We start from the raw sequence: 72,089 nt of genomic DNA, 5'->3' as shown, positions 1-72,089 counted from the left end.
GACTACAGTAGCAGGAGATACTTCAGACCCCACCTATAGTGGCCTCATCCTTTCAGAATTGTGAACCTCATGTTAAGTTGCCGGATCGTTTCTCAGGGGATCATAAGCAGTTTCTGACATTTAAGAAGAGCTGTAAGCTTTATTTTCGTCTACGCCCACACTCTTCAGGTTCCGAACAACAGAGAGTAGGCATTATTATCTCTTTGCTGCAGGGAGACCCACAAGAATGGGCTTACTCTTTCCCCAGGGATTCCCCTCGCCTAGCTACTGTTGAAGCATTTTTTCAGGATTTAAGTGTACTCTATGATGAACCCGATAGGTCGGCTGTGGCAGAGTCTCAATTAAAGTCTCTTACCCAGGGAGACAGACCTGTGGAGGAATACTGCACCAAATTCTGGAAATGGTGCGTTTCCTCTGGCTGGAACGATCCAGCGCTTAAGTGTCAGTTCAGGGTAGGGCTCTCTGAAGGATATGTTGGTCAGTTATCCTGTTCTCGGCACCTTAGAGCAGACCATGACTTTAGCAGTTAGACTGCAATGACGTATAAGGGAAAGACAAAGAGAACAATTGACGTTTCCACAGGTGGTAGCTAAACCTGACTCCTCACCCTTGAGAGTCAAGTTGGAGAATCCTCTAGAAGAGTCTATGCAGCTTGGAATGACCATGAGAGATCAAAGACTTCAAAGGGGTGCCTGCTTTTACTGGTTATGGCAATGTCCTAAAATTCCTCCCTCCAGGAGATCTCCGCATCCTGAGGTCCAAAAGGATAAGGTACTTCCCGAGGTGGTTAAAGAGAAAGTATTGTTACCTGTGGTTATTTCTTTTGGTACCTGTAAGGGTTCTGGGAAGGCATTTATTGATTCTGGGTCCGCCTCTAATTTTATTGACCACAATTTTGCTCTTTCCCTTGGTGTGCCCATTTTGTCTCTTGCTAACCCAATTCATTTTATTGCTATTGATTCCACTCCTTTGGTGGGCAGAACAGTAGAATATTATACCCCTGAGGTGACCTTGACTGTGGGGGCCCTTCATACAGAGTGTTGTTTTTTTATTTTAAAGAATTTACCCGTGGAGGTAGTTCTTGGCATGCCTTGGCTCCAGGTTCATAACCCAGTCATCAACTGGTTCACGGGTGAATTAGAGAAATGGGGGTTAAAATGTGATTCATGCTGTCTACCTATTATTCAGGCTGGAGTCACTACAGAGTTAAAAACTCTTCCCACGTATATCAATGACTTTGCTGATGTTTTTTCCATGTCCGATACTGATTTCCTTCCTCCTCATCGACCATATGATTGTGCCATCAACCTTGTTCGGGGATCTAAGTACCCTAAGGGTCGTATTTATAATCTGTCCGGTCCAGAATGGAAGTCTATAAGGGATTACTTGAAGGAGAGCTTACAAAAAGGACATATTAGACCCTCGGTGTCTCCTATGGAGGGCGGGGTTTTTCTTTGTGGGAAAAAAGGATGGTGGATTGAGACCATGTATTGATTATAGAGAGTTAAATAAGATTACTGTTAAGAACCAGTATTATTTGCCTTTAATCCCAGACCTGTTTAATCAAGTTCTGGGAGCTCACTGGTTCACTAAACTTGATCTCAGGGGGGCCTATAATCTTATTCGAATTAAGGAGGGGGATGAGTGGAAAACTGCCTTTAATACCCCTGAGGGTCATTTTGAGTATTTGGTGATGCCGTTTGGTTTGAGTAATGCCCCGGCAGTTTTCCAAAATTTTGTCAATGACATTTTTAGGCAATTTATTGGAAAATTCGTGATTGTTTATTTTGATGATATTCCGATTTATTAACCTGACTGGGATTCTCACATTATTTACACTAGACAGGTACTGGAGGTTCTTCGAGATTTGGAGTGCAGGAAATTTCCTTTTTTGGATATATTCCCACACCCCACTCCTTTAAGATGGATCCGGGGAAGGTGCAGGCTATTTTGGAATGGGTGAGACCCTCCTCTCTTAAAGCATTACAACTCTTTCTGAGCTTTTCTAATTATTACCGGAAGTTTATTAAAAATGTTTCTATTATTGAAAAAAGCCTCTCACTGACTTAACCAAGGAAGGGGCAGATCTAGTGAATTGGTTGACTGAGGCCATAGAGGCTTTTGATACACTCAAGAAGTGTTTCATTAATGCCCCAGTGTTGGTTCAATCAGACCGAGAGGCCTTTTGTGGTTGAGGTTGATGCTGTTGTGGAAATTTTATTAGGATGTGTTTCTTATATATTGTGTATTGTCATCATGTCTCTCAGTGTCAGGGCAAACCATTGGAGTGGATATCTTCCTGTGTATGTCCTGTCACAGCTGCTGGGCGCAGAGGTCTCCGTTGGCGAATGGTCCATGTGCTAAGCACTGGGCTGTGGGCCGGGGGAGACTGATGTGTTCAGCAGAGCAGTGTTTTGTTGGCTGAAGTATGGACACTGGCTAGGGCCCCCGCACAAGTCGCGGATTTATTGGCTTGGCGTGGATGCATTTGTTAAGAGAACAATATATGAAAGGAACGTGCGTTTGTTGTCTCTAGTGCGCCTTATCAGCCGCTGGAGATAATGACGTTGTCCTGTAAATAAACATGCATGAGGATCATAGTAACTTTATCTGGCATTGATCACTGAGCAAGGCTGGATAAAGTTCGCTCCAGTGGTTATTGCATACATGTGTTTGTTAGCTGGCTAGGTTATTCTAAATGATGGTGTCTTGTCTTCCTAGGTCATCACTTCCTGTTTTTTATTACTTCCTGTATGTCATCACTTCCTGCAACCTTGTTATGGGGCAGCCCCTTTTACACCTTTTGTGAGTAAATAAAAGAAACAGACTGGGCAGGGGGAAGGGGTGTTGCTCAGAAGAATTCAAGATAGTAACACCTGTGTCTAATTCTGACTGCGGTTGAGGGATTTTTACCTTTCCATACACAAAGTTTGATGAGAGCGGATTTCAAATATTAATATTTCTATTTCAATGCCTCCGAGGATGGGGAGTATTATCCCAAGGGTCATCAACTCTCATGAACCTGAGGCCTTGCGCCTTCTTTTCTCGTAAGTTCTCTTCTACTGAGAGAAATTATTATATTGGTAATCGAGAGTTATTTGCTATTAAATGGGCCTTTGAGGAATGGCATTTTTTGGAGGGGGCTTAACCTCGTGCTACGGTACTTACTGATCATAAAAATGTAAGGTTTTTGGAGTCTGCTAAACGTTTGAATCCCAGACAGGCTAGGTGGGCATTGTTCTTTACACTCTAACTTTTGAATTACTTTCAGGCCAGGAAGTAAAAATTTCAAAGCTGATGTCCTATCCTGGAGTTTTTGTGCCTTTCAGTCTCCTGATACTCCACCAGAACCTATTTTGCCGGCAGGTATCATTGTGGCTGCGGTCTCTTCCGATTTGACGACCGAGATTACTGCGGGACAATCACCTAAAGATAAGTTGTTTGTCCCTGGTCATCCGCGTCTCCGACTGTTAGATGAGTGCCACAATTCTGCTTTCAGTGGGCATCCTGGCATTAATGCCACCAAGGAACTAGTTTCCAGGTTCTACTGGTGGCCCACCTAGTCTAGAGATATCCAGTCATATGTATCCTCTTGTGAGGTTTGTGCCAGGTTCAAGACTCCTAGGTCCCGTCCAGTGGGTTATTTGCGACCGCTGCCCATCCCTAGTCGACCTTGGTCCCATATTTCCATGGATTTTATTACCGACCTACCGGTTTCGAAGGGTAAGTCGGTTGTGTGGGTAATCGTTGACAGGTTCAGTAAAATGGTTCATTTCATTCCTCTGTCAAAATTGCCCAATGCAAAAATTTTTGCTTCCCTTTTCGTGGACCATGTAATACGCCTACAAAGAATTCCGGAGAATGTGGTTTCGGATAGAGGTGTTCAATTCGTCTCAAAATTTGGTAGGGCCTTTTGTCATAAATTTAATATTTGTCTGTCTTTTTCTTCGGCCTTTAATCCTGAAACCAATGGTCAAACTGAACGTTTAAACTAGTCTCTGGAACAGTATTTGAGGTGTTACGTCTCCGACAACCAACATCTTTGGGTGAAACATTTGTCCTTGGCTGAATTCGCCATTAACAATCAAGTGAATTTGTCTACTGGTATGTCTCCCTTCTTTTGTAATCTTGGATTCCGCAATTTAGCTCATTCTCGCCGTCTTCCTGAAGGGGATTTAGTAGTTAAAGAACTGTGCACAGTCGAACCTGAAAAAATCCCAGAAGGTTCAAAAGATTAATGCTGACAAAAGGCGCTCTAGAGGGGTGGATTTTGGGTTGGGAGACAAGGTGTGGTTATCCACCAAGAATTTGCGTCTGAAGGTACCTTCGGGTAAATTTGCACCTCGATTTATTGGCCTTTATGAGATTATTGACATCATTAACCCTGTGTCTTTTAAGTTACTGTTGCCTGACTCCTTTCACATTCATAATGTTTTTCACAAATTTTTACTCAAAAAGTATGTGTCTCCTGCACAGGAATCTCCACCGCCGGTGGAGCTTGCCGGTCAACTAGAATACGAGGTTTCCAGAATCTTGGATGTGAGGAAAGTTCTTAATTCTTTGCAATATCTAGTTCACTGGAAGGGTTTTGGTCCTGAAGAGAGGTCTTGGGTGCCAGCGAGTAAAATGCATGCTACGAGGTTGGTGAGGAGATTCCATTTGGCTCACCCAGAAAAACCGACTCCAGTGATTATGGGTCCGGTGGCCCCTCGTGGAAGGGGGGGTACTGTAACGGGGAGCTGATGACGAGCTCGCTCCCTGCAGCGCCGCCAGCATCCCATATGTGAGGAGGAGCGAGGACGCGGCCGGCGTCCTCGTCTCCATGGTAGCAAGGGGTCGGGGAGGACCCAGCCGTGCAAGCCTTCAGAGCGTGGCCGGGTATTATCCACCAAGTATTTAAACAGGTAACCTGCTGGCCACAGCAGTCTTGTTACCTCACTAGCGTACCCTACATATGTGACTTCGTTAGTTTGACCTTGGCTTGAATTTAACTTTGACTTTGTATTACCCCTGGTATTGACATGACCTCTTGGCTCCTGACTTCGGCTTGTATTTGACTTTTGACCTTGTGATACCCCTGGTACTGAGGCGATTTCCTGGCTCCTGACCTTGACTTGTATTTGACTCCGGTTGCGGTTCTTAGGGCTCTTTCACACTTGCATTGTTCTTTTCCGGCATAGAGTTCCGTCGTCGGGGATTATCCCCATGCATTCTGAATGGAGAGAAATCCCTTCAGGATGCATCAGGATGTCTTCAGTTCCGGAACGGAACGTTTTTTGGCCGGAGAAAATACCGCAGCATGCTATTGAAAGGCATTAATCCGGATCCGGCCTTAAGCTAAACGTCGTTTCGGCGCATTACCGGATCCGACGTTTAGCTTTTTCTGAATGGTTACCTTGGCTCCCAGGACACTAAAGTCCTGTTTGCCATGGTAAAGTGTAGTGGGGAGCGGGGGAGCAGTATACTTACCATCCGTGCGGCTCCCAGGGCGCTTCAGAGTGATGTCAGGGCGCCCCACGCCCATGGTAGACGTGATCACATGGATCACGTCATCCATGCGCATGGGGCGCTCTGACGTCATTCTGGAGCGCCCCGGGAGCCACACGGACGGTAAGTATACTGCTCCCCCGCTCCCCACTACTACTATGGCATCCAGGACTTTAATAGCGTCCTGGCTGCCATAGTAACACTGAACGCATTTTGAAGATGGATCCGTCTTCAAATGCTTTCAGTTCACTTGTGTTGTTACGTATCCGGCGGGCACCTCCGGCAAATGGAGTGCACGACGGATCCGGACAACGCAAGTGTGAAAGAGCCCTTACCTGGCCTGGTAAGCGTTGCTTCTGAGTTTCCTGCCTATGTCTTTTGTTCCCTCCCTTTGTTGTTCCATCCTTTAGGCCCCTGCACGTACGCAAGCTAGGGACTTCCGCCGAGTTGTACCCCGTCAGTTAGGGCGGACCCTGCAAGTAGTTAGGGACAGAGGTGTGGGTGGAGTTTAGGGCTGCACTTATCCCTACATTTCGTGACAGGCACTCTAGGGAAATCGAAGGATCGCAATCGAATAAGATAGCCGGGAAGGAACATCATATCCCAACTGAGGAATTATATGGCCCTAAGTTCATATCTTCAATTAGACAGGACGAAAAGGCTATATTACATAAAAACTGATGCTGTTTGACTCAGAAATGCACCATAGTGTTATATGTAATTAGTTCTGATACTTTATAAGATGCTTGTGCTCACACCGCTCTACAGAGCACTAGTAAGACCTCATTTGGAGTATTGTGCTCAGTACTGGAGACCGTATCTCCAGAAGGATATTGATACTTTGGAGAGAGTTCAGAGAAGAGCTACTAAACTGGTACATGGATTGCAGGATAAAACTTACCAGGAAATATTAAAGGACCTTAACATGTATAGCTTGGAAGAAAGACAAGACAGAGGGGATATGATAGAAACTTTTAAATACATAAAGGGAATCAACAAGGTAAAAGAGGAGAGAATATTTAAAAGAAGAAAAACTGCTACAAGAGGACATTGTTTTAAATTAGAGGGGCAAAGGTTTAAAAGTAATATAAGGAAGTATTACTTTACTGAGAGAGAAGTGGATGCATGAAATAGCCTTCCTGCAGAAGTGGTAGCTGCAAATACAGTGAAAGAGTTTAAGCATGCATGGGATAGGCATAAGGGCATCCTTCATATAAGATAGGGCCAGGGGCTATTCATAGCATCCAGTATATTGGGCAGACTAGATGGGCTAAATGGTTCTTATCTGCCGACACATTCTATGTTTCTATATGCTTTTTTGTTTTGAAAAAAACAAATAAAATATACTTTACAAAAAGGCCCATGCAATGACCCAGAGGATCACTGCTAAACAGTTGATCTTACTGCTAAAGAGTTAACTGATTTTCTGCCTAAGCACTCTTATGTTAAAGTATTCTCTTTTTACTTGTCCACTAAAATTCCAAGTGGCTATGTATATGCAACATACATAAATAGCAGTCTTTTTAGTGCAGGTGCCTGGGTGATGGGCTGGTCCCGCCTCCTGGTTAGAGAAGTCTTAGCTACGCAGGCCTAGAGAAAGGACATGTATGTGTGAGCTGCTGAAACCTAGGCCTAGTCCAGGGAACCTTTATCCCACAGACTGAGAAGCTGCCAGAGGAAAGCAGCTAAACTAGAAGACTACCAGTGAGATAAAAACAGTAAGGTAATGCTCATTTACGGCAAAGGACTTTACTGCTTGTATTCTGGATATATTGCTTTGGCGCCTGCCACACTTTGAAGATGGACTGGTCATCCAATCTAAGATCTGCAACTTCATGGTCTGGACATTGCAGAAAGGGTTAATGAGAATGGAGTTCTCAAGCACCCTTGTGGTTATTTGGGAAGATTGCAAAATGTATCTACTGTAGCAAGAGACTCAGGGAGGATTGCTACCATCACTGTTACTGCCCACACACAACTATGGGGAAAAGCCTACCCTGTAACATACCTTAGAACTGTGCCTATTACTCCCATCATCTATTTAGTAAAGAGAGACTTTATTTATTGTAACCAAATGGGCCTGGTCAGTGACTCCACCATCCAATCCCCTACGTCTGCCCACCTGCCTTGCATCCTGCCAGCCATCCACCATCAAGGGCACCCTAACATCCACGCGGCAGGGGCCCAGAGGGAAGAACGGGTGCACCCTTCACTCACTGCAATGCAGTGCTAGAGAGAAACGGATTAGCCACCGTGAGGACTACAATCATCCTCATTACCACCACTTGCCACCACTCCCATCTTCTACAGTTTTGGACAGCATTACAACTCTCCTGCGGGCCGGTAGCCCAAGACACTTCCTGCTGCCCTTGGATTGGCCAGTACTGCTTACATGAACAATGCTGGCCAATACAAGTGCAGGGTTGCACAAGTAGAAAGTTTATTGTGCTACCAATGCACAGTGAGCACCGGGTAGTCTGAGAAGTGGTGCGGCCATCTTGGATGGCAGAAGAGAAGCTTGAAAATTAGCGGGTTTGCAACTAAAAAGATAAAAAGGAGTTCAGCGTAGAAGTGTTCTGTTTGTTCCCCAGTCAATGTGATTTTTTTTTTATACCTTGAATGGGAGGGTTGTTCTAATTCCTTGAAATACTGATATTTGAGAACTGCAATTCAAAAAAGCACTCATTTCACATCCCTTTAAACACTCTCATTACGTCCAGATTTCAGTAGGGCTGGACTTCCAGTGGCAATGATTTTACAACTATTTTGAAATAAGATAACCCTCACTACACTCTTCTCTTATATGTTTTGTTAGTCTGCCATAAAACCCAGTCTGCCACATGAGTTGTGTATCAGATTGCAAAGTATTGTTGCAGATTGTTCTGTAAGGTTCAAAACCCCATACTATGTATAGTTCTGGTGGAACTCGAGCAGTGCCGCCTAACCTACTGCAACAGCAGTCCTGACTAATGAAACACAACCCACGGGTGATGAGAAAAACAGATCAGGCCAAAGGAGAGAAGCTATTTCACATGTGACCTTTCTATTTATAATCCCCCTTACAAATACCATTCTGCCCCTATCCTCTATTTTCTTCAAGGGGTCTATTCCTTAGGAAATGATTCACAACCTATTAGACCATAGTGATGATTTAATACTAAAAACACCAAACGGAAGACAGCTTACCACATGGGAACCTAGTCATGATTTCTACTTTCTTTGTAATCACAAGAACAATTATAATTCAATTTTAAATGGCTGAGTACAGGTTCTAAGGAGCCTCAGTTTAATGCTACATATTTTACTATATACCATTGGGTAGTAATATGTTTCTTCAAGCCTTTGCTTTAGGCTAAGTTCAGATGGGGTGGATTTGCGGAGTAGATTTCAGACCACAAATTTACACGTACTGTACTGTACAACATCCTTACCCTCCAAAAGGGTAACTGCACTTTGAAAAACATTTTCGGTATGTCATAGTGACATATCAAAGGTTTTGACTAGTGGCAGTCTGAGTGCTAAGATAGGTTGACCATATGTTCTCTTTTTCCAGGACATGTCCTCTTTCTGGGAGTCTGGGACCTAAAAAAAAAGTTCTGGCCAGGATTCATAAGTTACCAAAAATGTCCAGGCAGGCGGACACTATAACAAATGAGCGCTTCCTGCCCCAAGTGTCTTCCTTTTTGATAACCAAAATATGGTCACCCCAGTTAAGACCTCTGCCGATTGCTAAAATGAAGCATTAGAAGCTCTGTTGAAAGTTGTCTCTCCTCACAGCTGGAGACAGAAAGATGGTGGCCTCATAGACTTTTTTTGAAGCTGTCTTTAGCCATTCTTAAGCATCAAGGAGAGAAAATAATGCTTGAGTGCTTTAAGCTCCTTGTTTTAGAAATTGGCGGAAATCTCAACATTTGGTCCCCCATCCATCAAAACCTAGAGGTCTACATATTAGGGCTCATGCACACGAACGTATTTTCTTTCCGCTTCCGTTCCGTTTTTTTTGCAGACCGTATGCGGAACCACTCACTTCAATGGGGCTGTAGAAAATACAGAAGTTATTCCGTGTGCATTCCATTTCCATTTGTCCGCATGGCCTTCCACAAAAAAGTAGTGCATGTCCTATTATTGTCCGCAAATCACGGTCCGAGACCCCAACAAGTCAATGGGTCCGCAAAAAATACGGAACGCGCAAGGAACACATCCATATGTCATCCGTATTTCATCTGTATTTTGCGGATCCATACTGTAGAAATGCTATGCCCAGCCCATATTGCTCATGTGTTTGGTGATTAATAAGTTACTGTTTCTATATACAATCTGCAAAAAACGGATCAAATACGGAAACCATACGGATATGTTTTGTGCAATATCGGAATGGAAGAGGACTTAAATCGGAGAGAAAAAAACCTTAGATACGAAACAACGGATCAGTGAAAAAACGTTCCGCAAAACAACAACGGTCGTGTGCATGAGCCCTTAAGAAGATCCGTACAGCAGTTTAACTTGATTAATGAATGAAGGGAATGCCATGTTAAAGGACATCTGTCAGATTTCTACCTATGACACTGGCTGACCTGTTACATGTGCGGTTGGCAGCTGAAGGCATCTGTGTTGGTCCCATGTTTATATGTGCCTGAAATGAAGATTAATCTCAGTGACACAGATACCAACACAATAATTGTCACCACCATTGTCATCCTCCAATAGATACTGAACACCTGACAATTTTTATTACTGAGAAACTCAACTCCAGAATGCAAACTGAAAGTTATGTAACTGCTTCCCAAGTTACCTCACAAACCATGAAAAACATCATAGTCCAAGGCAAGAGAGTGTCTTTGGGTTTTCAGAATAAAATAAATAAATTAAAATACCAGACTCTCGGATAATAAGAGAACCATTTTCCTGAGCTCCGGATAACGGACAACCGTAAACTTGTGTATTTTGACATAATGAGTTTCTACTGTGGAAGAATTGTCTCCAATGGTTATATTACACAATAAAATCTCTTTATAACTGTTATGCAAGCGGGTGTGGACCCACTGTGCCACTGACTGGCTGCACTCTGGAGGGGAGTAACTAAGCAACTACTTGGTCTTCACTAGATCCTCTGATAGTGAGGATAGGCTTGAGCCATAGGGTAGTTGCCAGGTTCCACTCCAGAGCAGTCCCTGAGTCAGTGGCAGCTGACCAGGGGGTCAGAGTACCCAGTGCAAGCACCGAGGGGATGAGCGTGGCCGGGAGGTTCTGGGTCAGGACAGGCAGCGATCCAGCAATGTCAGTAAGCGAAGTCCTAAGTCAGAGGCAGGCGGTAAATAAACAAGGTCCATAAACGAGATCCGAGGTCAGGGGCAGGCGGCAAACAGGCAAAGTCCAGGAGTTCAATAAGCAAGGTCCGGTTTTGCCAATTATTACAGAAAATTCATTTTGAATTATTCCTCTGTTGTTAAACCACTCACTGATATGACCAAAAAGGGGGTTGATTTTTCCTCGTGGTCGGTAGATACGCTTAAAGCCTTTTCTAGTATTAAAGAGTGTTTTGCTTCCGCTCCCATTTTGGAACAACCTGATGTCTCTCTACCTTTTATCGTTGAGGTGGATGCTTCTGAGGTGGCTGTAGGTGTGGTCTTATCTCAGGGTCCCTCTCCTGCCAAATGGCGACCGTGTGCCTTTTTCTCAAGGAAACTCTCCTCTGCAGAGAGAAATTACGATGTGGGAGATAGGGAGTTGTTGGCCATCAAATTAGCTTTAGAGGAATGGCGCCATTGGTTAGAGGGAGCCAGACACCCTATTACCGTGTTTACCGACCATAAGAATCTGGCCTACTTGGAATCGGCCAAGTGTCTGAACCCGAGACAGGTCAGATGGTCTTTGTTCTTTTCTAAGTTTAATTTTGTTGTTACGTTCCGCCCTGGGGTTAAAAATGTGAAGGCGGATGCCCTGTCACATTGTTTTCCGGGAGGGGGGAACTTTGAAGACCCCGGTCCCATTTTGGCTGATGGGGTGGTCGTCTCTGCTCTTTATCCTGATTTGGAGGCAGAGGTTCAGGCAGCCCAGGCAGAGGTTCCTGATCTTTGTCCTCCTGGGAGGTTGTTTGTGCCTCTCGCTTTACGACACAAGGTTTTAAAGGAGCACCACGATACTGTCCTTGCTGGGCACCCGGGGAGTAGAGCCACAGTGGATCTCATTGCTCGGAGATTCTGGTGGCCAGCTCTTCGTAAGACGGTTGAGGGTTTTGTGGCAGCCTGCGAGACCTGCGCTCGTGCCAAGGTCCCTCATTCACGGCCATCGGGTTCTCTCCTCCCGTTACCCATTCCTTCCCATCCTTGGACGCATCTGTCCATGGACTTCATTACGGACCTGCCTCGTTCCTCGGGGAAGACTGTGATTCTGGTGGTAGTGGACCGTTTTAGCAAAATAGCGCATTTCATTCCCTTTCCTGGGTTACCCAATGCTAAGACGCTGGCGCAAGCGTTTGTTGATCACATTGTTAAATTGCATGGCATTCCTTCAGACATCGTTTCTGATAGGGGCACGCAATTTGTTTCCAGATTCTGGAAGGCCTTCTGTTCTCGCTTGGGGGTTCGGTTGTCATTCTCTTCTGCTTTTCACCTGCAGTCAAATGGTAAGACCGAACGCGTCAATCAGAATCTGGAGATATATCTGCGCTGTTTTGTGGCAGAGAATCAGGAGGATTGGTATTCTTTTTTGTCCCTTGCTGAGTTTGCTTTAAATAACCGTCGCCAGGAGTCCTCTGATAAGTCACAATTTTTTGGTGCATATCGGTTTCATCCGCAGTTTGGGACATTCTCTGGAGAAGGGTCTTCTGGTTTACCTGATGAGGAGAGATTTTTCTCGTCTTTGTCATTTATTTGGCAAAAGATTCAGGGTAATCTGAAGAGGATGAGTGAGAGATATAAGCGTGTGGCGGACGTGTGCCTGGTCCGGACCTGAGTGTGGGTGATCTGGTGTGGTTGTCTACAAAGAATATCAAACTGAAGGTTCCCTCCTGGAAGTTGGGTCCTAAGTTTATTGGGCCTTACAAGATCTTGTCCGTTATCAATCCCGTTGCCTTCCGTCTTGATCTTCCTCAGACTTGGAAGATCCATAATGTTTTTCACAGGTCCCTATTAAAACCTTATGTCCGACCCACTGTACCCTCCTCTTTGCCTCCTCCTCCGATTTTTGTTGATGGTAATTTAGAATTTCAGGTCTCTAGGATTGTGGATTCTCGCATTATCCGCGGTTCTCTTCAGTACCTCGTTCATTGGGAGGGTTATGGTCCTGAGGAGAGGAAGTGGGTCCCAGTGGTGGACATTAAGGCCACTCGTCTCATCAGGGCTTTCCATAGGTCTCATCCTGAGAAGGTGGGCTCTGAGTGTCCAGAGTCCACCCGTAGAGGGAGGGGACGTAGAGGGAGGGGTACTGTCACCGCCAGTTCTGTCAGAAGGTCTGACAGACATTCTTCTCTACCTCTTGTATGACGTTCTTTGTTTTGGTTTCACTTTGTCATCTCCTTTCCTTCTGCCAGGTGTCACTTATTTAGACTAATAGTCTTCCTTTATATTCCCTCCCATACTGCCTTACTTTGCGGTTTATACTACTTCCTGGATGAAGTGTTCACTGCTGGAGGCTGCTGCTGCTGCTGTTTGCTGAGATAAGTCTTTTTCTTTATTGTGTTTCCTTGCTGGCTTGATTCTAGGTGACCCTGACTCCGTCCGTATTAAGTGCAGGGAGTCGGTGGTCGTCTCCCCTCACTATTATAGGGTTTTCAGGTGTCACACAGTCTTAGGTACGTGGGCATGCAATCGTCTACCATTGAGACCCTTGCATGTGCATAGCAGTCAGGGAAATCTCTTAGGGTTTTAAAGGGCTCACCTATATGCTCCTTAGTTTGGGATCAAGCCAGTCAGTCTTTTTTTTATTAGTTCCAGCAACTTCACCCATGACAGAGGCTTGCTGAAGGGAAGATGCCAGATGACAAGGCTTCCTCTCACGTGCCACTTCTCTGGCACGTTCTTGGAACCGTAAATCTATTTGAGTAGCCAGGGAGATGAGGTCATCCAGGGTGGAAGGAACATCCCGTCCGGCCAATTCATCTTTAATTCTCCCACAGAGGCCCTCCCAAAAGGTGGCCACAAGTGCCTCATTATTCCAGCCGAGTTCAGAGGCTAGCGTACGGAACTGGACTGCATACCGAGCCACGGATTGGTTCCCTTGATGCAACCGCAGTAGGGAGGATGTGGTGGAGGAGGTGCGTCCAGGCTTGTCGAACACCTTGCGGAAGGCCTCTAAGAAGGCCTGTAGATTCATTATGACTGGGTCGTTCCTTTCCCAGAGGGGATTGATCCAGGTCAGTGCCTCTCCAGTAAGGTGTGACATAAGAAAAGCCACTTTGGCTCGGTCCGAGGCAAATTGATGAGGCAAAAGTTCAAAATGAAGGGTGCATTGATTTATGAACCCCCGGCACTGCTTAGGGTCACCTTTGAAACGTGGAGGAGCAGAGAGACAAGGTCCAGATCCGGGTACCTAGGAAGAGGACGGAGCAGGAGCCGAATTAACCTGGGCAGAGAAGCTTGATGACTCTGGGTTAGCAGATGTCAGGTCATTTTGACGCATATCCACATTGCATAGGTAGGACTATATTTGATCCTGACGCTCACGCTGCTGGGCCAACTCCTGGTGTAACTTGATGTTACTGGGAGGGTTCGGATAAGCGGGGTCTATGGCCTGAGCAAACTGTTATGCAAGCGGGTGTGGACCCACTGTGCCACTGACTGGCTGCACTCTGGAGGGGCGTAACTAAGCAACTACCTGGTCTTCACTAGATCCTCTGATGGTTAGGATAGGCTGGAGCCATAGGGTAGTTGCTAGGTGCCACTCCAGAGCAGTCCCCGAGTCAGTGGCAGCTGACCAGGGAGTCAGAGTACCCGGTGCAAGCACCAAGGGGATGAGCGTGGCCGGGAGGTTCCGGGTCAGGACAGGCAGCGATCCAGCAATGTCAGTAAGCGAAGTCCTAAGTCAGAGGCAGGCGGTAAACAAACAAGGTCCATAAACGAGATCCAAGGTCAGGGGCAGGCGGCAAATAGGCAAAATCCAGGAGTTCAATAAGCAAGGTCCGGTACACAGCAAAGCAGGCAAGAGAGACACCTTAGCACTAGAAGATAGACAAGCTAAAACCATGAGGTTGCGCAGGCAACTTCCTGTAGTAGAAAGTGCCTTTAAATACCAGCTGCAATCCGGCCATTGGCTGCTGAGACAGAGGGCGTATATGTGTTGCCACATAGGAAAGAGAGACACAACCACGCAAGCTTCAGCATTAGTGCAAGTCTCCAGCAGCAAGGAAACACTGGCATGGATCACATGTAGCAGAGTTAAGTTAGTTGCTGCCCGTGTTTGTCAGCTAGGCGGCAGGAGGGAAAAGAGGGAGCCCGGCGTCCGTGCCTGCGGATAGGGGCAGCAGCGCCGGCACGGGCGCTGGGTTAATAATAACCATGACTGTCACTGAAGTTTAATTGATGTGAAAAATAGGGTACATATAGAAAACCATATCACTGAAAAAATACAATTACCCTTTAAAACTTAGCATTTAATACTATTATCAATAAAATAAATATATCCCCAAAAGTGAGAAAAAAAATTATATGAAACAAAACTTAAATAATTGGAGATCTTTATCAGCACATGAGACAAATTAAACTATTCCCACAGATGTGGTTACTTACGATACTGTAGATCTGTATGGAGGTAGATTAGCATATGGCTCGGTATAGATGATGTCGATGCTTATTGCAGAGACCTAGGTACTCCTTTCAGAAATTTGCGGTCTGGGATCCCCCAGGTAATTCAAGAGGGGCAAAAAGTCATGTACAAAGTCCGCTTTTAGGCATCAGGGAAGCTATTCCTAAATATCTATACTGTCCCTGCCTAAAAGCGGAGTAATCGCCCCGAAAGGGCGGGAAGGCATCCACACCACAGGTCAGCTTTATCCATTGGCCTTCCATCATCCTACACCATTGTGTTTTTTCTATGGGTCCCCTGATGAACCGACACATTCAATAGGGGAAACGCATTGGGACCTATGAATATTGAAGATCAGACATCACATGGGACAAGTGACTGTAACAATTGGCATCAGCCATGTTTGGGAAACATTGGACAGGTAGCATAAGGTACAGCCACCGAGAAGTGGGGCCTCCCGTTTTGGGGCGATTACTCGGCTTTTAGGCAGGGACAGTATAGATATTTAGGGATAGCTTCCCTGATGCCTAAAAGCAGACTTTGTATATAACTTTTGGGCCCTCCTGAATTACCCGGAGGATCCCAGACCACAAGTTTCTGAAAGGAATACCTAGGTCTCTGCAATAAGCATCGACGTCATCTATACCGAGCCATCTGGTGTATGCTAATCTACCTCCATACAGATCTACAGTATCGTGAGTAACCACATCTGTGGGAATAGTTTAATTTGTCTCATGTGCTGATAAAGATCTCCAATTATTTTAGTTTTGTTTCATTTTTTTTTTTCTCACTTTTGGGGATATATTTATTTTATTGATAATACTCTTTATAACCATCAACTACACATTCTTGTGAAGTTATTTATAGGCAAATAGTCCTTCGTTGTGATATCGGGTTGCCTTTTACAACTTTAAAATTAAACTGTCTCCGCTCAGCTGTTCCTTGATCAGAAGTTTTATTTCCTTTAGAGGATAGTTATCTTTATGCTTTTAATCGCTGAGTGATGGCTATGTGAATGAGATGTTGAAGGGGCCATAGTTACACAAACATCAATACACTAGAAAAAAAATCTAGGTTCTTGGAAACGTTCATAGAAATCAATGTAAAAATCATCCACTTATTTGTTATTTACCGTGCCCATTTCCCGCTGAGAAGCCACATCTCCTGCCCACCATGTATTCAGATGCTAGCCAACCTATTCCTCCTGCTCTGCCATTGCAGTAGCACCAGGTTGCCAGTGCACAGTGAAATTAGCCATGGTGGACCAGGAATCATCCTGCCTGGTACTTGTAAAGCTACTCCTGACCTATACCTATGTAGTGTTATTCTAGGTCTTGCTTCCCAGCTTGCTCTAGACCTCATTCCCATTTCATCTAGCTTCTGGCAAAGGTGTGCCGTTATCTTGTTTGTCTGCCTGCCTACCGAAATCTGTCTGTTTCTGGATTTGACCCTTTACTGCACAGATCCCGCACCCCTATGATAGGCAGTGCCATAAACAAAGGGTTGTGACATAGTGTATGGTGAAGTATCCAAAAAAACATTGGAACTCCTTGGACATTAGTAAAACTCAGGGTCACTTGAAAATCATTACTTTGAAAGTGGCAATGAAATCAATGGCTTTTCCAAAGAAGCTCTATGTTGGAGACTCCATGTCCCTAATTTATCAAGACTGATATGGGCTACGCTGGTCTTGATGGGCCCTCCACTGCCAGAGCAGGCATTTAATTTATGACGGTGTAGACCTCTATGCAAATTAATTAAAATGCCTCCTCCAGCAATTTGTGTGCCGGAAATCAATCAGTCAAATTTCAGTCATTATCAGTTTTTGGCGTGAATGATGCCTACACCACACTCCCTTTTTGGAGACTGTCAAGGACCATATAAAAATGCCAGTTGTGACTAAATCTAGTTGCAATTGCAATAAAAAAAAAAAACTTTTGTGGCTTTTTAACACCAAATCCATGGTGTAGTAGGATGATAAATCTCCTGCCATATTCCCAAAAACTAGCACCATAGGTTTGGTCAGGTTACTGAGTACCATGGTCCTTTTACTTTGGGGTCTCAACTAAGAGATCATGTTAGATGATAAACCCACCAAGCATTTTTTGCAATATTAATTTTTCCATTTCTTACAGTCTTGTACAATGTACTGAAGTTTTATGTCACTTTAAATGTTTAGTTGTATGTGGTGTTGCTATATTGTTACCTGAAGAGATAGGCATAAGTCCTTACTCAGCATCAGTCTCTGACTGCTCGTATTACAGCTCTGAATGTTCTAGATGTGTTGTGTTGACATATCGCTTAACTTAATGGATGTGATGGTTTTCTTTAAAAAATGTACTGACAGATATAACGAGTCTCCTCTGGACAGAAGCTTTCATTGATGAAACGCTTGTAGTATTTTTGTCTCTATGTTCTTACCTTTCACTGGACTATTTCCCACGCACGGGTATAGTGGAAAGAGATATGGTAACTGACAGGGCTAATCCATGACAAAGAACATCCAGATTCAAGCTCCACACGCATGTAATGCAAGCACGACTGTCTGGCACTTTTGATGGATACACATATTACTTCACACTTCATGTTCAGCTTTAAACGCTTTGACTTCATAATCTCAATTAGAAATATTGTGTTGCTGTGAAATAATGCATCCCAAGTGACACCTACGCATTGTCCTAGCCAAGAAACTGCTGCAGATGCTACTGGGACAGGAACTGGATATCGTACGTATGTCAATTCCAAGAAATAAAGTAGAACTATGGGTCATGATGACCAACATATAAGGGTAGAAGTTCAAGATAAATGGTAGAAATGGGGCAAAATTGAGAGGTATAAGTGTTTTTTATGGAACTGAAGGTGATAGGCTTACAGTAGCACGAAGAGGACATTTATGTTCAAGAGCTACTTCAAAGAAGCCAATGACTCTCTAAATTCCAGTTGAGAGGGATTGCCTGGCTGTACCCTTCATTGCAGGGAAAATGTAGCTTTATATGGTGGCCTTCCAATGAAATGTATGGTATGGAAGCACCAAGTCCCGGGGGTCCAGAGCTGGAGACCTCTTTCTGTGATGTCCATAGGTTCTACTAGGGTGTATAGACATGGTTGTTGTTATTCGGCAGCCTTTTTAAAAAGGTATTTCCATCTCAGAATGAGACAACTAACTCTATTGGTCCAAGTGGTCATATGCCTTATCACATGATTGCCAGGATGTTGGTTGTGGGAATTTTAAGGGGTTGTCCCATCTCATCATTTCTATGGCAAGGTGGACTAAGCTCCAGCCATAGGTGGCCGGGCCTATGGAAACAGCCAGAGTTATGGAAGCAGCATAGATTGTTCCGCTACACTGTTTGAGTAGCTCCCATTCACTGCAATGATATTTATGGAAACAGAGGAGTGCTGGCCCACTTGGTTGTTCCTGTAAGCCCGGCCACCTAGGGCTGGCGACATGGGACAACCCCTTCAACTAAACCCAGCACAGCTCAATAGTCTTTGGAAAAGGGGTGACAATGGAAATTCATAGTTTTTAATAAATAATACCTCCCATAATGGTCTTTTAAAAAAAAAATTAGGGACACACCATTTTTTAGAGATCATCCTTACCTCAGTGCAGACGCACCATTTACTCTTTGAGTGCAGACCGCCTGATTTTTTCTCTTCTCTCCCAGTTTGAAAAAGACCATTGCGGCCGAAACGTCACATGACAGCTGCATGTTAAATAAATAAAGCCACCATTCTTCCATTAGACATCGGAACTTTGGAGTTTTTTTATTCACAAAGCCAATCATTGTCATAATCCTTGCCCAGACCCAAATACCCTAAAATAGACATGCAATATATCGAAATGATGGCAATTACAAGAAAACATCTGTTTTACGGTAACACAATATGAATAAACGTATTCATGAATACAATATGAATACTAGACAAGTTAACTAGAATGAAAAAAGTGTAACCTCAAATAAAACTAACAAAAAAAGAAACTTGCATTGTCAAAAAAACCTGCAAAAACCATCTTAATAGCCCAACAAATAAAATATCTTATGGCTAAAGTTATAACTAAAATGGCTAACCTGTGTCTGGTCCTGAAGACCCAAAGTACCCTGGGCCTGAACCATGTAAATGAGTTGTCCACTATTTCCATTGCCAAATATATTGGAAATAATGTGTTCATTGGATATCTCCCATGCAGGTAAGAATGTATCCGGTGGAGATCCTATGGCTTACTTCCGCTAAATCCTCAGTGGAAAGAAAGGATGTTGGAAAATTTTCACAAGACCCTCATGTCACTTGATAATAAGTATAAAGGTAGGGACCAGCACCATTTTGGGTTGATACAGGTGTTCATATTTTTTTATTCAATTTACAATTTGATAACTTTTTGGCAATAAGATATATGAACAATTAAAGGGGTTTGCTACATTTTGAAATTGATAGCCTATCCTCAGGAAAGGCCATCAATATCAGATCAGCAGTGGTCTGACACCCCACAGCCCCACCAGTCATCTGATTAGTTGTGGATTCGGCACTGGAACAACACAGCTCCATCCATTGTATGGTGGGCAGAGCTGGTAAATGCAGTGCTGCATCCATTCACTTCAATGAGAGCAGAGCCGCAGTAACTTGCTCCATCCACTACCAAATGGAGGTTTGTAGTTACGGCGCAACTTAAAGTAAACAGCGGCTTATCCTGAGGATAAAGACATTAATATCCAAATCTTGGGCAATCCCTTTAAAGGGCCTCTGTCAGCAGATTTATACTTATGTTACTGGCTGACCTGTTACATGTGCGCTTGGCAGCTGAAGGCACCTGTGTTGGTCCCATGTTCATATGTGCCCGCACTGCTGAGAAAAATAATGTTTTAATATATGCAAATGAGCCTCTAGGAGCAACGGGGGCGCTGCCGTTACACCAAGAGGCTCAGCATTCTCTGCAACTGCCACGCCCTCTTCACTTTGATTGACAGGGCCAAGCAGTATAAACGTGATCATGCCTGGCCCTATCCACCTTCACACAATATAGTTATTTTAATGCACCACTTACTCCACCAACGTTTTTAGTACTAAATACACCTTCAACCCCTTTTTAAAAAAAATAAAAATACAAACACACCAGAAATTGATTATGCAAATGACATCCAGTACCGCCCACCCCCACCCCCTGACAACCACTTCAATATTTTTGGCTTTGTTAATGATATTTATATGTGTGTAACAGTGATTTTGGTGTATGCAAGCATTCTGTACCTGACAAAGGGAACCATTGTCCAAGAAATGCGTTGTACCACTTGCTTTGGAATTCTAACCGAATTATTGGATGGTTTCTCTTGTGCCGGGGGATATCCTCTGCCGATCTACTTACCTTCTGAGGGACCCCAGGCATCTCTGACCAGAAGTACCCGCATCCTTTGCCGCACACCGCACACCATCCACACAGGAGGGGGATTCATACAACCCCAGATGAGCCTACACTAGAGTTGTGCCTACGCAGCCTATCCATGAAAGGGCAGAGGCCATGGCAGTTGCAGAGAGAGCTGAGCCTCTTAGGTATAACAGCAACGCCCCCGTTGCTCCTAGAGGCTGATAGATGCCCTTTAGGTGCATCACATATAAGTGCAAAATAGCCAAAAAATTTTACTAAAGACAGTAACCAGTAAATTGCACTAATATTATTAGCAACAGCAGCAGCCTCTGTGTGTGGCCCTATTTATATTTTATAGGAAATGCCACATTATTTAAATCATGTTAAAATTTAATTGTAATTTCAATCAGTTACAAGGGACAGTGATTTTGTAATGTACTTTCTTAGGGAATGATGTAAACTTTTATTAGAAAACTAACTGCATTTAAACTATCCCCTTTGCAACAGAACGCTACTAAGGAAATTTAATCTCCAGTGTCTACTGAATACTAAAGAAGGATCACTGTAAGATACAGAGGCACGCTTCGCAGCCTGCCTCTCCTCTCCCTGCCCCAGTTGCTGCCTCCTTAAATGTGTAGAAAATATTGTATTTATATTCAGGAAAAAAAAGAAAAATGTCCAGCACTGAGATGAATAAAAAGTCTTTAATCTTTATTCCATAAATGTAGAAGAATACAATTCTTCACATGGACAGCGGTAACGCAACCAACGCGTTTCGATTAATCATGGTATGGGTCAAATGCAAGTATAGTACTCTTATTTATATACCTGGAATGAAAATGGCTCCACCAACCAGGTTGGAATTGCCATTACCACACAAATGGTTGTGATATCAGCCATTCCTTGCATTTAACCCCTGCTGTTCACAATTATAAATAAAAACAATGTCATATAAAATAAAAGAAATGTGCAACAGAACATCTGACACCCAGTTGCATATGTTTTTAAACTTTGATGAGGCAAATCCAAACATCCACAACTCAGTATAAAAAGGAAATTGCCTTTTATAAATGGGGATATTACATGATCATATATAAACATGCATAGCTTTGGGAAATGAGTTTATTTCTCTGACTCGGGCAGGGTCCACTGAGGCACATAAGCATATCAGGGCCACTATATTGAATTCCATGACATTGTACAGCAATTCATTGATGACCCATACATTTTTCACAAGATACATTCCAAAATGAAATTGTGTGTCGTGTACAATGGCGAATGACCTCAGGGTGTTTTAAATATATTTTATTTTTGTAGACCAATCGGGTTAGTGGTGATATATTATTTCACGCTTCATATTTAGACCGTTAGGGGCTATTGTGTTGCATTGAAATATCCAATATGCCTCCCTATTATGCAGTAGATCTTTGATATTCCCCCCCCCCCCCCAAATGTTTTTTTTATTTTTTCCATACTAATCACTTGCAGCCCCACTAGGGAACCTTTATGTGGCTGTAAAAAAATGTTTAGATACACTTGATATGTCCCTATTTCTTTTTGGATTAGTGATGTCATTAAGATGTTCTAAAATACGGCTTTTTAGTTTTCGTGATGTGCAACCTATATATTTTTTATTGCGAAGAGAACACAGGATCATGTAAATGACAAATGTAGTATTGCAATTGATATAATTCCTAATTGTGAAAGATGCAGTGTCATCTGCGTCAGGGCCGGATTGAGAGCATCATGGGCCTGGGGCTGAAGATTTTAATGGGTCTTTTTATAGAAAATGAAAACGCAACGCAGAGCAATTTCTTTACAACACAAATATAAGTGCATCTGTCATATGTTGTATGCATATGAAATCACTAGCATAGCTGAATAGATGTTGATGTATCGATACCTTGCATACATTTATAGAATCTGTTCTTTAGCCTTTACTTAGCTCCAGACCGTAACACCTCTCCCATGTGAAGTCACGCCCGCACCTTTGGTTGACACCAACGGCTCACTTGACAGCGATGTGTTGAGATCCTGCGCATGTGCCATGAATGGGTGAATGGGGATTGCGGTACACAAATGTGGAGTCTGTAGGAACCTGAGACTCTGCATGCGGGATGTGTGTGTGTCAAAGAAGGTGCAGGCATGAACTCACAGGGCAAAAACAATGTGGTGCTTATAGAACAGACTACACAGTGTAGGGGTATACTGTATATTGTGGGGCACAGTGTAGAGGTATACTGTATATTGTGCACAGTGTATGCTATATGTGTATAACATAATCATATTTCACATAAAAACTTACAATTACTTGGCTTGGCCCTTGGGGATCTCGGACACCACTTCAACACTTTGGCCGGGGGCTCGGTGGAGCTGATGTTGTATTTTATCCTAATGAGAAAGATTTCATAATAAGGATTTGGAGAAGGGGCAGAGGAATAGCAGAGCAGGGAGAGGCTGGTGCTGCTACTAGGGGCTCATACCATGGGGGAGTAATAAAGCCCACCATAATGCCTCCCCAATAGAAATATCTCTCCTTATAATGTGACAGTGCAAAAAATACCCCCTTGTAATACCCCCAGTTGAGCTAATGTCCCCATAGTGCCCCTCTCCCCCTTCCTCCTAGTGCCCCCCATAATGTACCAGTATAGAATGCCCCATATATAGTGCCCCCCATAGAGGACTCCATAGTACTCCTCTCCCCCACAGTACCCACCATAATGTGTTCCAGTATAAAATGCTACTGTACAGAGTCCCCCATATAAAATACCCCTTCTTTGTGGCCTCAGTAGATGCCCCTATAGTGCCCACCAATAATGTGCCAGTAAAAAGAGGGCCCCCCCATAATGTGCCAGTAACAAGAGGCCCCCCATCATGTGCTAGTAACAAGAGGGCCCCCCATCATGTGCCAGTAACAAGAGAGCCACCCCTATCATGTGCCAGTAACAAGAGGGCCCCCCATCATGTGCCAGTAACAAGAGGGCCCCCCCATCATGTGCCAGTAAGAAGAGGGCCCCCCCTTTATATGCCAGTAACAAGAGGCCCCCCCCCCATCATGTGCCTGCATCGGTCTCTGATCAGAGACACAGGGAAGGGACACGCCTCTCCCTCCCCTTCCCCGCCGCAGCACATCCATCTGTATCGCTGTGACTGGAATCGCTCATCTCCCTGTGCCCTGCCGCCACCCCCTACTTTAAGTTTTCACCATGGTCCATGGCCGCGCCACCAGCTTGGGGGGGGGGGGCAATTGCGGGCTGCTACTGGGCCTATTTTCATGCAGGGGCCTGAAGCTGTAGCTCCATCCGCCCCTACGTTAATCCGGCCCTGATCTGCGTATGAAAACTGTTTACTTAATACTACATGTCAGCATGTACGGCAAGGATGTGAACCACATCTATAAAAGCCAGTACTTTGTAGCCAAGTAGCCTTGTGTGTTTTTGTGGACTAGAATAATCCACCTATGAGACCGATTGTCTCGGGAATAGGGGCAGTGTGTGAAAGGTTGGGGGGATGGGCAGACTCTCTGCTTTAGCCATTAGTGAGGGCATTACCTGGTTTTCTACAAGATAGCAGAGACGTTCTGTGATTTATCATGGAACAGAGAATTCTGTTGGTTCACATGTGATGTCATATCACTCTATACATTAATACCTTATGATGTGGCACTTGTAGCACTGAAAAATCAGTTGGAATTTTGGAGTGATTACATCACGGATTTATGTGGGGATGAAATGGGGGAGAAATATTCGCCTTCGCTGGCAAACCTGGTAATGGCCTATTGGGAGATTCAAGCCATTTATGGTGATGAAAATCCGTTTTCTGATAATCTTTTCTGGTATGGCAGATACATCAATGACCTGCTGTTTATATGGCGATGGCGATGTGTCTGCCATTCCAGAATTTGTGAATCATTTAAACAGAAATGACTATTATCTGAGGTTCACTTACCATCAAGATCCACACACTGTTTCCTTTCTGGATTTAACACTCTGTGGAACGGAGGAGGAACTAATCGTTAATTTCTAACGATAATTTGTTTTCCCTTAGTCCTAACAGCAGCACAACTGGGGTATTACTGCCCTTGTGGACAATCAGGACAGGTGGAACTTTTATTAATTAAAACAAAATAAAGTACTAATTAACCAATTAGGTCCCTATAAACCACTTCCCCTGCACTGACCCTGTGCGACCTGTTAAGTAATAATAAACAAAAATTAGAGGAAGGGATATAAGTGTGCTGCTGTTAGGACTAAGGGAAAACAAATTATTATTAGAAATTAACGATTCCCTTACGTCCTGAACAGCAGCACAACTGGGGATTTAGCAAGAAGAGAACCTATGAGGGAGGGTTTTCCAGCTGAACTGAATTCAGTACAGACCTGCCAAAGGCGGTCTGTTCCGAACCCCTTAAGTCAAGCCTATAATGGTTTGCAAAAGTGGAGTGGGAACTCCATGAGGCAGCAGCACAAATGTGCTCCAACGGTACTAGGCTCCTCTCAACCGTAGAAGCAGCTACCGCTCGGGTAGAATGAGCGTGGATAAAAGCAGGGGGCGCCAATCCCTGAGCGACAAAAGTTTCTCCGATGGCCTCTTTGATCCACCGGCTTAATGTCGGTTTAGAAGCTTTAAAGAGGACCTTTCACCATAATAAAACCTCTAAACTAACTATACAGACGTGTAGAGTGGCGCCCAGGGATCTCCCTGCACTTACTGTTATCCCCGGACGCCGCTCCATTCTCCGGTTATAGCCACCGGTATCTTCATAGTTAGGCTCCACCCAGGGGAACCTAACGCTGTCTCTTTCTCCTATTCTGTAGCGCTGGCCAATCGCAGCGCTCAGCTCATAGCCTGAGAGGTTTTTTTTTCTCTCTGGCTATGAGCTGAGCGCTGCGATTGGCCAGCGCTACAGCATGGAAGAATGAGACGCCGGCAGGTTCCCCTGGGTGGAGCCTAACTATGAAGATACCGGAGGCTATAACCGGAGAACGGAGCGGCACCCAGGTATAACAGTAAGTGCAGGGGGATCCCTGGGCGCCGCTCTACGCGTCTGTATAGTTAGTTTAGAGGTTTTATTATGGTGAAAGGTCCTCTTTAAGACCCTTGTTCTTTCCTGCAAATAGAATTAAAAAATTATCAGATCTTTGGAATTCTTTAGTCCTTTCTAGGTACTGTATGTCTTCATACTTCTGGCAACATCTAGTGTCTTTAGGGCCTGTTCTTCTTCCAACACTGGAGACGGATAAAAAACAGGTAAGGAAATTACCTGGTTTAGATTGTGGAAAGAAGGCACCTTAGGAACAAAGGTAGGGAGAAACCTCTGCCAAGAATAGAGTATATGGCTCCACAGCAGCCAAGGCTTGCAATTCTCTAATTCTCTTTGCTGATGTAATGGCAAGCAAAAAACAGGTCCACGCTCTGAAGGGGCTCAAAAGGGGGAGAGCATAATCCCCTTATCACGACTGAAAGATCCCACTGGGGTATCAGACTCAGGATCCTAGGTTGCAGTCTTTCGGCTCACTTAAGGAACCTTTTGATTAGAGGGTCCTGAGAAAAAGGCTTGCCCAAAACTGCAGACAAAGCTGAGGTATGTACTCTTAGGGTTGAAGGTTTGAGACCTTTGTCTAATCCATCCTGTAGGAACTGAAGAACGTAAGAAAGAGGGGGATCCAATGAGGATACCTTCTTTAGAACACACCACTGCAGAAAAATCCTTCTGACTCTGGGGTAGGCCTGGTTGGTAGATTCCGATCTGGAATGGGACAAAGTCCTCAGGACCCTCGCAGAAAACCCTCTAGACTCTAGAAGGGGGCGATCAACCTCCAGGCTGTCAGGTTGAGACTCTTCAAGTCTTCCAGATGTACTAGGTCCTGCCTCAGGGGAAACTTCCAATATCGTCCCTGGCTCATCTGCATGAGCTGGGTGAACCCAAGACCTCTTTGGCCAGAAGGGTATTATGGCGATCACTGAAGTCTGGTCTTGCCTGAGTTTCATCAATACCGTCGGTATCATGGAAACTGGAGGGAACAGATAGGCCAGCCTGAACCTCCACGGAATGGACAGAGCATCTACCGCCCAAGGATTGTCCTCCCTGTATCGGGTGCAGAATCTGTCCACCTTGGCATTGAACCTTGTCGCCATAAGATCGATCTCTGACATTCTCCACCGTTGAGTAATGTGATGGAAGACTTCTTGGCTTAGGGACCACTCGCCTGGCACTGGAAGATTTCGACTTAGGCGATCTGCCACCACATTGAGGGTTCCTCTGATGTGAACCGCGGCTAGGTGGGTAAGGTTGTTTTCTTCCCAAGACAAGATCAATCCCACTTCCTGGAGGAGAGGTTGAGATCTAGTTCTTCCCTGTCTGAGGAGACAGGGAGCCTTTCTTGTCTAACCCAGTAGGGTTGCAGGTCCACAGGCCCAACACTTCTGACTGAAGAGGGCGCAAGTGTGCTAGGGCCCAAGGGACTGCTTCTGCAGTTGCTGACATGTGGCCTAACATCTTCATCAAGGTTCTGATGGAAACCACACGGGGGACCATTAGGAACACTGCGGCTCTGATTACGGTAAGATTTTGGATTTTTCCCAATTTATTATCCAGCCTAAATGCTGGAGAAAAGTAAGAGCCTCATGAAGATGATTCTGCAACACATCTAGAGACGCGGCCTTCAGTAGCCAGTCGTCTAGATAAGGAATAATCTCTAGACCTTCTAGCCTCAAAGCTGCAACTATAGCGACCACAACCTTTGTGAAGGTGTGGGGGCAGAAGAGATTCCAAAAGGCAGGACAGCAAACTGAAAATGTCTAACAGTGCCCTTTAGAGAGACAGCAATCCGTAGGTATCTTCTGTGATCCGGATGAACGGGTACATGAAGATACGCATCCTTGAGGTTCATGGTGACCATGAGGTCCCCTGGTTGCAGAACTTCTATGACCGAGCGAATGGTCTCTATTCTGAAACGTTTTTGGGTTATAAAACGGTTCAGGTAGTGGAGATCTATTATCATTCGCCAGCTCCCATCTGGTTTGGGTACAAAGAACATGGGGGAGTACACTCCAGAGCTTCCTTCTGTAGGTAATTTGAAGGAGGAGGATCTAAGAAACTTATTCTGTACCCCTCCCTTATAACCTGAAGTACCCACTGGTCAGAAATTCTGTGTTCCCAATTTTTGGGGAAATGGTGGAGATGTCCGCCTACAGGAATGCACAAGTCGGCGGGAATAAGAGGGTCTACAATAAGACCTGCCAGGGGAGTAGAGATGGCGTCAAAGGCTCTACTTCTTTTCCCCCGGGTCGCGGGTGCGAGGATATCCTTTGCCGCAAGAGCTTTGCCCTCTGCGGGATCTATGGTAGGATTGGGATCTGGATCCCCTAAACTGCCTACCTCTCCCCCTAGAGGATTGCTGAGGGAGACACTTTCCCTTTTTATCAGAGAGTCCCTCCATAATTTTGTCTAGCTCAGACCCGAATAGTCTCCCTGGCTCATAAGGGAGACCACAAAGATTGTATTTAGAGGCATTGTCTGCCTTCCAGGGCCCGAGCCAGAGGGGCCTCCTACTGGCCACAGAAAGAGCCATATACTTTGAAGCCAACCTCAGCTGTTGAGATGCTGCCTCACTTAAGAAGTCAGCTCCCAAAAGCGCAGACCTGAACTGAGAAGAGATATCAGTTCTAGCCACGCCAGAGTTTAGATCTGTTTGGATTTCCAGGAGTTTCTTCCTGAGAAAATTAGCGACCTCCGAGGACGCAAGTGCAACTGAGGTGGATGCGGCAGAATAACTACTTCTTAAAGTGCGTTCAATCTTTCTATCCAGAGGATCCTGGAGATTAGAACCATCCTCAGAGGGAACCACCGTGCATCTTGACAGCTTGGATATGGCTAAGTCCACCTTGGGAGGGGGGCCCCATTGGTCCAGATGACCCTGGACTAAGTGGTATAAGGTTTTGAACCTCTTTGATATTACTGGTCCCTTTTATGAATGCTTCCATTCAGTTTTCCTCCACTTTGAAGGCCCTAGGCGCCCTAGAGGTGGATGCAGAAGCTTCCCCTTGATCAACAACCTGGTCCCTTGACCTCATGGATCTCAACAGTTGCTGAACTTTTTCAACCAAAAATATCTAGGTGGTAGAGTCCTCATCTTGACTATCTGAAGCCGAAAAATGGGCTTCATCAATAATCAAGTCTTCTCCAAAAGACGAAGATCTCCTAGGAAAACTTTCTCTGGGTCTTTTCTGGGCTAATGCATCAGTTATGGACCCACAAATTATTTAACCCAGGTTATCATGTCCAGAGACTGGGGCTCAGGATCTGGAGGGGGGTGACAACTCTAACATCTGCTATAGATATAGTCGTCAGGCAGCAAGATGCTACAGCCCCAACACGTCAGGTGCCTACGCTTGGACGTAGACTTCCGCCCTAAAGAGGGCACATCCCCTGAGCCAGGAGAAGACATTACAAATGAGAAATGAACAGATAGCGTCAGCTGGGCTTCAGGAAGCGTCCGCAGTAGTCTGCGTGGCACACTGGCTTTAGCAGCTCACAGTACAAGGCGTCAGCACTATGGCATTAGCAACTCTCAAAACGGAGAGACAGCTGAAGCCAACTGAGCCTCTTAAATAGCAGAGAGGGGAGGAGTCCACCTCTCTGACGTGAACGCCCTATTCCCTAGAAAAACTGAACCCCCCCACCCAGGCGGCCCCCAAGCGACTTAATTTAAGGCAAAGGAAAAAATTCTCTTATTTTTGACAAAAGAATCGTATCTGGAACTACTACTTCCGGTCCGGACGCCGGACCAGAAGTTCGGAAGCGCCCTGCTCTCCCCGCCGTGTGGAGAGAGGAGGAGGACCAAGATTGCGGCGGTAAGGCCTGGAAGGCCCAGGAAGCGGCACCCACACTGCTGCCGAGGACGGGGAGCGCACAGTGAACCGCTCTGATTCCTCCAGGAAAGGACACCTCGGCACCAGGGGATCCCGAATCTGTAAGAGAAAATAAAATAGTATTAGAAAAAATTGGTCTCCAAGAGACAACCACCTGTCCTTTCTGTCCGCATGAGAGAAAAAAAAATCGCACCGGATCTGTGCAGGGGGAGTGGTTAATAGGGACGTAATTGGTTAATTAGTACTTTATTTTGTTTTAATTAATGAAAGTTCCACCTGTCCTGATTGTCCACAGGGGCAGTAATACCCCAGTTGTGCTGCTGTTCAGGACGTAAGGGAATAGTCACTTCCACTCATAGAAAAGCAACAGCAGGCAACACAATCTTACATGCTGCCAGTTCACACCCAAAACACACTGTGACAGATCCATCTGTATAGACCTATATTGCTGGTTCGTCTGTTTGCCTTCATTTCGCTGGATTTCCTGCCCGTATGCCCCTGTTCGTGTGTTTCCCCAAATACCGATTGGAACTACTGAACGGACGGCCACCCAGGAGAAGAGTGTGCTGCTAGTTAACCCAAATGGCCTCATTGTTCACAAAGGACTTGAACTAACTTGAACTCCTGGTCTAATGCGTGCCATTTTGGGATGTTAAATGTCTGTGTATTGAAAAGGGTTGTGACATTGTATGTTTAAATGGTGATGTCTGTTCTGTTGTCCCCACGTGTGTATTGTGGTTTCCCTCTGTCTTGAGAGATAATGGGATTACTCCTCGGGTCTCAGGGCAGAGAGGAGGAGACCATGATGCATTGTGGGGGATGTATTGTCTCTGTAGTGCTGCATGTCTGCCCTGTGTCAGTCTCCAGTCTGGTCCCCTAGGGGCGTGTCCACCAGATGGAGACCTGCATAAATACGGGCGGCTAGCCCTCAATAAAATTGATTCCTGTTTGACTTTCAAGACGGAGCTTGGTCTCGTTTGTGGAGGGATTTATTATTGGGACAGCGCTTTCGTATATTGCTAGCTGTGGAAGGAGTTCGACTGAATTGCTGATCGGGAGTTGCCACTTCGTATGCTCCATTCGGGAGTTTGGCGATCGGCTGGATTAAAAACTGCATTTCTGGAGAAAGGGGCTTATTCACTAAACGGCGGCTTCATCTACCTGGCGGTGAGTGTCGTAACAATTGGTGGCAAGCAACGGGATGAATCCCACCGGCCAGAAGGCCAGCTACAAATCCCAGGGTGGAAATGCAGTATGAGGAATTAAGGCGTGCTACCCTTAAAGATATATTGGAACGCAGAGGACGATCAGCGAGTAATTTCAAGAAGAGAGAGATTATTTCTATATTATTGGAGATGGATGCAGCACAGGGAACGGAGAGAGCTAATGTGCCTGGCATACTGGATTTAACACCCGAGGAGGTACAATTTAACCGGGCAGTCCAGATAAGGCTGGCACACTTTGGCCCCAACCCTGCAGCAGATATTGTGATCCAGGTGCAAGCAGCAGTAGCAGCACAACAGGCGATCCAGGGAAGAGGAGCTGCAGCAGCAGAGGTACCCCATAATAATAATGGAAGGAGAAAGGTACCTTTTGCTGCATTTAGACATTTTGTGGAAACGGAGGGAGAGATTGACGGGTTCCTGGCCGATTTTGAAAGGCAGTGTGCCTTACACCAGGTACCCACAGAGGAATGGGTCACTATCCTCTCTGGGAAATTATCCGGCCGGGCCAGTGAGGCTTTTCGGGCCATCCCAGAGGAGGAACTTACAAGTTACCGGGCAGTAAAAGATACCCTTTTGGCCAGATACGCTGTCACCCCTGAGGCGTACCGGCGGCGATTCCGGGACACTAACAAGCAGGCTGGCGATTCTTATGTGGAGTGGGCATGCAGGGTACACCGCACCGCAGCCCACTGGATGGCAGGGTGTCAAGCGGTAACTGGGGAAGAGGTGCTGTAAGTATTTTTGTTGGAGCACTGCTTTGATCGGTTACCTGCAGGAGTCAGAGAGTGGGTTAGGGACCGCAAACCCGCTACCTTACCTGAAGCTGCTCGTCTGGCCGATGAATACACAGATGCACGGAGGCTAGACCAGACAGCAGCCAAGGTCCCTACCCGAGTGGAGTACAAACCGGCAGCACCTCCAACCACTACTGTGTATCACCCCCCAGCGCAACGCACCCCCACAATACCACCAGCGAACAATTATGTTCAGCCAGCTCGGTTCAACGCCCGGGATTACTCTCAGCCTATCCGGTGCTATGGGTGCAAACAGTTGGGGCACAAGAGACCGGAGTGCCCATTGAACAATACCAACCAAGCGCAGTCGTGGAGAAAACCAGCCGGCGGACATCAGCAGCCACCCCAGTCTTCCGCTCACTGTCTTGAGCGCAGGAGGAATTTTGGGGTATACTACATGAGGCGGATCCAGTACAAGCAGCCCAGCAGGATAACCGGCAGCAACACAGGCAGACCGTTAGACTAAATGGCAAAGTGGTCACTGGTCTGAGAGACACCGGAGCCACTATGACCCTGCTCCAAAAGAACCTTGTTTCGGAACACCAACACACTGGAAATACTGTGGCAGTGAGGGTAGCAGGAGGCGCCGTGTTCCGTCTACCTGTTGCCCGGGTTCATTTGGATTGGGGAGTGGGCTCTGGACATGTGAATGTGGGGGTTATGAAAGACTTGCCTGCTGATGTCTTGCTCGGGAATGACCTGGCCCCTTTGGTTTCTGCTTATGCTCCAATGGGACCTGCTGATGTCAACCCAGTGACTACCCGGGCCCAGACCCGTGCTGCTGGAACCAGCCCACCTGCTGCTGAGACCCAGGTAAGACCCGATTCCCCGACTGATACCCTAGGACAGACCTTTGCTAGCTGGGATTCCCCAGAGGAGTTTGGGAGGGAAACTCAGAAAAGTGTTGCCCATCCGCCGAATCGACAGCTGGTGGTGCCCGCAAAATACCGGCAGGAGATTCTGCGGATAGGGCATGATGTTCCATTAGCCGGACATCTAGGGTCCCGTCGCACAGCCTATAGGATCATGCAGAACTTCTTTTGGCCAAATTTTAATCAGGCTGTGCGGATATATTGTAGTACGTGTGACACTTGTCAACGGGTAGGAAAGCGGGGGGACCACCCAAGAGCTAGGCTTATGTCTATGCCTATCATTGGGGAGCCCTTTGCCCGCATAGCCGTTGACATTGTGGGTCCACTGGCCAGGGCTAGTCCATCCGGTAAGAAGTATATTCTCACCGTGGTGGACTATGCCACTCGCTATCCAGAGGCAGTAGCGTTGTCTAATATAGAGGCAGAGACAGTTGCTGATGCCCTGGTTAGAATTTTTACTAGGGTCGGGTTCCCTAAGGAGATTCTCTCTGACCAGGGAACCCAATTTACCGCTGTGCTCACCCAGGAACTGTGGAGGGTGTGCGGCATTAAACCGATACTTAGTTCCCCGTACCATCCACAGACTAACGGCCTCTGCGAGCGATTTAACGGCACCCTCAAACAGATGTTGAGGACCTTTTCTGACACTTGCAGAGACTGGGAGCGATTCCTGCCTCATCTGTTGTTTTCTTACAGAGAGGTGCCCCAGGAATCTACTGGGTTCTCCCCCTTTGAGTTGCTCTATGGGAGGAGGGTCCGCGGACCCCTAGATCTCATTAGAGGCCACTGGGAGGGGGAGACAGAGCAGGAAGGGACCCCCATAGTACCGTATGTCCTGGAACTCCGGGACCGCATGGAGAAACTGTCCCTGATGGTAAGAGAGAATCTCCAGGTGGCCCAGGGGAGACAGAAGAGATGGTACGATCGGGGTGCCCGGCAGCGAGTCTTCCAGGTTGGGCAGAAAGTGCTAGTGCTCAAACCTGTGAAGGCGAACAAGATGCAAGCATCTTGGCAGGGCCCGTATAAGGTGGTAGCTCAGGTGTGTGATACTACCTACCTCATAGCCAGCTGTTCAGATGAAAGGATCCAGCGATCCTTTCATGTGAACATGCTAAAGGAGTATCAGGAGAGACCGGAGGATGTCGCTGCAGTATGTGCCCCTGCTGCAGACGATACAGAGAGTTTACCCTTACCCGATTTGTTAGAGAGGGACTCCCAGACTGACCTTACTAGTCTTGTACAGCTAGGGGATAGATTAAGCCCCACAGAGAAGGGACAGGCAAGACAGCTTCTGTGGGAGAAGCAGGCGACGTTCTCCCAAGAGCCTGGCTACACTACCCTAACTGTACATAAGGTAGAGACCCCTGGACAGAACCCCCTGCGACAGCCCCCTTACCGTATCCCTGAAGCAGTCCGAGAAGGAATGCGGAAGGAGATACAGGAGATGACCCAGCTTGGGGTCATCGAACACTCCGATAGTCCTTGGGCTTCGCCTGTAGTCCTGGTGCCTAAGAAAGATGGGACCACGCGGTTCTGTGTAGACTACAGGCGGCTCAACGAGCGGACCACCACTAACGCCTACCCGATGCCCCGGGTAGACGAATTATTAGATCGTATTGCCAGGGGACGCTATCTGACCACCATAGACCTGTGTAAAGGCTATTGGCAGATTCCCCTGGCCGAGGATGCTATCCCCAAGTCGGCCTTCGTCACCCCATTTGGCTTGTACCAATTTAAGGTCATGCCATTTGGGATGAAGAATGCCCCGGCTACCTTTCAGCGTATGGTGGATAGACTTCTCGATGGATTCCAGGAATTTGCGTGTGCATACCTGGATGACATTGCGATCTACAGTGGGTCCTGGGAGGAACACCTAGTACATGTAGGGGTAGTTTTGGACAAAATTCGGGCTGCTGGCCTGACATTGAAGCCAGAGAAGTGCCATCTAGGCATGGCTGAAGTGCAATACCTGGGTCACAGAGTGGGGTGTGGGAGCCAGAGACCGGAGCCGGCTAAGATAGAGGCAGTAGCTAACTGGCCCACACCTGTCACTAAGACCCAGGTGTTAGCCTTCCTAGGGACAGCAGGGTATTACAGACGCTTTGTCCCAGACTACAGCACTATTGCTAAGCCCCTGACTGACCTGACTAAGAAAAATCTCCCTAAGCAGGTCCTGTGGTCTCCGTCTTGTGAAGCTGCGTTTCAAGCACTCAAACAGGCTCTTGTAAATGCCCCTGTCCTGGCTGCCCCAGTCCCTAACAAACGTTTTCTCGTCCATACAGATGCTTCCATGTATGGACTGGGGGCTGTGCTGAGCCAGGTCGGGGAAGATGGAGGAGAGCACCCTGTCGCATATCTCAGTAGAAAGCTGTTACCCCGAGAAGTGAGTTATGCGGCAGTGGAGAAGGAATGCTTGGCCCTGGTCTGGGCATTGAAAAAGTTAAGCCCTTATTTGTATGGACAGGAATTTTCCCTTGTGACGGACCACAATCCCCTTGTCTGGCTTAACCGGGTCTCAGGAGACAATGGTAGACTGCTGCGGTGGAGTTTAGCTTTACAACCGTATAACTTCACCATCAGCTACCGACCCGGTAAGCAGAATGGGAATGCAGATGGATTGTCCCGGCAAACCGACGTTCTTGCTACCTCCTAGTCCGGTCATCCCCAAGTTGACCCGCTAAAGGGTCAAGCCGGGTCTGCCGGAGTGTCCCACAAGGGGGGAGCCGTGTGACAGATCCATCTGTATAGACCTATATTGCTGGTTCGTCTGTTTGCCTTCATTTCGCTGGATTTCCTGCCCGTATGCCCCTGTTCGTGTGTTTCCCCAAATACCGATTGGAACTACTGAACGGACGGCCACCCAGGAGAAGAGTGTGCTGCTAGTTAACCCAAATGGCCTCATTGTTCACAAAGGACTTGAACTAACTTGAACTCCTGGTCTAATGCGTGCCATTTTGGGATGTTAAATGTCTGTGTATTGAAAAGGGTTGTGACATTGTATGTTTAAATGGTGATGTCTGTTCTGTTGTCCCCACGTGTGTATTGTGGTTTCCCTCTGTCTTGAGAGATAATGGGATTACTCCTCGGGTCTCAGGGCAGAGAGGAGGAGACCATGATGCATTGTGGGGGATGTATTGTCTCTGTAGTGCTGCATGTCTGCCCTGTGTCAGTCTCCAGTCTGGTCCCCTAGGGGCGTGTCCACCAGATGGAGACCTGCATAAATACGGGCGGCTAGCCCTCAATAAAATTGATTCCTGTTTGACTTTCAAGACGGAGCTTGGTCTCGTTTGTGGAGGGATTTATTATTGGGACAGCGCTTTCGTATATTGCTAGCTGTGGAAGGAGTTCGACTGAATTGCTGATCGGGAGTTGCCACTTCGTATGCTCCATTCGGGAGTTTGGCGATCGGCTGGATTAAAAACTGCATTTCTGGAGAAAGGGGCTTATTCACTAAACGGCGGCTTCATCTACCTGGCGGTGAGTGTCGTAACACACACCATTAAAGCAATCCCCATAGGCAAATTAACGCGCGTTAAGCGCAACTGCTCTGATCCTACCCAATATGAGAAGGAGGCAGAAATACTGACGCAACGGCTCAAAATCCGCGGTTATACAAATTGGTCCCTACGCCATGCCAGACAGTCAGTGTCCAAAAAAAAAAGTATCAGCCTTGTTAATAAAAATATCAATAAAAAAGCAAAGTTGGCTTCCGGTTCCGGCGCTGGTATGAGGAGACGCGCCTAGCGGAGCTCCGCCACCTTCCCGGTCATCTTTACCCTCCGACCACCGCCTAAGGGCTCATTTGACCACACAAAGTGTGGTGAACATTGGGAGTCAAAGCACTGTGTATGGAGAGGTACCTGCTGCGCAGCGGGAAGAAGCCGGAGGACGGAGACGAGCCGCGGCCGGAGCGGCTGCATAAAGAAGCCAAGATGGCGTCTGACATCGAGGGCACGCCGCGGCCTGCTGAGCTGCATCAGCCTTTATTACCCTCACAAGAGGACATGTTCCAGCATACCCCACTGCCAGCTGCGGATCTTAAAAGGCTAGCAATAGAAGTTGCAGCCCATCTGGCACCAGATCTGAAATCCACGCTAGCGGCAACTATACAGGAATCCCTTAATGAGCTGCAGGAAGCCTACAGTCAGCAGGGATACCGCATAGATGAGCTCGAGCAGAGGACTTCTTGCGTGGAGGAAGATATGCATGGCACTCAAGCACGGATGAAAATGCTGGTGCAAACTGTGAACGAGCTAAAAGACAAAGTGGACGACCTGGAAAATCGGTCGCGCCGTAGTAACATCAGGTTAGTGGGCCTCCCTGAAGAAATACCGGGTTCAGACCTCAAGCATATCTGCGAGTCAGAACTCCCCAGAGCGCTGGGACTATCTATTCCCCGTAAAGTGGAAAGAGCGCATAGACTGGGGTCATTACAAGGCCCTCCAGGGGGATCCAAAGAGGGTACAAATCGCCCACAGAAGGGCAGACAAGTAATAATGAAGTACCTTGACTTCTCTGATAAAGAGGACATTATACGCGCTTTCAGGGCGCGAAAAGAGCCTCTGACCTATAGGGGGCAGAAAATTATGCTCTTTAATGATTATTCAGCGGTAATCACTAAGAAGAGGAGAGGTTTTAGTGAAATCTGCACGTCATTGTTCCAGAGAAAAATACGTTTCCAACTATTATACCCGGCAGTCTTAAAGGTGAAATGTGCAGATGGAGAATATAGGACCTTTAATAATGCATCGGATGCTACAGCTTTCTTTTCTCAAGGCCCTTATATCTCAGCAACAGAGGAGCCGGCGGATAGGGGGAGAAGAAATTCACAGAGTCCACAGTCTGATTCGCAAGGGTCTTTTCGTGACAAGGCGCAAAGGAAGGGAGAGAGCCAGCAGTTTTCGTCTAATAACCAGCGGAAGCAGCGAAAATGAGGGACGTTACGCTTCATACATGGACACCTCCATGAAAGGGGGGAAAGAGGAAAATGAAGGGGGGCTGTTTGCCCTGATATTTTAATCCTCCGATGTCAGCTATCTAGGGGGAAGTTTGTGGTAATGTAATATGATACCAGAAAAAAGTGAAGCCCAGAATGTGATGTTAAGTTTACTTGCCTTTGCCTTAGTAGGCTATTCAGGAATGTTAATGTATGTTCTTATTTCATGTTACGGTTTTGTTAGATTTGTCCTGCCACTACTCAGGGTTCTCGCCTATGCCATTGGGGGGAAATACCTTCTAAAATGGTGGGGTAATGATTAAGTGTATAACTTGGAATGTCAAGGGCCTGCGCTCCCCGCAGAAACGCATAATGGTGCTGCGTCATTTGAAGCGCCTAGGTGCTGACATTGCGTTCCTGCAGGAAACGCATCTCCTGGAGGAAGATTTGATAAGAATGTCGAGACTGTGGGTGGGAAGGGTTTATGGCTCCCCAGCTATACAGGGCAAAGCGGGTGTAGTTACTTTAGTTCACAAGAATTTGGTGCATAAGATCCTAGGTCATGTGGCAGATGATGAAGGCAGGGTGTCGGTTCTAACGATGAAAGATGGGAGCAGGAGTCTCAACCTGTATAATGTATATGCACCTAACGTAATGCAAGGTCGTTTCTTTGCCTCACTGAGAGACAAGATCTTGGCGGACCCGGTGGGTAACATTTTGATGGGTGGAGACTTTAATGCCACTATGGTGGAAAGTGAGGACCGCAGACAATCAGATCAGATGGGGGGGAAGGTGCATGGGAGAGGAGGGGCATTGCACTCCCTTGTTGGAGACATTGCGGTGGTGGATGCATGGCGGATCTCACATCCGGATGAACGGGATTTCACCCACTTCTCCCATGCACAGAATTCTTGGTCCCGTATAGACTATTGGTTTACCAAGCCAGAACTGCTCTCCAGAATTAGTGAGGTGGCTATTGAAAATTTGGTGATCTCGGACCATTCTCCAGTGGTTTTAACATTGGCGGATATGGAGCCGAGAGGAACAGAGCATATCTGGAAATTTCCGTCTTTCCTAGCAGATGACGAGACCTTCGTAGAATTACTGCGGGGATGGTGGTTAGAATACAGCACTCTTAATCAGGAACACGAGTCTGACCCCCTACTATTTTGGGAAGCAGGCAAGTCCGTTCTAAGGGGAAGATTGATAGCTTACATGGCAGGTCTTAAGAGGGCTACGAAGGCGCAATTCATTAAATGTAGTCAAGAAGTTCAGGAGTGTTACAGGGCTTTTAAACAATCCCCAACTTCGGAGAACAAAGGTAAATGGATGGCAGCCAGGGAGGATTTTGAGCTCTGGGCAAAAAAGAAGGAGAGTTTCCATAAAGCTAGGTGGGAATTAGAACTGCACAAGTTCGGGAATAAGGCGGGTAGACTCCTGGCCAATTTAGCCAAAGGGCATAGGCAAACAGCCCCAATTACCCATTTAAGGGACTATGCAGGTGACTTGAGGTCCAAACCCCCTGACATTTTGAAAATTTTTAGAAGTTACTATTCTGACTTGTATAGTAGACCGTCCGATATTGTAGCGACAGGCCCCAGTCTATTGGAGGATCTAAATCTTCCAATGATCACGCAGGAGGACCTGGCCCAACTTAATAAGCCCATCACGGAAGAGGAAATTATGAATACGATTGCGCAACTCCCTGGGAATAAGGCTCCGGGACCTGACGGTTACTCGGGGGACTTTTATAAAGCCCTAAAAATACAACTGTCACCTGTATTGTCTAAATTAGGTAATGTCCTTTTGCAAGGGGGTAGGTTATCCGCTCAAATGAACATGGCACATATACGCATGCTTCCTAAAGAGGGTAAACCAGCAGAAGACCCAGCTTCGTACAGACCAATCTCTCTCATCAACCAAGATGTTAAGATCTTGTCGAAGCTTATGGCCAATAGACTAGCCTGCATCCTCCCGAGTCTGATCAGCCCACACCAGGTTGGTTTTATTAGAAATAGATCAGCGGTCACCAACATGCGTAGAGTCCTGACGGTGTTAGACGAGGTGGGTAGGAGGGAGGGAGATGGATCGACACCCTCCAAAATCACCCTGGACGCTGAGAAAGCTTTCGATAAAATTCACTGGGAGTGGTTATGGAGGGTGCTGGACAAGTTTGGGGTAAGAGGATCCTTCAGGGAGTATCTTTCTCAGCTATACGCAACTCCTATGGCCAGGATAGGCATGCAGGGCTTTCTCTCTGACCCCTTCTGTTTACATAGGGGAACCAGGCAGGGCTGTCCCTTATCCCCTTTACTGTTCGATTTGGCGGTGGAGCCATTAGTTCGTCTCCTGAACTCAGGTGGGATCTATGAGGGTATTAGAGTAGGGAACTCTGAACTAAAAGCTATTTTTTTCGCAGATGACATACTCTTATTTATGGAAAACCCCATTCTTGACTTACAGAAGGTATTGAGCACTATAACAAATTTTGGTCAGCTCTCAGGCTTCAAATTGAATAAAAACAAGTGTGCCCTTTTACAGCTAGGGAGGGGGGGGACAAGATTAAACTCGAGGAATGAAATAGAAGGGATACAGGTGGCCAAGGATCACATTACATACTTAGGGATTAAGATAGGCTTCAGAGCGGAATCGTTATACGGTCTGAACTACACCCCTCTACTAAAAAGGGTGACTTCGGAGTTGCGTAAGTGGCAAAATTTACCCTTGCCCTTACTGGGCAGAATTCATTTAGTTAAAATGATCAGCTTCGCCAGGCTTCTTTATCCTCTCTAGACGCTGCCCTTGATGATCAAACATGTGGATGTCAGCAGATTTCAAGGCGAGGTGACATGTTTTATCTGGAAGGGTAGGAGACCAAGAATAGGCCTGAGGAAGCTGATGGCCCTTAAAATCAAAGGAGGTTTGAATATGCCTGATGTTAGAACATATAACCATGCGTGTCTTCTTAGACATATTATAGACTGGCTACGTCACACGAGTTTTCATTCTGACTATGATCTAGAAAAGGATCTTTGTTCACCTTGGGATCCTTGCACCTTGTTACACACGGCTATGAGAGCCCTTCCCATGCACTTGCGTAACTCGATAATCTTCCGCCACACTTGGGCAGCATGGCGTAGCATTAGGAAGAATTTGCGACTCTGCCAGAGGGTTTCAAAATTTTTGCCCTTGTGGGGACACCCGGAATTTGAGCAGGGTAGGAGTAATGCCTTATTTAAGGAATGGAAGCAAAAGGGAATATTAACGGCCCAGCATTTGTTGCATAAGTCCGAGAATAGATGGTTGTCGTGCCAGGAAGTTAGGGAAACCTTCCATTTGAAGCCCTTTCAAACGATTCAATACACTCAAGTTAGCAAATTTCTCACAGAGAGGTTGAAAGATGTCTCTAAGGAAAGAATTAAAAATGAGTTTGATAAGATAGTACTGAAGGGCTCTGGCCCACAATCCATTTCTCTCTTATATTCCCAACTTCGTGAGATCATGGGGGACGGTCTGCCACAACTGGCTTTTCGCCCATGGGCGCGTATCTTAGAGGATGGTGAGGCAGGAGACAAGATCTTAAAAGGGTGGTGGGCGTTGAGGAACTCGGTCATAAATGAAACTTGGAGGGACACACAGTTCAGGATAATGCACAATGCCATATATGCCTTCAATCTCCCGACAGCGCCTAACAATCCGGACAGGATCACTAGTTGTCCAAAGTGTAGGGTGATGCACACCGATCTATTTCATGGTTTATGGTCCTGTCCTCAAATTCAAGGTCTGTGGTCCCAGATAGCCCAGATTTCAAAGGCTAGCTGGAATCTTACGGTTCCATTAAGCCCGATGATCTTTCTGTTTCATTATTGGGAGGAATTGAAGGATGGGGTCCTTGTGGAGCGAAGACTGCCTACCCTCTTCCATGCACTCTGTATGGTAGCTAAGAGGAGCATCTTGCAACGCTGGCTTCAGCCTTTGGTCCCTTGTAAAGATGACATTCTAGCCTCTCTTAGGGAATTGTTGGCTCTGGAGCGAGGTGATGCAATAAGACATAAAGAAGGGAAGGGAGGCAAGTTTCTTAAGAGATGGAGAGGTTTCCTAATCCAGTTCTTTACTAATTCCGAGATTGATAATATTATGAGACCTTTTACACTAACAAAGTGGTATTTAGAGGAACAATTGAAAGGGACGCTAGGTCGCTTGGCACTATGATATTTTTATTCGGATCGTCTGAGAATTTGCCCCTATGTCGACATAATACCTTTGACCCATGGCTATCAAGTGGCTTTGCAATTGTTCTGGCAGGACAAGAAGAAAAGAAAGTTAGTTGGTTTTGATTTGGGGTTGGGAAGATGGGGGGGGATTTAGGTTTTTGGGGTTGGGGGGGTGGGGGAATTACTTGAGGAAGGAACTTGCCTCTTTGGGTCAACTTGTTACGTATCCTTGCTGTCTAACCAGGCATTAATGTATGCTTTATGAAAAATGATATGTAACAGACATGCTTTGCTTTGATTTCTGTATCTTTGTATTTTATGTTCTATTTTTCTCAATGAAAATAAAAATTGTCTTTAAAAAAAAAAAAAAAAAAAGTTTCAAACGGCAAGATTTAAAAGTAAACCGTTGCTTATTCTCCAATATAGCAATCAGTTCAACCAGATTTAGGGTCCATTCACACGTCCGTAGAATGGGTCTGCATCCGTTCCGCAAATTGCGGAACAGGTGCAGACCAATTCATTCTTTATGGGGCAGGAATGGATGCGGACAGCACACAGTGTGCTGTCCGCATCCGCATTTCCGGAGCGCGCCCCCGATCTTCCGGTCCGCGTCTTCGCAAAAAAAATAGAACATGTCCTATTCTTGTCCACAATTGCGGACAAGAATAGGCAGTTCTATGGGGGTGCCGGCCGGGTGTATTATGGATCCGCAATCTGCGGATCCGCAATACACTTTGGACGTGTGAATGGACATCACGAAAACTAAAAACCCGTATTTTAGAACATCTTGATGACATCGCTAATCCAAAAACAACCTGGTTGGTGGAGCCATTTTCATTCCAGGTATATAAGAGTACTATACTTGCATTTGACCCATACCACGATTAAGATCTGATAGATCGAAACGCGTTGGTTGCGTTACCGCTGTCCATGTGAAGAATTGTATTCTTTTAAATTTATGGAATAAAGATTGAAGACTTTATATTCATCTCAGTGATAGACATTTTTCGTTGTTTTCCTGGATTATACTACGGACTGAACCGGGTCCTTGCACAAGAGGTAATATAGGGAGTGCTGGCTTACCTTTTTGACCTTCACATTGTATTTTATATGCAGTTTTCTAATAAAAGTTTACATTATTCCCTAATACAGTATATTTAAAAAAATCACGCACATTTACTGTCCCTACACATTAAAATGAAATGACAACTACACTTTAAACATATTTTTTTAGAATTGCTGGTAGTGTTTTATTTTTAATTTTCCATGTTGCTATGTAATTTTTTTTCTGCCCACCAAGCCTAATCCTACCATGACAATTCCTGTTCTGTAGAAATCAGTTCACAGTTCACAGTTCACAGTAGTCACCCCAACACATGCAGGAATACAATGAAAGATGACACCTCTGTATAGATAACTCAGAATCCACCATTCACAATAGGTGACAGCTTATCTACCCTCCTCGCTGCACAATGACCTCCTCACAGGTCACAGAGCATGCCCAGAATATTTTCAAATAGAAGTCAATGAACATCCCTTGCTGTAAAACATATCTCTAAAATATGCAAAGTTAACTGTAGGGTCCATCTAGCTGGGGCAAGATGGCCGCCCCCATAATCATGTACAAAAAATAGAATAAATAAAAATCTATGTTTAATTAGTAAAAAAAAAATGTGGGCAACATTGCCTTTAAAAAATCAATAAATAATGATATTGAAATTATATTACAGCAAAACAGTGATATAAATGATAAGATATGGACAATGTACATAAAAGGCCATAGAGCAGTCTCGTCCTGGGGCTACAGATAGCAAGTTCAATCTTCTGGGGGGGAAAGTAATTTCACTGCACCAGTCTGGATATATCCTTGTGAAAGGGAATTACTTAGTCCATGTAACACAAGTAAGTGGAGGCTGAAGACAGCACATTCATTTGCTTGGCATCTTTTCCCCTGTCCCTGTCAGAAACTTATTAACCCCTTCAATGGGTTGCAAGATGTCAAACTAAATGGAGACCGTCAAGGTCTGGATGAATGTGCAAAAATAAAATATAGTGAATAATGTAATTACATTAATTAATGTCAACGCAAAGATGCCTGTGAGCAGCATGTAACTATGTAAGACCCTGGTCTCCCCGACAGCTAGCATTCATGTCAGTCCTGTAAAACTTTCCAAAAGTTGTATAAAAACAATAGTACAACAAAAAATGCAGATTGCTAAAACTTTGTCCATTTTGCTTTATCCATCATATCACTAGTGGAGGGAGGTAGGGAATGTCCGTGTTTATGTTTGTACTTGTTTCGCACCATTTTACATAATAGGCACACGTTGTCCCGTGTTGTCATGTCGTGCTCAAGTCCGTCACCTGTTAAATACCACACGTCTTTAGTTGCTACTTAGGAAACCTTGCTTCGCAAAGTGTGGTTTTTCTTCCCTCCTGTCGCTGCATAAAGAAACATTACCTCCCCAATAGTTTATATTTAATGCATCTTACCACTTATCTTGTTGCATTTGCTAATATCATATGTATACTCTGGAGATAAAAATAGTGCTAGATGATTAGTTAGGCAAGTTCACTTGACACCATTCCCTATCTGTGACGCTGGGAACCGAGATCTGTATATGGTATGCCACTTAAAGTATATATAAATGGGGCTAACCCTGTGGGGACATCAGCAAGCACTCCACTGCCAAGCAGATAGCCTCCCTTCCCAGTTCAAAAACACTACAAGGTAAGCAGACACATGGGACTTAGCACGACTGAAGACTGGGGACTGAAGGATACGAGGATCCAGGAATATAGAGAATAAGAAGAGAAAACGAAAAAACATACTTACATTTTTGCGGAATGGAGAGTCAAGCGAAGTCAAAGAAATGATCAACTTTTGTATTTATTGTACTGAAGTGATAGACTAGATATCTTCATTTTTGTCTTAAGAAAATATAAATATATATATTAATCTAGACCAGGCAAACACTCTTCAGTTGGCAGAAATCTTAAGTGCACAGTGAAGCAGAATATTCAGGCTGAGCTTTCTCAACTACAAATTGAAAGGTTTTGATTCCATTTTCAGATTCAAACAAATAATTATTTTTATTTTTATACTTGCAGCACAATCATGAGTATCACTGACATTCTCTCCGCCAAGGACATTGAGGCTGCCCTTGCCAGTGTAGCAGGTAAGTGATCAGGAAAAAAATAATGCATGCCTTCAAATCATTTATTGATGGTATTGAAATGATATATTAATAGATTGATAAAGAGATGATAGACAGACACCTAGACAGACAGATAGATATGAGATAGACAGACAGACATAGATAGAAACAGACACACACAAATAGGAGATTGATAGAGATAAAGACAGGGGCGCAGGAAGGTTGCAGTGACACTTAGGGCCCTGGCGTCTGAGGGCGTCCAAAGGTTCTTCTGACTCTAATCAGGACATGAGGCGACTAAGACTATAACTGATGTATGATACTCTGCGTGCCCCATTTTAGATCTTGCTTTGGGGCCTAGGAGCTTCAAGTTACAACTCTGGCTAGAAAGCGTGAGAAAGATAGATAGATAAATAGATAGATAAATAGATAGATAAATAGATAGATAGATAATAGATAGATAGATAATAGATAGATAGATAGATAGATAGATAGATAGATAGATATGGGATAGATATTAGAGAGATAGATAGATAGATAGATAGATAGATAGATAGATAGATAGATAGATAGATAGATAGATAATAGAGAGATGATAGATAGTTACATAAAGATCGAATATGATGCAGCACTCATGATAAAAAAAAAAGGAAGGATCTGGAAATAGAGGAGCCCCTGGAGGACATGGAGAGATGGATAGAGAAATATATTAGATAGATAGATAGATAGATAGAAGATAGATAGATAGATAGATAGATAGATAGATAGATAGATAGATAGACAGACAGATAGACAGAAGATAAATGTGAGCGAGATGATAGATATGTAAATAAATATTAAATGGATAGATAATATAGGATGGATAGATAGATAGATAGATAGATAGATAGACAGCATGATGCAAAACTCTAAATCATTTGCATCCTTAGTTAGGATTGATAGAGACAGATACTGTAGATATTAGATAGTAGATAGTAGATAGATAATTAATAGATAGATAGATAGATAGATAGATAGATAGATAGATAGATAGATAGATAATTGCATCTAATAAAATGCAGCACTCATGATTAAAAAAAAAAAGTAAGGATCTGGAAATAGAGCAGCACTGAGTAAGGAGCCCCTGGAGGACTTGCAAACTTGGAGAGATAGATGTATAGATAGAGAAATATTATAGATAGATAGTAGATAGACAGAGAGAGAGAGAGATAGTCAGATAGATGTAAAATCATAAAACTTGATTTGCATTGAAGGTGCATGACTTGACAATAAAAAATTTAACATGTTTTAAAAGTTACAAAATATATCAGCCTTATAAAAGAAAACATATATTTTTTTCATTGCATGAATACCAAAGTAGTAGGTAAACACATAAGAGAATGTTCTGCACAACGTGTTAAAGACTTCTTAAATCGGTTTTATGTATCTAGAATAGAAGGTCTGAATTGTTTTCCCAGAAACAGCGCCACTCTTGTCCATAGACTGTGTCTGGTATTGCAGATCAGCTCCACTTACTTGAAAGGGGATGAGCTGCAGTAGCAGATATAGCCCATGGACAAAACTGGCAACTGGTGCTGTTTTTGGAAAAACATAGACCTTGCAGTTTTTATTTAATTTTCTTGTGCTCTACATCACTTGTGAAAATACATTAAATAAATATGTTTCTTTCCACAGCTGACAACTCATTTCAGTACAAAGCTTTCTTCCACAAGGTTGGTCTCTGTGGCAAGACTAACGAACAGGTCAAGCAGGTCTTCGAAATCTTTGACAATGACCACAGTGGATACATTGAGGAAGATGAACTTGCGTAAGGATAACATTTAAATGCTTTTTTAAATTTTTTATAAAGCAAGTAGATTATTGCTTTGTTCTAGGAATACAGTTAAGTTTTAAGCTGAGTACCATATAGCCTGTAACTGGAGAGTGTGTGAGGGAGGGCAGCGCTGGCAAGGGCATGTGCCATGGGTGCCACGGGAAGCATTAATAAGCCACTCTGCATTGGCCAGAGCATTTAGATATGGGGCCAGGGCAGTAAACAAAATACTTGCCCCAGGTGACAGAAAGATGTTGCTCACAACAAAGTTCCTTTTTTATTAGACTCTTCCTGAAGAACTTCAAGGCTGATGCCAGAGCTCTGAATGATGCTGAGACCAAGGCTTTCCTGAAGGCTGGCGACTCTGATGGTGATGGCAAGATTGGAATAGATGGTAAGGGATTTTTTCCTTCATTTAGTTTTTTTTAATGTATATTGGAGCCCTTAAAGTGTAACATAAGTAGAAAATGAACAAAGTATAACAAATAGTATAGTATAACTAATAAGTAGTAAAAATATACAACATTGTACTTAGATACAAAGTGATAGATAGATAATTAAATAGATATGAGCTAGATAGATACCTATGGTATTATAAAGCCTCTTAAGAAGATATCAACATTTTGAAATTGCTTATTAATGTGGTCTCAATTTTTTTTTCAAAGTTTAATGAAATTTAAAAAGTTTAATAAAACAATACCATTTCTATTCTTTTTCAGAATTCCAGGCTCTGGTGAAGGCATAAACAGCCCAAGACCAAAAGGAAGACTAGGACTGAACCCCTCAATTTACACCCAACAGGCACCTCATTCATGACTGGCACTTATTTGTGCATTTTTATACTGTCTCACGGCATTGGTAAAATGTCTGTTTGTTAACTCTTTTTGGGACTATTGAACTATCTTAACAATGTACAGGTACTCTGCTCACTCGATGTTACGTCTTATGTGTTTTTGGATGGCGCTTAATGATTTCAACCAATCACAATGTTCAAGTTGTGGCTGGAAGAAGGAAAAATAAAGAATATTTCAATAAATAAAAATACTTTGGTTTATTTTTCGCTTTATAGAGACAGTAATATGGGGGTATAATAAGAGGCAGGTAGCAAAAACTCTCCAAATTATTGGATTAAAAAATAAATAAATAAATAAATAAAAATAAAATAAAAAGATGGATACATAGAGAAGTAGATACAAAATAGGTAGCTAGGTGGATAGATAGACAGACAGACAGACAAACAGAACATAGATGGGAGCCCAATAATCATAAACACAGGGGCGTAACAATGGTGTTTGACAAGTTGCAGTCACACCTTGGCCATGGTGTCTGATTGGGGCCCCAAAAGTGTTAGATAAATAGAAAATGAACAGGTAATATAACAAATTGATTGCATAACAAATAATTAACAAACTAAACAACATTGTACATAGAGGAAAGCTAGATAGATGATAGACAGATAGATAGATAACAGACAGCAAAAGATAGATGATACATAGATGACAGAAAGCAAGAGAGAAGACAGAGAAAGATAGAAGACAACGATAGATAGATAGATAGATAGATAGATAGATAGATAGATAGATAGATAATAGATAGATAATAGATAGATAGATAGATAGATAGATAGATAGATAGATAATAGATAGATAGATAGACGGATAGATAGATAGATATATGATAGATAGATAGATAGATAGATAGATAGATAGATAGATAGATAATACATAGATAATAGAGAGATTAGATAGATGATAGATAGATAGATAATACATAGATAATAGAGAGATTAGATAGATGATAGATAGATAAATAGATAGATATTAGATAAATAGATAGATATTAGATAGATAGATAGATAGATAGATAGATAATAGATAGATAGATAATAGATAGATAGATATGAGATAGATAGATAGATAGATAGATATTAGATAGATAGATAATAGATAGATAGACAGACAGAAGATAGACAGAAGACAGGTAGCAAGAGGATAGATAGATAGATAATAGATAGATAATACATAGATAATAGATAGATAGATAGATAGATAGATAGATAATAGATAGATAGATAGATAGATAGATAATAGATAGATAGATAGATAGATAGATAATAGATAGATAGATAGATAGATAATAGATAGATAGATTGATAGATAGATAGATAGATAGATAATAGATAGATAGATAGATAGATAGATAGATAGAAGATAGATAGATAGATAGATAGATAATAGATTGATAGATAGATAGATAGATAGATAGATAGATAGATAGATAGATAGATAGATAGATAGATAGATAGATAGATAGATAGATAGATAGATACTGGTTCAGCTTGAGTGGTTTCTGGAAATAGAAGTGATCTCATATCTTACCATGCCTGCGACCACTACAAGATATTCCATTACATGAATGTGTTCTTAGAAGCCAGCAGCAATCTTAACATTGTGTCCAGCTCTCTATATAATGAACGGGCTGCCCAGAAGAAGTAATCGGGTGTAATTCCTGCAGCTTGACCAATCATTTCTGGCATGGTGGCGATCACAGGGGATCAGGGCAGGTAGAAGGTGCCACTAAGTTACATTCAAATAATCTTTGTGTTTTTCCTGGCATAACCATTGGCACATAACCACAGGGGCGTCCAATGTATCATAAACTTTAGGCCGTGGCAGTGAGATTTCCTGCTAGATAAATGACTTTGTGCCCACAACTATCCAGTTCTAAAGCAGCCTCAGTCTACATAACCTGCCCCCTCCTGCCGGCCTGTGCACCCTGGTCACGTCTTAAGTTGCAGGTTGTGTTTCACTGACAGTCCTGAGATGCTGTTGAGTTCCTTGGAACACGGACCCTGTGATTGCAGTGCCAGAAATCTGGATGAAATATTATGCTGTGCAAGGCGGACATAGGAGAGGGCTAGCGTGGAGAGGTGCTGCTGGGTCAGAGCAGCAAGGCAATGGTAACTGGGATTCAGGTAGTGATTAGAGGACTGCGTACCTGTTCATACACAGTGAGCGACAGGACAGGAGGCATCAACTGGGCGTTAAAGTGGCCCTGACGCCTCTCCTGTGCTTGTATTCCCCAGTAAATGACAATGCTGGAGCATTTTTCTTAGAATCTACTTTGCATCATTCCTCTCTTATTCCTCATGGAAATCTATCAATAAATTGACAACAGGCCATTACTTTGCCCTTGTCAATAAGGCGTGTCACTACACAGCCCCTGTCAGCATTCATCGGACAGAGCAATGCCTCATTCATACGTCAGTGTTCGGTCAGTGATTTCCATCAGTGACTTTGAGCCAAAACCAGGTGTGGCTCTAAACACAGAACAGGAGCAGATCTTTCCCTTATACCTTATGTCTGTGGAGGCTCCAATCCTGGTTTTTACTCCCAATCACTGATGGAAATCACTGACCAAACACTGATGCGTGAATGAGGCTTAAGGCTGCTGACAAAGGGAATGGTGACACCTTGTCATCACTTCATTCATGCATTGCCAGGAGGTATAACAGAGGAATTTCATTATTACTATTTTTTTTTTCTAAAAATAGACATATGAAGGTCCTCTTTGACAGCCCAGATCCAATGTGCTACCACAGAAATCATTGCATATGTGTCCTTAAATACAACCACTCAGGAATATTTAACCTCTTAGTCCCACTATAATACCACATTTATTCCCACTATACAATTGGTCCCAGTCAGTATTAATCCCACAAATTTAGTAATTAACAGATAAATAGATCAGGCGGACAGAACGAAATGTGCGCTGTTGGTAGCTGTGTCAGATGGTTAAAGGGGTTTTCTAACAGTTTAAGGCTACATGCACACAAACGTATTTTGTTTCCGTGTTTCCAGGGGGCTTTGCCAGTAAGATTGCAACTTTTTTTCCCCAGTTTCCCCTGCCAAATGGGTAACGTGGTCACTGGGAGGGATGTGAGTTGTAGCTGATGGTTATTAATGGCTTACAACAGAGAGAACTAGATAGTTCCAGACACAACAGAAGTGACTAAAGCAAGAACTGGAGGACCTATGACGATGTCAGAAGGGGGTGGAGCTCAGCAGTGGAGAGTAGAAGTGGTGGTAAAGGTCCTGTGATGACATGTTATCTCCTCATACGTTCTTCTTGTAATGTCCAATAGCAAACTCTTGGAGGCAGCGAGGAAAAAAGTTAAATATCGCAGGTAGGCGCCAAGTTTGGTGAGTAAAGCAATGATTTATCGTATAGATTTCTATTTTCATTTTGCTGATATATAGATTATGGCATTCTGTGTATTGTAGAATGGTCACCCACTGTCCTGGGTGCCATATCCTCCTTTGGGGTTATGAAACTGGTCAGTCTAACTGCGGTGCTAAATCTTAATCTGATTGGTGGAGCAGCAGTGGGCGGGAACCGCTGCTCCACCAATCCACTCAGTCACACACAGTCCAGCAGTGACGGCCTACGGAGGAAGCGAGTGCGCTGAGACTACTGAACCACCCGCACTACTGTGAGCGCTACTGCCACCTCCTGCCCCGGGCCCTGACAAATCTAGAACCGATGGCTGAGCAGTGAGCATGGACTGCAGCAGCCACAGTGGTGATTATATATAGACTGAGGTAATAATATACAGACTAAGGAAATAATATACAGACTGAGGTGATTATATACAGACAATTGTGATTATATACAGACTGAGATGATAATATACAGACTGAAGTAATAATATACAGACTGAGGTGAAAATATCAGGACTGGGGTACTAATATATAGACTTAGGTAATAGAAACATAGAATGTGTCGGCAGATAAGAACCATTTGGCCCATCTAGTCTGCCCAATATACTGAATACCAGGGATCTCAAGTCTCCCGGACGTTCAGGGAGTCTCCCGCTATTAGATAGAGGCTCCCTGACACGCATGTGAGACAATATATCCCAGAAAGGTTTACTGATAGCAGAGCAGAGAGATAAGAGAAGTGACAGGACAGAGTTTAGATTACAGGTTGAATTAACCCTTTAGGGTCAAATTGGCTTCTCAAGGAGATATATATGTTAAAGGCATCCCTTCTTCTGTCTCATTCAGTAGCTATATGACTGATGAGAGAGATGTATTTTTTTTAAAATACATTTACATATTTAACCCTCCATTTTTATTATATTATTTACCCCAGTGTTAAATTCACCCCCCCTGGATGCTTGTTTTTTTCCTACAGTGGGGTAGATAATTACACGCAGGGTTTTAAAGAATAAACTTCCTGACTCAGACCAAGAGCCGACTCAGCGAGTCAGCAAGTGAATGGAAGCATCCGCGCATGCGCATTGCGCAACCTAAGCTTCGGTTCACTTGCTTCTTGTCAGCTCAGCGAATGAACCGAAGATTCGATTCATGAATCGGTTCATTTGAAAGATCCAAACTTCCCATCTCTAGTTTACTCACAGTAAACCTTTCCGGCAACCTGTAGCAGTGTCCCCTTCTCGGCGCGTGCGCACAGTGCAAGAAGAAGCCGATGCCAGCAGTCCGCAACGGCACATCAGGCTGAGCCTGTGCGCACGCGCGGGATCTCAAAGTGAGAGGAGGGGGAGGGAGAGGCTGCACCGAGGAGTAGAAGGCGGCGATGCGTGCGGCCGGGCACCATGCATCCACAGAGCTCCCCTGCTTGGGCACCTTAACCACCTCAGCCCCCAGTGCTTAAACACCCTGAAAGACCAGGCCACTTTTTACACTTCTGACCTACACTACTTTCACCGTTTATTGCTCGGTCATGCAACTTACCACCCAAATGAATTTTACCTCCTTTTCTTCTCACTAATAGAGCTTTCATTTGGTGGTATTTCATTGCTGCTGACATTTTTACTTTTTTTGTTATTAATCGAAATTTAACGATTTTTTTGCAAAAAAATGACATTTTTCACTTTCAGTTGTAAAATTTTGCAAAAAAAAACGACATCCATATATAAATTTTGCTCTAAATTTATTGTTCTACATGTCTTTGATTAAAAAAAAATGTTTGGGTAAAAAAAAAATGGTTTGGGTAAAAGTTATAGCGTTTACAAACTATGGTACAAAAATGTGAATTTCCGCTTTTTGAAGCAGCTCTGACTTTCTGAGCACCTGTCATGTTTCCTGAGGTTCTACAATGGCCAGACAGTACAAACACCCCACAAATGACCCCATTTCGGAAAATACACACCCTAAGGTATTCGCTGATGGGCATAGTGAGTTCATAGAACTTTTTATTTTTTGTCACAAGTTAGCGGAAAATGATGATTTTTTTCTTTTTTTTTTTTTTTCTTACAAAGTCTCATATTCCACTAACTTGTGACAAAAAATAAAAACTTCCATGAACTCACTATGCCCATCACGAAATACCTTGGGGTCTCTTCTTTCCAAAATGGGGTCACTTGTGGGGTAGTTATACTGCCCTGGCATTCTAGGGGCCCAAATGTGTGGTAAGGAGTTTGAAATCAAATTCTGTAAAAAATGACGAGTGAAATCCGAAAGGTGCTCTTTGGAATGTGGGCCCCTTTGCCCACCTAGGCTGCAAAAAAGTGTCACACATCTGGTATCTCCGTATTCAGTAGAAGTTGGGGAATGTGTTTTGGGGTGTCTTTTTACATATACCCATGCTGGGTGAGATAAATATCTTGGTCAAATGCCAACTTTGTATAAAAAAATGGGAAAAGTTGTCTTTTGCCAAGATATTTCTCTCACCCAGCATGGGTATATGTAAAAAGACACCCCAAAACACATTCCCCACCTTCTCCTGAGTACGGAGATACCAGATGTGTGACACTTTTTTGCAGCCTAGATGGGCAAAGGGGCCCACATTCCAAAGAGCACCTTTCGAATTTCACTCGTCATTTTTTACAGAATTTGATTTCAAACTCCTTACCACACATTTGGGCCCCTAGAATGCCAGGGCAGTATAACTACCCCACAAGTGACCCCATTTTGGAAAGAAGAGACCCCAGGGTATTCGCTGATGGGCATAGTGAGTTCATGGAAGTTTTTATTTTTTGTCACAAGTTAGTGGAATATGAGACTTTGTATGAAAAAAAAAAAAAAAAAAAAAATCATCATTTTCCACTAACTTGTGACAAAAAATAAAAAATTCTAGGAACTCGCCATGCCCCTCACGGAATACCTTGGGGTGTCTTCTTTCCAAAATGGGGTCACTTGTGGGGTAGTTATACTGCCCTGGCATTTTCCAGGGGCCCTAATGTGTGGTAAGTAGGTAAATGACCAGTGAAATCCGAAAGGTGCTCTTTGGAATGTGGGCCCCTTTGCCCACCTAGGCTGCAAAAAAGTGTCACACATCTGGTATCGCCGTATTCAGGAGACGTTGGGGAATGTGTTTTGGGGTGTCTTTTTACATATACCCATGCTGGGTGAGATAAATATCTTGGTCAAATGCCAACTTTGTATAAAAAAATGGGAAAAGTTGTCTTTTGCCAAGATATTTCTCTCACCCAGCATGGGTATATGTAAAATGACACCCCAAAACACATTCTCCACCTTCTCCTGAGTACGGAGATACCAGATGTGTGACACTTTTTTGCAGCCTAGGTGGGCAAAGGGGCCCATATTCCAAAGAGCACCTTTCGGATTTCACTCGTCATTTTTTACAGAATTTGATTTCAAACTCCTTACCACACATTTGGGCCCCTAGAATGCCAGGGCAGTATAACTACCCCACAAGTGACCCCATTTTGGAAAGAAGAGACCCCAGGGTATTCGCTGATGGGCATAGTGAGTTCATGGAAGTTTTTATTTTTTGTCACAAGTTAGTGGAATATGAGACTTTGTATGAAAAAAAAAAAAAAAAAAAAAATCATCATTTTCCACTAACTTGTGACAAAAAATAAAAAATTCTAGGAACTCGCCATGCCCCTCACGGAATACCTTGGGGTGTCTTCTTTCCAAAATGGGGTCACTTGTGGGGTAGTTATACTGCCCTGGCATTTTCCAGGGGCCCTAATGTGTGGTAAGTAGGTAAATGACCAGTGAAATCCGAAAGGTGCTCTTTGGAATGTGGGCCCCTTTGCCCACCTAGGCTGCAAAAAAGTGTCACACATCTGGTATCGCCGTATTCAGGAGACGTTGGGGAATGTGTTTTGGGGTGTCTTTTTACATATACCCATGCTGGGTGAGAGAAATATCTTGGCAAAAGACAACTTTTTCCATTTTTTTATACAAAGTTGGCATTTGACCAAGATATTTATCTCACCCAGCATGGGTATATGTAAAATGACACCCCAAAACACATTCCCCAACTTCTCCTGAGTACGGCGATACCAGATGTGTGACACTTTTTTGCAGCCTAGATGCGCAAAGGGGCCCAAATTCCTTTTAGGAGGGCATTTTTAGACATTTGGATACCAGACTTCTTCTCACGCTTTGGGGCCCCTAGAATGCCAGGGCAGTATAAATACCCCACATGTGACCCCATTTTGGAAAGAAGACACCCCAAGGTATTCAATGAGGGGCATGGCGAGTTCATAGAAATTTTTTTTTTTTGGCACAAGTTAGCGGAAATTGATATTTTTTATTTTTTTCTCACAAAGTCTCCCGTTCCGCTAACTTGGGACAAAAATTTCAATCTTTCATGGACTCAATATGCCCCTCACGGAATACCTGGGGGTGTCTTCTTTCCGAAATGGGGTCACATGTGGGGTATTTATACTGCCCTGGCATTCTAGGGGCCCTAAAGCGTGAGAAGAAGTCTGGAATATAAATGTCTAAAAAATTTTACGCATTTGGATTCCGTGAGGGGTATGGTGAGTTCATGTGAGATTTTATTTTTTGTCACAAGTTAGTGGAATATGTGACTTTGTAAGAAAAAAAAAAAAATTCCGCTAACTTGGGCCAAAAAAAAGACTGAATGCAGCCTTACAGAGGGGTGATCAATGACAGGGGGGGTGATCAATGACAGGGGGGGGATCAATGACAGGGGGGTGATCAATGACAGGGGGGGTGATCAATGACAGGGGGGTGATCAGGGAGTCTATATGGGGTGATCACCCAACTGTCATTGATCACCCCCCTGTAAGGCTGCATTCAGACGTCCGTATGATTTTTACGGATCCGATCAGTCTATCAGTGGATCCGTAAAAATCATGCGGACATCTGAATGGAGCTTTACAGGGGGGTGATCAATGACAGAGGGGTAATCAATGACAGGGGGGTGATCAGGGAGTCTATATGGGGTGATCACCACAGTCATTGATCACTCCCCTGTAAGGCTGCATTCAGACGTCCGTATGATTTTTACGGATCCGATCAGTCTATCAGTGGATCCGTAAAAATCATGCGGACATCTGAATGGAGCTTTACAGGGGGGTGATCAATGACAGAGGGGTAATCAATGACAGGGGGGTGATCAGGGAGTCTATATGGGGTGATCACCACAGTCATTGATCACTCCCCTGTAAGGCTGCATTCAGACGTCCGTATGATTTTTACGGATCCGATCAGTCTATCAGTGGATCCGTAAAAATCATGCGGACATCTGAATGGAGCTTTACAGGGGGGTGATCAATGACAGGGGGGTAATCAATGACAGGGGGGTGATCAGGGAGTCTATATGGGGTGATCAGGGGTGATCAAGGGCTAATAAGGGGTTAATAAGTGACGGGGGGGGGGGGTGTAGTGTAGTGGTGCTTGGTGCAACATATTACTGAGCTGCCTGTGTCCTCTGGTGGTCGATCCAAACAAAGGGGACCACCAGAGGACCAGGTAGCAGGTATATTAGACGCTGTTATCAAAACAGCGTCTAATATACCTGTTAGGGGTTAAAAAAATCACATCTCCAGCCTGCCAGCGAACGATCGCCGCTGGCAGGCTGGAGATCCACTCGCTTACCTTCCGATCCTGTGAACGCGCGCGCCTGTGTGCGCGCGTTCACAGGAAATCTCGCGTCTCGCGAGAGGACGCACCGGCGCGTCCACCCAGAACAACAGGACCGCCGCAAAGACGCAATCCTGCGTACGGCGGTCCTGAGGTGGTTAATTCAATGATTGACAGGTTAGTAAAACCAGTTTTTCCGCAGAATAAAGCCACAAATAGCTTTTATAAGGCCACCTTAGAAATCAGAATGCTACCTGGACATGAGCAGATGTTTAGCTCACAGGGCTTATAGGTGGTGACAGAATCCCTTTAATCATATACATAAATATGATAATTTGGGGCAGGGTAATGAGCCCAGTCCTCCACACCATAGAGCAAAGTGTGCAGATACTGCATATGTCTGGAAAATGTAGTAAAAAGTTTGTGAAAGAAAAAAAAAGAAAACCTCCCTGAAATGAGAAGTGCACCTCCCTGAAATGAGTATTTGCAGGTTGGGATGTCTGGAATACTATGAATATTAGTAATAATATACAGACTGAGGTAATAATATACAGACTGAGGTGATAATATACAGACTGAGGTAATAATATACAGACTGAGGTGATAATATACAGACTGAGGTGATAATATACAGACTAAGGTACTAATATACAGACTAAGGTACTAATATACAGACTAAGGTAATAATATACAAACTGAGGTGATAATATACAGACTGAGGTGATAATATACAGACTGAGGTGATAATATACAGACTGAGGTGATAATATACAGACTAAGGGCTCATTCAGACGGCCGTATGCTGTCCGCAAAAATACTGAATGCTATCCGTTTTTTTGCGGATCCGCAAAAAAAATGAAACATGTCCTATACTTGTCCGTGAAAATCAGGACATGGCCCCATTGAAGTCTATGGGTCCGCAAAAATACTGAATGCTATCCGTTTTTTTGCAGATCCGTTTTTTTGCGGATCCGCAAAAAAACGGATAGCATTCAGTATTTTTGCGGACAGCATACGGCCGTCTGAATGAGCCCTAAGGTACTAATATACAGACTGAGGTAATAATATACAAACTGAGGTGATTATATACAGACTGAGGTGATTATATACAGACTGAGGTAATAATATACAGACTGATGTGATTATATACAGACTGAAGTAATAATATACAGACTAAGGTACTAATATACAGACTGAGGTAATAATATACAGACTGAGGTAATAATATACAGACTGAGGTGATTATATACAGACTGAGGTAATAATATACAGACTGAGGTGATTATATACAGACTGAAGTAATAATATACAGACTAAGGTACTAATATACAGACTGAGGTAATAATATACAGACTGAGGTAATAATATACATACTGAGGTGATTATATACAGACTGAGGTAATAATATACAGACTGAGGTAATAATATACATACTGAGGTGATTATATACAGACTGAGGTAATAATATACAGACTGAGGTGAATATATACATACTGAGGTAATAATATACAGACTGAGGTAATAATATACAGACTGAGGTAATAATATACAGACGGAGGTAATAATATACAGACTGAGGTAATAATATACAGACTGAGGTGAATATATACATACTGAGGTAATAATATACAGACTGAGGTAATAATATACAGACTAAGGTAATAATATACAGACTGAGGTGATTATATACAGACTGAGGTAATAATATACAGACTGAGGTGATAATATACAGACTGAGGTGATTATATACAGACTGAGGTAATAATATACATACTGAGGTAATAATATACAGACTGAGGTAATAATATACAGACTGAGGTGATAATATACAGACTGAGGTGAATACATACATACTGAGGTAATAATATACAGACTGAGGTGATAATATACAGACTGAGGTGAATACATACATACTGAGGTAATAATATACAGACTGAGGTGATAATATACAGACTGAGGTGAATATATACATACTGGGGTAATAATATACAGACTGAGGTAATAATATACAGACTGAGGTAATAATATACAGACTGAGGTGAATAAATACATACTGAGGTAATAATATACAGACTGAGGTGATAATATACAGACTGAGGTGAATATATACATACTGAGGTAATAATATACAGACTGAGGTAATAATATACAGACTGAGGTGAATATATACATACTGAGGTAATAATATACAGACTGAGGTAATAATATACAGACTGAGGTGAATATATACATACTGAGGTAATAATATACAGACTGAGGTAATAATATACAGACTGAGGTAATAATATACAGACTGAGGTAATAATATACAGACTGAGGTGATAATATACAGACTGAGGTAATTACCTATGGTTTGAAGTTTTAGATCGTCAGCTCTGAGGCCCTGAGTCTGAATGAAGTCTCTCCGGGCAAAAACTAATGTACCATGTGTGCCAAGAGAGCTGTGCAGTTGCATGGTATAGAGCAGGGGGTGCACAACCTGCGGCCCGGGGGCCACATGCGGCCCTTGATACCATTCTGTGCGGCCCCCCAACCATCTGGTAACAGACATGTATGTCTATGTCTTGTTGCTGCTCTAATGTATGTTTCATGTATTCCGCCATTATATAGGGATTCCTGGAACTGTAACTACACATTAATGGTATATACTGTACGTTCAATATGTCATAAATACAGTATTTCAGTTGTTAATACGCCTTTAAATTTTATTTTCGGCCCTTAACGTTGGTTCAGTCTAACAATGTCGCCCACACCCAGAAAACATTGCGCACACCTTGTATAGAGTATACAGATGATGTGCAGATACAAGATGCACTCTCTAATGAACTCTATAGCATATAATTAGGGATGAGCGAATCGACTTTGGATAAAACATCCGAACTCGCATAAAACTTTGTTTCAATACCGTACGGAGCAAGTGCTCCATACAATATTAGGATGTATTGGCTCCGATGAGCCGAAGTTATTACTCTCGCGAGACTTCGCATAATAACTTCAGAAATTGATTTATACTGTAAAAAAACATTTTCCAAACTCGGGAATACTGTTAAGACACCCTTCACACTTGTACACGACTTGGCCAGTCATATCTTAAAACTCGTAGAATACAAAGAAAGAAATACCGCATACAAGGCTGCACCTCTACTTATAAAAATATATAATTTATTCAAAAGAACAAAAACTCAAATGATAAAAACATTGTATACAATGGAAACAATATGTGTGGACCAAATATATGTCCAACACATAACCCTACAAACACCAGTTTCTTTATATAATTTTTTTTATATAAAAGAAAAGAAAACCAATGAATACACATCCAAAAGCACCCACATAGAAACAAAAACAAGAAAAAGTGACAAAAAATTATAAATAATAAATAATTATGAATCTAATCAGCAACATAATTTAAATATCCCCACCAATATATATGAGCATATACAGTATATATGATTGTGAAGAATGAAATAGCTAAACAACACCTAAAGTAATAAAAGAGTGAAGTAAATAAATTAAGATGCCAATATAATTTAGAATCCATGCACAAATTATAAATGGATGAATTCATAATTCAATTATACATTAAAAGATAAAATAATATTATAACCAGTGATACCAATACTTGTTGAATGAATGAAATATTAATTAATCCGTGATTCATATGACACTACCAATTCATTATGTATGTATAATTGTTATTAATTCATGCTTAAATAAATATATAGATATAAAAATATACAGAAATATATATATATATATATATATACATACATTAGACAATATTGTAACCAACAAGAGCAATATGTGAATAAGTGATTATAATAAATTAATAATACATAATGTGTAATCAAGTAAATAAAATAAACTCATAAGACATGTTACATAAAAAAAAAAAAAAGAAGGAAGAAAAGGAGACATGTGAGTCCGGACCGGGAAACCTGTAAAAAAAAAGAAAATTATATAAATAAATAAGCACATATAAGTCCATAATTCATATCACACAAATGTGTGGGAATTAAACCAGAGTTCCTGTTGAATTCATGAATCTTCATATCAATACAAAAGTAGGCAAGAAGAGGGCCCAAAGTCCTTTGTGGAGTGATTTCAGAAGCGTCTCCAAAGTGATCATGCCAATAATCGTATTGTATAAATCTCAACCTAAAGTGCGAAGTTCTCAAAGGGCTGAAATGTATCCAGTACCCAATGGACCAAAGGGAAAATTCTAGAACAAACCATAAATTACCAAATGTGCAAGAAAAATTTTAAAAAAGAAAAAAACACAAATTACTGTGCATAATAACCAGTGAAGATAAGTTCTTCATTCAAGCCATGCGGTGTAAGAGAGCAAAGGTTAAAAATCCACCTGAATTCAGATTTAAGTAATTGTGAAACCATACGTGCCCCCCCTAATATTGCCACGTATGAGATCAAGCTCCACAATCCTCAGACCATTATGCCTACCTCCATAACATTCCAGGAAATGAGATGCAACTGACGTCAAGGGTTTATCCTTCTAGGGCCTCATGCACATGACCGTTCCGTTTTTTGCGGTCCGCAAACCGCGGATCTGCCAAAAACGGAAGCCACCCGTGTGCTTTCCACAATTTGCAGAACGGAATGGGCGGCCCATTGTAGAAATGCCTATTCTTGTCCGCAAAACGGACAAGAATAGGACATGCTATATTTTTTTTGCGGGGCCTCGGAACAGAGCAATGGATGCAAGAGGCAAACGGAGTGCTGTCCGCATCTTTTGCGGCCCCATTGAAGTGAATGGGTCCACACCAGAGCTGCAAAAACTGCGGCTCGAATGCGGACCCGAAAAAATGGTCGTGTGCATGAGGCCTTAGATTTATCCCGAGAGGCCAAACCAAGGTTAGAAAGATGTTGTTGCATCCTCTTTCAAAACTCTTGTGTTGTTTGTCCAATATAATCTTCCCGCAGAGACACAATAAGGCATAAACCACATTTTTGGAACGACAATTCACATAATTATTCCGATAATCTGGTTTATGCCTTATTGTGTGCCTTATCTTAAAACTTGTACGCCAATACTAGACATGATTGCAAAAGTGATAGATTCTGCCGGAAGAGTCTTGATAAAGATCGAGAGAAAAGGGTATGATAATTTCCATCCTTGCTCAAAGCCATTCAAAACCATATGGGTAGATATGCACAGTATATTATGTAAACTGTGTTTTTGATATCATTGGATGTACTACAGTAAAGAAAAGTACGGGGAGATATAATAGCATGCATTAAACAATAATAACATGAATGTGAGGTTACATGCACATAAAAAAAAAGTCAGTTAAAAACTGATAAACTGTCCATTTTTAATAGACATTTTTTTACTGATGCTTTTCTTAAGGTACTTTCACACTAGCGTTTTTCTTTTCCGGCATAGAGTTCCGTCCTAGGGGCTCAATACCGGAAAAGAACTGATCAGTTTCATGCCCATGCATTCTGAATGGAGAGAAATCCGGTCAGGATGCATCAGGATGTCTTCAGTTCAGTCACTGAACGGCGTTTTGGACGGAGGAAATACCGCAGCATGCTGCGGTATTATCTCTGTCCAAAATTCTGGATCAGTTGCCGGAATGCCAGATACGGCATTAATTTACATTGAAATGTATTAGTGTCGTATCAGGCATTGAAAATACTGGAATGCCAGGTCCGTGCTTCCGGTCGGTAAAAATGTGAAATTAAAATAGAAACGAATCTGTTTGTCCGTATGACAAACGGAGAGACGGATCCGTTCTTGCAATGCATTTGTAAGACGGATCCGCATCCGGATCCGTCTACAAATGGTGTCCGTTTGCATGCAGATTGCCTGATCCGGCAGGCAGTTCCGGCGACGGACTTGAAGTAAAAGAAAATCCAGCACCTCGTATCTTTGCTTGACGGTGTTTATTCCACAATCCAAAATGTAAGCGGTAACGGAACCTTCAAAATACAAGCCCCAATGCGGTCTACATGTTTCGAACCAGATGGTTCTTAATCATGACCTCCACAATAAATTTCCAACACAGTATATATATAGACGTGAACTTAACAAATCCATCCCCTATTAACCACCTCCGGACCGCCTAACGCAGGATCGCGTTCCGGAGGTGGCAGCGCTGCGCAGAGTCACGCATATACGCGTCATCTCGCGAGACGCGAGATTTCGCTCAAAGCCGGCCCGCGCATGCGCATCGCGGGCCGGCAAAATTAAAAGAAGTATTTCGTCACCAGCCTGCCAGCAACGATCATTGGCTGGCAGGCTGGCGATTTTCAAAAAATCCAATCAAAAGTCATATAACAGATCATATTAGTAAATATGATCTGTTATATGGCTTGTCTGCTCCTGTGCTGGTCCTTTTCGTCGGTTGGATCCAGCACAGGAGCAGACTGAACTGTGAGTACACCAACACTACACCTTAGCCCCAGATCACCCACCTGCACCCCAATTAACCCTTTGATCACCCCTTTGATCGCCCCTGTCAATCACTAGTGAAAGGAAAAAAAGTGATCAGTGTAAACTGTCACTTTTTTTTTTCACTAGTATTGGCTGTTAGGTTTTAGGGATAGTTTAGGCCCCTTGGTTAGGTAGTTAGCGTCAGTTAGCGCCCACCCCACCGCACCGCAGTCACTTTTATTCGCTGTTTAGCGTATCGCTAATCAGCATTTGTACTTTTATAGTATCTGTAAGTGATCAAAACTGATCACGGTCAGATCTATAATAGTATTAGTGTCACCTTAGCTCGCCCTCCACCCAAAACGCAGTGTTTGCCCGATCAGGCCTGATCGGTCGCCCACACGTGCGTTCACCCACGCCCGCCCCACCGCAGTGACAAAAAATATATATTTTTTGATCACTGCACATTCATTTTACACGCACTGCGGCGATAAAAAAATCAGTTTTGATATTTTTTATCAACCGCAGCGGCCTCCGGTACTTCGCTAGCCTCCCCTTTGTAAGACAGGCTTGCTTTTTTTCTTGGGTAGTCTCAGGGAATACCCCTAAATTTAGTAGTCCAAAATGTCAAACGGGGTATTCTTCTGAAGAGGCCTACAGGATTCTGACCCAGTCGGATGAGGAGTGGGAACCCTCATCTGACGAATCTAGCGGGTCAGAATATGAACCTGTGGAAAGCAGTGGCTCTCTGACCCAAAGTTCGGACGAGGAGGTGGAGGTCCCTGTCAGCACCAGGCGTACCCGGCCCCATGTCGCTAGACCACAGGTTACGCAGGATCCGCTTCAAGAGCAGCAGAGTGGGGCTGTCGCTGCCGGATCACGTGGTGAGGCATACACCAGCAGCGCAGCCCTTCCTGGACCTAGTACCAGCACTGCCGTACAACCTGGTGAAGTAGCGAGCACCAGAAGGGCAGTTGAAGCTGGTACGGTGGCACGTGCAATAGTTACCCCGTCGCAGCCACCGCACAGACAGGCTCGTAGAGCCCCTAGAGTCCCTGAGGTGCTGGCAAATCCTGATTGGCAGTCACCAACTTCAGCCGCACCAGTAGTTCCCCCTTTCACCGCCCAGTCTGGAGTTCGGGTTGAGACGGCTCAAATCGATTCGGCCCTGGGATTTTTTGAGCTGTTCTTGACTGCGGAGCTCTTGGACTTAGTCGTGGCAGAGACCAACCAGTATGCCACACAATTTATAACCGCAAACCCGGGAAGCTATTATGCCCAGCCTTTCCGGTGGAAACCAGTCCAAGTTTCCGAACTTAAAATTTTTTTGGGCCTTCTCCTCAACATGGGCCTGACAAAAAAGCATGAATTGCGGTCATATTGGTCAACGCACCCAATTCATCACATGCCCACGTTCTCTGCTGCTATGTCCAGGACACGATTTGAGACCATCCTCCGTTTTCTGCATTTTAGCGACAACACCACCTCCCGTCCCAGAGGCCACCCTGCTTTTGACCGGCTCCACAAAATTCGGCCCCTCATAGACCATTTCAACCTGAAATTTGCAGATTTGTATACCCCTGAGCAAAACATCTGCGTAGACGAGTCCCTAATACATTTTACCGGGCGCCTTGGCGTCAAACAATACATCCCAAGCAAGCGTGCCCGGTATGGGGTCAAATTGTATAAGCTCTGTGAAAGGGCCACAGGCTATACCCACAAATTTCGGATCTATGAGGGAAAAGATCAGACCCTGGAGCCGGTCGGTTGCCCTGACTACCTGGGGAGCAGTGGGAAGACAGTCTGGGACTTGGTGTCACCCTTATTCGGCAAGGGGTACCATCTTTATGTGGACAATTTCTACACAAGTGTGGCCCTCTTTAGGCATTTGTTTCTAGAACGGATTTGCGCCTGTGGCACCGCGCGAACTAGTCGCGTGGGCTTCCCCCAACGGCTTGTAACCACCCGTCTTGCAAGGGGGGAGAGGGCTGCCTTGTGTAACGAAGAACTGCTCGCGGTGAAATGGAGAGACAAGCGTGACGTTTACATGCTCTCCTCCATTCACGCAGACAAGACAATCCAAATTGAGCGAGCAACCCGTGTCATTGAAAAGCCCCTCTGTGTCCACGACTATAATGCGCTCATGGGAGGGGTGGACTTCAATGACCAGATGTTGTCTCCGTATTTAGTTTCCCGCAGAACCAGACGCTGGTATAAGAAGGTGTCTGTATATTTGATTCAATTGGCGCTGTACAATAGTTTTGTTCTCTACAGTAAGGCTGGGAGAACAGGATCCTTCCTCAAATTCCAGGAAGAGATCATCCAGAACCTCCTTTACCCAGGAGGTTCCGTGGCCCCATCCACCAGTGTAGTTAGCCGTCTACACGAGCGACATTTCCCCAGTGTCGTTCCTGGTACCTCAACCCAACCGTCACCCCGAAAAAGATGTCGTGTCTGTAGCAGGAGTGGAATAAGGCGTGACACCCGCTATTTCTGTCCTGACTGTGCTGACCACCCTGCCCTATGCTATGGAGAGTGTTTCCGGAAGTACCACACACAGGTACACCTAGCATAGGGATCACATCTCACCAGGACAGGCACACAGGGCTATTAGGGCCCATTCACTCACAGCTGCTGCAAACCTCTCCTTTCACCTGGGATAAAGTGCATAACGTACTTCGCCACATCTTTGGGCGATTTGCGCTTTGCACATTGTCCCATGGGGAAGGAGAGGTTTGTTCTATAAAGGTAAAAAAAACTAAACAAAAATAAAAATACCGGTAAGTAAAAAAGTTAAAAAAGTTCAAAAAAAGTTTCTATGTTCTGTTCAACAGTTAATAAATTTATTGCGTTGCGGCCTGGTTTTTTCTTTTTTGTTTTGTTTTTTTTACCTTTCAGGTGGACCAACCGATCGACTAGCTGCAGCACTGATGTGCATTCGGACAGAAGCATTGCGCTGCTGTCAGATTACACGCAAGTCGGTGTATGCGGCGCTGCAAGACGAGATTTCTCCTCTGCAGTAAAAGATACGTTTGCCGAGGCATATGAGCTGAGGAGGTGGCGGTGTTCATATACTTTGGCAAACACTTTGTATATATATAAAAAAAATAAATCCCGGCAATGATTTATTCATCCACATCGATTGATGTGAATGGAGAAATCTGGTTTGCCAGGGCATACGAGCTAAGTGGGCATGGATGTTGGGCGGAGCTCCTATGTCCTGGCAGACGCCTTTCCCCTCCTTTTTCTTTTTTTGGCAGAGATTTTTTCATCCACATTGATCGATGCGAATGAAGGAATCTGTGCCCAGAGGCTGAACGAAAAAAAAAAATCTCATTACCTGTATGCTCAATATAAGGAGAATAGCAGAAACTCCTAATGCTGGGCATACATGTAATGATTGCGGAGACCCTCAAATGCCAGGGCAGTACAAACACCCCACAAATAACACCATTTTGGAAAGAAGGCACCCCAAGGTATTCGCTGAGGGGCATATTGAGTCCATGAAAGATTGAAATTTTTGTCCCAAGTTAGCGGAAAGGGAGACTTTGTGAGAAAAAAAATAAAAAAATCAATTTCCGCTAACTTGTGCCAAAAATTTTTTTTTTCTATGAACTCGCCATGCCCCTCATTGAATACCTTGGGGTGTCTTCTTTCCAAAATGGGGTCACATGTGGGGTATTTATACTGCCCTGGCATTTTAGGGGCCCCAAAGCGTGAGAAGAAGTCTGGTATCCAAATGTCTAAAAATGACCTCCTAAAAGGAATTTGGGCCCCTTTGCCCACCTAGGCTGCAAAAAAGTGTCACACATGTGGTATCTCCGTATTCAGTAGAAGTTGGTGAATGTGTTTTGGGGTGTCATTTTACATATACCCATGCTGGGTGAGATAAATATCTTGGTCAAATGCCAACTTTGTATAAAAAAATGGGAAAAGTTGTCTTTTGCCAAGATATTTCTCTCACCCAGCATGGGTATATGTAAAATGACACCACAAAACACATTCCCCAACTTCTCCCGAGTACGGCGATACCAGATGTGTGACACTTTTTTGCAGCCTAGGTGGGCAAAGGGGCCCACATTCCAAAGAGCACCTTTCGGATTTCACAGGTCATTTACCTACTTACCAGACATTAGGGCCCCTGGAAAATGCCAGGGCAGTATAACTACCCCACAAGTGACCCTATTTTGGAAAGAAGACACCCCAAGGTATTCCGTGAGGGGCATGGCGAGTTCCTAGAATTTTTTATTTTTTGTCACAAGTTAGTGGAAAATGATGATTTTTTTTTTATTTTTTTTTTCATACAAAGTCTCATATTCCACTAACTTGTGACAAAAAATAAAAGCTTCCATGAACTCGCCATGCCCATCAGCAAATACCTTGGGGTCTCTTCTTTCCAAAATGGGGTCACTTGTGGGGTAGTTATACTGCCCTGGCATTCTAGGGGCCCAAATGTGTGGTAAGGAGTTGGAAATCAAATTCTGTAAAAAATGACGAGTGAAATCCGAAAGGTGCTCTTTGGAATATGGGCCCCTTTGCCCACCTAGGCTGCAAAAAAGTGTCACACATCTGGTATCTCCGTATTCAGTAGAAGTTGGGGAATGTGTTTTGGGGTGTCATTTTACATATACCCATGCTGGGTGAGAGAAATATCTTGGCAAAAGACAACTTTTCCCATTTTTTTATACAAAGTTGGCATTTGACCAAGATATTTATCTCACCCAGCATGGGTATATGTAAAAAGACACCCCAAAACACATTCCCCAACTTCTACTGAATACGGAGATACCAGATGTGTGACACTTTTTTGCAGCCTAGGTGGGCAAAGGGGCCCATATTCCAAAGAGCACCTTTTGGATTTCACTCGTCATTTTTTACAGAATTTGATTTCAAACTCCTTACCACACATTTGGGCCCCTAGAATTCCAGGGCAGTATAACTACCCCACAAGTGACCCCATTTTGGAAAGAAGAGACACCAAGGTATTCGCTGATGGGCATGGCGAGTTCATGGAAGTTTTTATTTTTTGTCACAAGTTAGTGGAATATGAGACTTTGTATGAAAAAAAAAAAATAATCATCATTTTCCACTAACTTGTGACAAAAAATAAAAAATTCTAGGAACTCGCCGTGCCCCTCACGGAATACCTTGGGGTGTCTTCTTTCCAAAATGGGGTCACTTGTGGGGTAGTTATACTGCCCTGGCATTCTAGGGGCCCAAATGTGGGGTAAGGAGTTTGAAATCAAATTCTGTAAAAAATGACGAGTGAAATCCGAAAGGTGCTCTTTGGAATATGGGCCCCTTTGCCCACCTAGGCTGCAAAAAAGTGTCACACATCTGGTATCTTCGTACTCAGGAGAAGTTGGGGAATGTGTTTTGGGGTGTCTTTTTACATATGCCCATGCTGGGTGAGATAAATATCTTGGTCAAATGCCAACTTTGTATAAAAAAATGGGAAAAGTTGTCTTTTGCCAAGATATTTCTCTCACCCAGCATGGGTATATGTAAAAAGACACCCCAAAACACATTCCCCAACTTCTACTGAATACGGAGATACCAGATGTGTGACACTTTTTTGCAGCCTAGGTGGGCAAAGGGGCCCATATTCCAAAGAGCACCTTTCGGATTTCACTCGTCATTTTTTACAGAATTTGATTTCAAACTCCTTACCACACATTTGGGCCCCTAGAATGCCAGGGCAGTATAACTACCCCACAAGTGACCCCATTTTGGAAAGAAGAGACCCCAAGGTATTCGCTGATGGGCATAGTGAGTTCATAGAACTTTTTATTTTTTGTCACAAGTTAGTGGAATATGAGACTTTGTAAGAAAAAAAAACAAAATCATCATTTTCCGCTAACTTGTGACAAAAAATAAAAAGTTCTATGAACTCACTATGCCCATCAGCGAATACCTTAGGGTGTGTACTTTCCGAAATGGGGTCATTTGTGGGGTGTTTGTACGGTCTGGCCATTGTAGAACCTCAGGAAACATGACAGGTGCTCAGAAAGTCAGAGCTGCTTCAAAAAGCGGAAATTCACATTTTTGTACCATAGTTTGTAAACGCTATAACTTTTACCCAAACCATTTTTTTTTTACCCAAACATTTTTTTTTTATCAAAGACATGTAGAACAATAAATTTAGAGCAAAATTTATATATGGATGTCGTTTTTTTTGCAAAATTTTACAACTGAAAGTGAAAAATGTCATTTTTTTGCAAAAAAATCGTTAAATTTCGATTAATAACAAAAAAAGTAAAAATGTCAGCAGCAATGAAATACCACCAAATGAAAGCTCTATTAGTGAGAAGAAAAGGAGGTAAAATTCATTCGGGTGGTAAGTTACATGACCGAGCAATAAACGGTGAAAGTAGTGTAGGTCAGAAGTGTAAAAAGTGGCCTGGTCTTTCAGGGTGTTTAAGCACTGGGGGCTGAAGTGGTTAAACTAGCAGGGCGGTGCTGGTCATCCCAGGTGTTCTAATTAGAAGTGTTCACAGAAATTTAAGTGCACAAAAACACATTTAAAGTTAAAATCCGGAATAAGCCATTATAAACAGACATTCCATAGTATAAGGTCCAGCAGACAGGGAGGAAAAATACAGACAAAGACAGGTCAGGGATATGAAAAAATAATAATAATGAATAAATGAATACATGACTCAGTATAAATACACTGAGGGATCCCAGCATACAAAACCGCTCTGTCTGAATACTCCTCTATATCTGCTGGCTACAATACATCACAGTTCAATTAGGCTATATTTTCTTCAAAGTTGCAACATGGTATGATTTAATGCTATTAGTAAATATACATGAGTTCTTTTCTCTGATTTAATCCTGCAGGGGATCTGGAATTCAGTTTAAGAATCCAGAAAGCTTCTCTCTGGTATACAAGCCTTTTGAAGTCTCCACCTCTTGTGGGCAAAAACACTCTTTCAATGGCATAAGCTGTAAATGAAGATAAACTTCTATTGTGTGCCATGATAAAGTGCTTTGCCGCACTTGAGATGTTGACATATGCAGGATTTAATATATAGTTGATATGTTCAAGCAACCTTACTTTAAATTTTCTGGTTGAACAACCAACATATATTAACCGGCATTCCTCACATTCGATAATATATATAATTCCTGATGTGTTGCAATTAATGTAGGTTTTAATATGATATTTATTAGTTCCATCTGAATCTTGGAATTGTTTTTTTGGAGTGACATAATTGCAAGCTCTGCATGGTGAGCTGCCACATCGTGTGAAGCCTGTATACCGCAACCAGCATGTCCGTGATTTTCTCACTGGGTTTGAACTAAAAAATGACGGAGACAAAACGGTAGCCAAAGACGCAGGTCTCTTGGATACCACCCTGTGTCCTCCTCCTAATATTTTATATAATTGTGGGTCTTCATACAGGATTGGGATACATTTAGATACCACTTTTTCTATTGTGGAAAATTGATTACTGTAAGTTAATACAAGTGTTGGGATATTAGTGGGTTTATCCTCATGGTCTGATTTAATTTCATTTCCCCTCACCTGTCTATTTACAGCATTTTTTTCTTTATTATTATCATTTCTATTGGATTTTTTATAATTCAAGGGGCTTCCAAACAAAAGGTCTTGCCTCACTTTATTTTTGGCTATATTGGTTGCCCTTTCAGTCATCCACAGTGGATATCCTCTATCGTGTAATCTGTTTGCAATTATCTGTGTTTCTTCATGGAAATCAGTGTCCCTGCTACAATTGCGCCTGGCTCTAATCATCTCACCCACTGGGATGGCTTTTATCGTATGGAGGGGATGATGGCTGTCAGCTCGAAGTACCGTATTTCCCGCTATGGGTTTACGGTAGGTTCGGGTACATATTGTCTGGCCTGGAATACCAGTCAATGTTAAATCCAGGAAATTAATTGTGCAGCCGTCATGTGCTCCAACGAACCGCAAGCCATAGAGGTTATCGTTCAGATATTGCAAGAAAGAGGGCATGGCAGATATATCCGCAGACCAAATGAACAGCATATCATCGATATATCTGCCATACCACTCTATATGCTGCCCAAAGGGATTGTCAACATCATATATATAGCGCTCCTCCCAGTATGCCATGGTGACGTTTGCAAGTGACGGGGAAAATTTAGCTCCCATACTCACACCCTGTATTTGTAAATAAAACTGGTTGTCAAAACTAAAATAATTGTGTGTGAGTAAGAAATCTGTTATTTTTAAAACATAGTCAATGAAAACGTCACCATGGACACTATAGCGATGTAAGTGATATTCTAATGCTGTAAGCGCTACCTGATGGGGAATAGATGGATAAAGGCTAACCACATCTGTTGTCAGCCATGTATAGTTTTGGGACCATTTTTTGTCATAAAAGCTTCTCAGTATATCTCCTGTATCTTTAATGTATCCTGGTGTTCTCTTAACAAGAGGTTGTAAGATTGTATCTAGCCATTGGCTTAATTTCTCTGTTAGAGAACCAATTCCCGAGACTATAGGGCAGAGCGGTGGTGGGAAAAGACCTTTGTGAACCTTAGGTAAGGCATGTATAATAGGGGTAACTGGACACTGTACATTTAGATATTGGAAATCACTGTGGGAGAAGATTCCCAGATTTCTACCTTCTTGCAGAATATCCATTAACTCCCCGCGATAACACTCCAAGGGATTGGAGTCCAACTTACAATATGTAGTTGTGTCCCCCAAGATTTGTTGATGGTACACAATTTTGTCTAAAACCACCACCGCGCCGCCCTTGTCTGCCATTTTAATGACGATATCTTCCCTGTCCTTAAGTTCCCCCATGGCGATTTTTTTCAATTTAGTCAGGTTGCTATTTCTTTTAGCATGATTTTTATTATCCGCCATATCAGCGTTAATTTGCACTAATTCTCTCTCTATTATTTCTTGGAATGTGTCCATTCCATTACTGCGTGATTTAAGGGGATAAAAAGTCAGGTTTTTCCCCTTAAAATTTACTGCATTTTGTTCACATTTATCTTCTGAAACTTCCTGCAAGCTATGCAATTGTAATAAAGTAACCTGTTCCCGGAATGAGAAACCTGCATAATAATTTTGCTGATGTTCAGCAAACGCATCCGTCACTGAGTCTGAACTGTTCCCAACCTCACTGAAATGTTTTTTTACCGTAAGTAATCTGATGAATTTATTAATATCCAGTAAGGTTGAGAACAGATCAAAGTCAGTGGCAGGGACAAAATTCAAACCCAAACTCAACAATTCCAATTGTGATCTGGTTAAAACAGCAGCTGACAAATTAATCACTTTGTGTATTTGAGTCACTGTTTTCTTTGGAGACGCGTAGCCATATTGTGTGCTTTTCTTGTTGTGTTTTCTTCCTCCTCTTCTGACTCGTTTTTTGACTGT

The 72,089-nt window shown here is 43.6% G+C and overlaps 1 protein-coding gene across 1 annotated transcript; it reads left to right on the top strand.

The window, feature by feature from the left end:
- The first annotated feature begins 44,178 nt into the window (after window positions 1-44,178).
- Window positions 44,179-47,513, top strand: LOC121007885 (parvalbumin beta-like). Its single transcript, XM_040440156.1, has 5 exons — window positions 44,179-44,237; window positions 44,618-44,685; window positions 46,339-46,471; window positions 46,762-46,871; window positions 47,197-47,513. The coding sequence occupies exons 2-5, from the start codon at window positions 44,625-44,627 to the stop codon at window positions 47,220-47,222; spliced, it is 330 nt and encodes a 109-aa protein (XP_040296090.1). The 5' UTR covers window positions 44,179-44,237; window positions 44,618-44,624; the 3' UTR covers window positions 47,223-47,513.
- The last annotated feature ends 24,576 nt before the right edge of the window (window positions 47,514-72,089 follow it).

Source organism: Bufo bufo, chromosome 7 (genome assembly GCF_905171765.1).
Source record: "Bufo bufo chromosome 7, aBufBuf1.1, whole genome shotgun sequence".
NCBI lineage: Eukaryota > Metazoa > Chordata > Amphibia > Anura > Bufonidae > Bufo > Bufo bufo.
This window is presented reverse-complemented; position numbering and strand designations above follow the sequence as displayed.

Coding starts and splice junctions, on each gene's coding strand:
- LOC121007885 (XM_040440156.1), top strand. CDS start 44,625: ATGAGTATCACTGACATTCTCTCCGCCAAGGACATTGAGGCTGCCCTT. Junction 44,686..46,338: donor TGCCCTTGCCAGTGTAGCAG/GTAAGTGATCAG, acceptor TTCTTTCCACAG/CTGACAACTCATTTCAGTAC. Junction 46,872..47,196: donor TGGCAAGATTGGAATAGATG/GTAAGGGATTTT, acceptor ATTCTTTTTCAG/AATTCCAGGCTCTGGTGAAG.